Source organism: Tigriopus californicus, chromosome 12 (genome assembly GCF_007210705.1).
Source record: "Tigriopus californicus strain San Diego chromosome 12, Tcal_SD_v2.1, whole genome shotgun sequence".
Lineage (NCBI taxonomy): Eukaryota > Metazoa > Arthropoda > Copepoda > Harpacticoida > Harpacticidae > Tigriopus > Tigriopus californicus.
The window spans coordinates 12,875,239-12,947,042 of record NC_081451.1 but is presented as its reverse complement, the minus strand read 5'-3'; the positions used below and the strand labels follow the sequence as shown (position 1 = coordinate 12,947,042).

General features: G+C 40.4%; 4 protein-coding genes and 1 non-coding gene across 6 annotated transcripts in view; 1 reads left to right on the top strand and 4 right to left on the bottom strand.

Annotated features, from left to right (window-relative positions):
* The window catches only part of LOC131891573 (uncharacterized), a 3,757-nt gene extending 1,037 nt beyond the window's left edge, over positions 1-2,720 (bottom strand). The window contains exons 1-3 of one of the 2 annotated variants that reach the window (XM_059241184.1): positions 2,507-2,720; positions 2,025-2,155; positions 863-1,086 (exon numbers count right to left, since the gene is read on the bottom strand). In XM_059241184.1, the coding sequence (XP_059097167.1) occupies positions 863-1,086; positions 2,025-2,148 (348 nt within the window). In that variant the 5' untranslated portion in view covers positions 2,149-2,155; positions 2,507-2,720. Of the gene's footprint in view, positions 1-862; positions 1,087-1,200; positions 1,485-2,024; positions 2,156-2,506 lie in introns of those variants that run through there. The other variant, XM_059241185.1, reaches the window with a different exon arrangement.
* A 30,284-nt stretch (positions 2,721-33,004) lies between these two features.
* Positions 33,005-37,304, bottom strand: LOC131891861 (uncharacterized). Its single transcript, XM_059241536.1, has 6 exons — positions 36,928-37,304; positions 35,843-36,284; positions 34,898-35,137; positions 34,707-34,826; positions 34,224-34,278; positions 33,005-34,116 (listed from the first exon to the last, which is right to left on the bottom strand). Exons 2-6 carry the CDS (start codon positions 36,180-36,182, stop codon positions 33,129-33,131), a joined length of 1,743 nt encoding a protein of 580 aa, XP_059097519.1. The 5' UTR covers positions 36,183-36,284; positions 36,928-37,304; the 3' UTR covers positions 33,005-33,128.
* Positions 37,305-42,176: 4,872 nt separating this feature from the next.
* Positions 42,177-42,249, top strand: Trnav-uac (transfer RNA valine (anticodon UAC)). Its single transcript has one exon. It is a non-coding gene; the product is annotated as a tRNA-Val (tRNA).
* An 84-nt stretch (positions 42,250-42,333) lies between these two features.
* On the bottom strand, positions 42,334-54,781 carry LOC131892048 (glutamate receptor ionotropic, kainate 2-like). The gene is made up of 17 exons (XM_059241776.1): positions 54,198-54,781; positions 53,984-54,129; positions 53,801-53,916; positions 46,944-47,168; positions 46,773-46,856; positions 45,592-45,660; positions 45,279-45,521; positions 45,116-45,214; positions 44,741-44,981; positions 44,541-44,670; positions 44,292-44,475; positions 44,050-44,221; positions 43,811-43,979; positions 43,653-43,729; positions 43,190-43,504; positions 42,610-42,872; positions 42,334-42,539 (listed from the first exon to the last, which is right to left on the bottom strand). The coding sequence occupies exons 1-17, from the start codon at positions 54,292-54,294 to the stop codon at positions 42,380-42,382; spliced, it is 2,790 nt and encodes a 929-aa protein (XP_059097759.1). The 5' UTR covers positions 54,295-54,781; the 3' UTR covers positions 42,334-42,379.
* A 14,494-nt stretch (positions 54,782-69,275) lies between these two features.
* Positions 69,276-70,787, bottom strand: LOC131891294 (proton-coupled folate transporter-like). The gene has a single exon (XM_059240821.1). The coding sequence runs from the start codon at positions 70,785-70,787 to the stop codon at positions 69,276-69,278; it is 1,512 nt and encodes a 503-aa protein (XP_059096804.1).
* Positions 70,788-71,804: the final 1,017 nt, after the last annotated feature.

The following is a 71,804-nucleotide window of genomic DNA, read 5'->3' as shown; positions in this document are numbered from 1 at the left end:
CCTGCTGAACTCATTGGAGCCCAAATGGGTGAAGCATATTCAAGATGTGGCTGGCCAATCAACTTGTATAGAGTTAGCATAGTGATGCTGTCTCTGAACTTAAACGTGCGATATATCCAACCACACATTTGAAAAGCCTTACCCACCTTCAACTGGATATGCTCATCGAACTTTGCATTATTTTTGAGTACTACACCTAGATCTTTCATAGATGAGACCTGCTCAATATCTTTGCCTCCATTATCTACAAGTGGAGTAAGTGGTGTGGAAAATGGTGTGGAGTGGAGTAAAAGTGGAGTAAAAATTTGTCCAAGTCTGACTTGAAAGATGCTACCAGTTCAACAAGGTCTACGTATCTCCTACGAATGTTAGAAGGGTGCAATTTAGACAAGAAAGGAGCCCGAGAAAGAAGAGAAGTGGACTTCATTGTTCAAACTAGCTTGGATTCTTGAGGGCTTAAAGGTGCTCTCAAAACGCACACTAAACCTGTACGGTCACTAGAATCGACCCTAAATCCTTCCAGTCTGAAAATATGAGTGCTTTGGATCTACGCATTTATTATCAATCTTTTCAAACGGAGACCATTAATCTGAGCCCACTAACTTGCAGGAATTGCAATTTACTAAAAAACAAAAAAAAAACCTCAAAATGAATTGGTTTGAATTGGGGTTTCCAATTTGAAGAGCTCGTCAGAGTGGCCCAATATTGAAAATCTACGGGGAAATTTGATAACAAAGCTATCACAAATCAACATTTTCATCGTGGGCCCAATTTCTATTTAAACATTATCCTACACACTCAAATCTAAGAGCCCTCTTTAAAAACCAAATGTGCAAGCAAACACTTTGAAACAAGAAAGTACCTGAATGGTATAACCGCAAAAGTATCGAGGAGCAGATCCTGTATTATTCGGATATCCATTTAAGTTGAATCCAGTGGTTTGGAAAATATAACATCCACTCGGATTCATCAGGGAAATGAAGAACTGACCATCTTCTCCGGGACATTCTTCCACATTTAACATCGTTTCCATTATTCCAGAGCCCTCTTCGAATTCCAAACGATCTTTCATTTCGCCGACGGAGGCTGGAAAATGATAAAAAAAGACAAAGAAAAATCAATAATGTGCCATTGATCTTTAGTTCCATGAAAATTGACGGATAAACTTCATTCTTCTTTTGTGATTCCAACGCTTTCCACCTTTGATATTCATCAATCAAGCATCCATGATGTCTAAAAAGAGGCACACACTTGTGAATGAACTTGAGCACAAATCGTTTCCCTTTCACGTTTCTCCTGATTCTTTATGTTTTTAAAAAGGCAGTGATTCCTCTCTGGGTACTTTAAAGCTGGATTCTTTGTTGATCAGCTTACCCCTCTCGTCTCGCCATTGAGACGACTGCCACAGTGGTTCAAAAGCCTTTTTGAATTCCAACAGAAATATCCAAGCAAATTTTGTTAACTAATAGCCATATGCGCGACAAATTTGAGCCAGATTTGAATAAATCAATCACGTCAAATTAACTTCTTATGGTTTTTGTAAGGAAGAAGACTGTTGAGATGGATATGCGCATTTCTCTCAATACCTGATAAGCTTTTTTGACCACCGTGGTGAGACGGGTGAGACGAGTCGAGAGGAGACGACCGTGTCCAAGAATCCAGCTTAATACATAGTAGTACACGCATTTGTAAGTCGAAAATTTTGGATTTGACACGATCAAAAGATCATCCACAAACTGGTTTATAAAGTTAAACAAAGGCTGTCAAAGTTGGTCGAAGAAGCAATAACTTTCAATGACATAATTACGTTCGAGTTCTGGCTTGGCTACATTGATCAATGATTTCATTTGTTTCCTCTGAAGATTGGACTCTGAACTGTTCCGATGCATTTGGAAGGGAAGCCAAATGAATGCCTGAATAAATTTGAAAAAGTAAATTTGACCAAAACCAAGGTCACTTTGACCGCCCATCACTGACAACATTCACATCATCACTTTTGGCTATATCAATGGAATTCTGCTTACAACTTTTGGAACCACTCTTTAAGGAGTCAGTTGCTTGACGAAAGCTGGCGAAATGGGAGTTAACAACTTGCCCATGGTTCAAAATCATCAAAGTAACCAGAACGTATGTCGTTGCAATCATCATGTTGATTCTGAAATGAAAGTACGTTGGAAAACGATACGGATTAGCAATGTATAAACGAGTGAATGTGGAGAAATTGGCCAGACTCGAGCCTTTCCGAAAAGTGTTCAAGTTCAGACTCGTCAGAATTGGTTTGATGTTCAATCTTTATCTTTTTATTTCGAAATGTATTCCCCAGAACTATTAAAATTATCTATTTATTATCTTTCAATTTTTATATAATATTTGGTCTCTCAACGAATTTGAGTTGGCAGACCGAGCTATGTAGACCATGAATGTTGGGTTGATCTGGAATGCCATCTACATTTCGGGCAAAATGAAAAACGAACCGAGACTCAAATGAAATAGACGAAGAACTTACTGGACTTGCTCAAAGGTTAGTATGGAAACTGGAGAGATGCTGAGGGCCCTTGGATGGGATGAGAGTGAGGATCAGTGGTGAATGGTTGGCTAGGGAAAGCAAACTGAGTGGCTTCCAGCAAGCGAATAGCTGAGAGGCAAAGTAGTAGATTCGTCAACAAATGTGTTCTCGATTCCACCTACTCCTAATGAGAATAAACATATTTGCTAGAAAGAAATGAGAACCAAACAAAAGGGACTGATTAATAGAAGGCCATCTAAGCCCCATCAATTCAAGCCATGTTTTCATGATGTGATGTCACACTCCCAAATCGAATCGAAATTATTGCAACACCTAGATTTTATCTATTCGCCTAAATATTTTCCCCTAAGAGGTCAGGGATGCCAATCAGTGTCTTTACCCCAAGAAGGACGTCCAACTGGAGGCCATTGGGGGAATGGAAAGGATGGCTGATTTGCGATCCATTAGAAGATACTATTTTAGATTTTAGAGTCCGACCGCTATTGTCAATGAAGGTTTAGAGATGAGGGTTGGGTGAAGCCGATAAAGAACTAGAATCACAAGTGCATCCGGCCAACAATCAAGACAACAAATGACAAGCCCAACCTCATACAGAGAAATGGAACAGTGTTCTCCATAATTCTAACGTCAAGCCGAAAGAAATCTCCGGAACCAAGGACAAAAAGACAAAAAAGGGACAACTGGAGAACAGAACTTGCAATTTATAATTCGACGACGATTTGGACGGAAAGTCGAATCTCGATCTCACAGACATTCATGATAAAATGGAGCTTGCTCAACCCAAATTGTGTTTCCTCCTGGTATCATCACTTTGTATGTTTTCTTACCATTGTTGGTATTTCATCTCATTTATTGCGACTCTATTCTCCTTTCGAACCCAGAGAACTAACTATTTCTTGACCGATAAACATATGGCGAGTGTACTCGACGAGTGCTGAGAGCAGAGTCAGGATCAGTGGACGGTCAGCTTAATCTAGCTGATCGCCACAAACATGGACCAATAAATCTTTGAACTAGCGTTTCGAAAGTGAGCAAACATGAACTGTACACGACTTTTTAGAAACCAAACTTCTTCTTTGCCCTCCACAAATCGGGTTAAGGTTAAGGATAGCTATTTATTCAATTGCGGCGGTATTCTTTGTGTGGAGTTTATGAAAGTGAGCATTTAAGAAAGTCGACAAGGTCAATAAGGCACCTTGAATGTGTTCGCCCATTTCATGCCGTCGAGTTTGAAGAGAAGAGCGATGAGGGCTTGCCCGAGCTTCTCTTCACACGAGAGGGCATGATTGAGTCATTGATTGATTTTTATTTCAGTGGCTCGAGATTTAATGTAAAATGAACAAATAATAGTGTTTTATAAAAGATGAAATCCCTAGGGAACCGCATAGACCGTTCGGTTTGTTTAAATGGTGGACCTTGACTAGAAGTGACACTTTATATTCATCTCACAACATTGCCACAAGCCCAAGAAGCTCGCCCAAATTCCTGCGAAATTCGTCCTTCACCACCAAGATCGCCAGTGTCTGAGGAAGAGATCACAACCTGCACAAATAGCAATTTCTTTTAATACAAATGGTTGAATACGATGCAAGTGATTGTTTCCGTCAAATGCAAAATACATCCTTGTACTTTTTCGGAAAAAGGATCTGCTTTCATTTGGTCCCCTCTTAGAATTGTTCCAAGAATTTGGCAATGTATATGCCGACAGTCGTTGAAACCAATTTTTTTTTCAAAACGTACCGTTCCTCCTCGAATTATCTTATGAGGGAACTTGTTTACAACTGCAGGAACGCTGTTTTGGTATAACTTGAAAATTAATTTCAATTTGTTAGCTTTTCAGAGATCTAAAGTTTTCAAAAATTTTAAATTTAAAAAGAATGACTAGTATGAGACCGGAACTTAGCACAAGCTATCCATGTTATAACGCGTTTTTGAAGCTCTGCTAGACTTTTCACTGGTGGGCAATTACCTTAGAATTCGATCCCATATTCTATTCTACTTTTGATTAATGAATTGTAAAGAATGTCTCATTTTGATTGGAATGGCTTGTCTTGCCATGAATGGAGTGAACATAGTTTTTCTGATATTGCTGCTAACTATTGGAATGTATTCTTTCCATTTGAAATGATTGTCAATGTTAAGGCCTAAGAATTTAATACATTTTTTGTCACATTTTGATCCGACTTGTTGGATTACAGTGCCATTTAAGGTTAAAGTAAAATCAATCTGTACATTACGGGGACTAAATAAAATCAATTCGATTTTTTAGGCATTTAAGATCAGCTTATTCAAATTCAGCCAAGTGACTAGATCTTTCAAATATTGACTAGTCTCGTTTTTCAATAGATCAATATTGTTACCAAAGTGTTGAATGGTGGTGTTATCGGCAAACATTGTAACGTTAATTGGCAATGCTCTAGGTAAGTCGTTGATATAGATCAAGAATGCCAAAGGACCCAAAATGCTGCCTTGGGGCACTCTGCGAGAAAGAGTTGAAAAACTAGATATAAAACTTTCCATTTCAACTCGTTGCCGTCTGTCAGCTAAATAATTACCAACAACGTGCAATATTCGCACTATATCTATACTTCTTCATCTTTGTAAAGAGAGCATCGTGTTTTATGGTGACAAAAACCTTTTTAGATCAATGGCAAACCCTACGGAGTACTTAAAAGCGCTGTTATTTGAAATGTTTTGTAAGAAGTTTTGAATGGCGTGAGTAGTGGAATGGCCAGGTCTGAACCCGAACTGAACATTGGTCAGGTGATCTTCGACAAAAGGACCAAATATTTGACGGTGAACTATTTTTTCCAGAATTTTTGGTAAGGTGGGTAAAATGCTTATTGGCCTATAATCAGATAAATTTCCTTTATCACCTCCTTGAACAAAGGGATCACTTTTGCAGTATTCCACTTGGTTGGAATATGTCCAGATATTAGGGAAATGCTTATGAAGCGAGAGAGGACAGGGGCTATTTCATTCTTGATTTGTTTAAGGATGACGTTAGAAATTTCGTCAAAGCCATGGCTATGTCTATGGGGCAGCTCATTAATAATATTTGAAACATCTAAGCTATTGATACTTTGAAATAATATTTCCGTCGATGAGTGATATCAGGCATAAAATAAAAAAAAAGTTGAATTCGAATTGTCCCCCGATAAGTGGTCACTCAGATTCTTACCAATGGTAGCAAAGTACTTATGTAAAGAGGTGATAATTTCTTGTTAATCAGTCACTGATGTTTCGTTTATTTTTAAACTAGATGATTCATCATTGTGAGAATGAACATGACCTAGCAATGTTTTAGCTCCCTTCCACAACTTGTTAGGTTTCCTCGAGTTAGATTAGAACATTTTTGCCGGTACTTCATTTTCGCAGCTTTTATTTGTTTGAAATACATTTTGGAAAAGTTTCCAAACACCCGACGGTTTTCCTCAGTTGTTTTTTGTTAAATTTATTGCAAAACTTTGTTTATGGCTTTGGGAGGTAAGAAGACCCGTCGACATCCAAGGCTTGCTCTTCTTTGACGAGTCAATTTCTGGGAGCTTAACCATTGGACAATTCAACACAAATGCATTATTCAGTTTGTGAAAGGAGTCGTGAAATGGTCTTTTCGGATCAGCATCAACAATAACGTACCATTGAACTTACTTCAGAGCTGTTCGAAGTTTTTCCATAGTATTAGGCCCAGTAAGCCTTCTAGATTTGAAGGCACGAAGGGACTAATCCCTTAAGTCGCAAAGGAGGATGCCGATTTTAATGCCTATTTCTCTATTTGTGAAAATATTGTCGATAGAGGTTTTGGTTGCTTTCGTTATTCTTGTGGGATTTTAAATTACCAGGGCCAGCCCAACGCTGATCATGAGGTGACTAAATTTGGTGTTTTTAAATGAGGCTTTTGAGAAATCGATGTTAAAGTCCACGCATAGGTATATTGTTTTTATTGGCATTTAATAATAACACTTTCAAGTTCAGCAATTACATTATGAATATTAGCATGTGGAGGAAAGTATACGGACAGAGCTATGAATTTCGCAGTCTCTATTATAATTACTTCGCAATCTTTGGACATGTGAGAGAGGTTGGTTCTTTTATTGTAAGTTAGAGAGCTTTGTACAAGAATGCCTATACCCCCACCTCTGCGACCAACGCGTGCTTTAAACTCGAATTGATAGTATTCAAAATACATATGTACATTATTCACTTGACAAATCTCTTGCAGAGCAACCACTTGTGGTTTTTGCCTTCAAAGAGAGTCTTCCAGTTCCAAATGATTTGCTTGGATGGATCAAGCATTGACGGAAACTAACCACTGCTCACCTTCAGCCAGTTTGCCATAGTATCCAAGATTGTTTACCAGAGCAATTCACCCAAACACTCCAGATCCCGGATCAAGCCAAGCATCCGGGTGAAGAGGTTAACTAACACAGCTTGAGCTATCAGATTCAGACGCTTCATCACCTATAGGACACCTTGATGGCTCCGGCCTCTCACACCTAAATTGGGATCATCGTGACCAACCAGATCTGTTGGGTTGTCGCTAACAACTTGGTGGGGATTATTGCAAGACGATATACATCTAGATCTGGTTTTATCTGGCTCCTTGAATGATTGGGCTTTTTTGACTCAACCAAATGCCCTTGAGGATAAAGTTGATCCATTTTATTTGGCCCTTTTTCCTGATGTTTGCCGGCTTCACATTTCTCTTGATCCTCGAGCATGGGTCGAGTTCTTCATGCTTGTGGAGAGGATTGTTTCTCCTTGTCCTTTTCTTCTTTTTTCTCTCCTGTTTCTTTCTCTAATTCATTTTCTTTTACATCTTTTCTTGGTTTCTCTCCTTTCTCATCTCCTTGATTGTTTTCCTCTTTCTCTTCCTCTTCTTCTTTGTTAATGCATTTTTCATCTCCCTTTCCCCTCCTTGTTAAGCGTGCTGTTGTCTAAAACTTGGACCCTCCATTGCTTCATTTGTCCTTTGACCTACTTCCACAAGAAACGATTTGACTGGATGCCTCTCGTGATCTTCTACCACCCGTTTAATTAGTGGACAATTGCCTTTTAGGTGGTCCTCGGCTCTACAATGGAAGCATCGACAGATTCGGTCCCAGTGGGTGATTCTGATATCCTCGCACCAATGACTACAAACTCCGGGATGGGAGCTTTTGGAAGAATGAGGACTCTCAGGTTGCCATTGGGTATGCCACAGAAACGGGCGTTGTGGAAATCATCAAAAAGCTCATTTATGACCGTTGATTTAATCATTGCAAAAGGAAAAGTTTCCTTGATAAGATCACTTTTGGCGACTTCTCCATGGACATGATGATACCTCAATGGATAGAATCTTTGGGCTCCTCGCATGACAGCTTTCCAGACCACCCCACTGGAGGAACGTGAAGACATGAAACATTCCCCATCTCTGCCGTTGACATCCTCCTTTTCAATGGTACTGATTTTTACAGTTGCACTCGCTGGATCTCTAGAAGTCAGGAGGGACGAGATCTCGGGTTTGCGGATTTTCAGGTCCATGAAAACGAAATCAGCCAGGACTGACCATGGTAAATAGGCCTCAACAAGGTCACACGTAAAATCAATACCTACCTGGGCGACCCTCCCCACGTAGATTTCTCGACTAGGCTTATTAGCCACTTTGGCATACGATGTCATCGGATCCGTAAAGGTATTCAAGCTTCCCTCATTTTCGTTCGCGGACAATGATGGTGACTTCGACGGCATGACTGTGGAGCGGCGTGTCATCCCAAGTCGGACGCCCCCGTTCAGAGGCGGGTCAAAGAAATGACCCCCTCCTCTGGTCAAGTGTAGACTGAGTCACACTTAATCACCACCATGCTTCAATGGGGACGTTTAGGCAAGCTCTGGCAGGTTCGTTTGTTTGCCGGTACCAGAGTCAGGGATGCAAGTTTGGGGCCTCAAACGCGTTTTTAGAAGCTGACCCTTCTTTCGCATTGGTATATGAGGAAAGGTCAGCTTCGTTAAAACCAGTTTGAAAGCCAATTTTGCATCACTGCCATTGGCAGGCAAGTTCGTTTGCTGGTACCAGCGCTTGCCTAAATATCCGAATTGAACCTGAGTAACTTTTTAAAAATAATTAAACGTCAGTAACGAGAGAATACACTCCTCCTCAGACATCAGCTGACCTTTTTCATGACATGGCGAACGCGTTTTAGGTGCTGACTGATCGACTTTTTGAGATTCGAACTTGAGTAAACAGCATGAACGCCACTGCTATTGCATACATACACAGTTTTCTTTTACAAGAACCGGTTTTCAACGCATGAATTTCCCTCGAAACCACTCAAAGCCAGATTTGACATTAGAGAATGCCTATTTTCTTCACGATTGTCTGGGAATCTAGATTCCGGCCACTCGTAAACACAGCGCCATGAGATAAAATTTCTAATGGTGGCGTTTTGTTTCCGTTGCGTGCCGGAGAGGGAAATTTATACCGCTGTCCTTACAAAAGAAAAAAGTACATGATGAATACAGTTCAATAGTTTCTTCAAAACACCTCGGAAAAACAAGAAAAAGGACTTGCCCTCCACCACTTTTTCTCGGTTTAAAAAAAAGGCCCGTGCTAGCGTTGATCATGACATCTAGATCAACAAGCTAGAATAGAATGCTTTTCAGAACGGTTTGCAAATCTCTTTCAAAGCAATCAATGTATAGAAATTGGTAGCGTCAGGTCTGCCAAGCGACAAATAACATTAGGGGTTCCTCAAGGAAGCGTACTCGGGCCTTCACTCAACGATAAGCCGGAGGTGAATGAGTAGCTTCCAAAGCATTACGAATCAATGCCCCCAATGATATCACACTACAGTATTTTGGAAATCATCCAGTCAGACTCGAAGAAGAGAGGAACCATGAACTTCAATAATATTCAGCATAGGTTTCAAAGAAATGAACTCACTTTTGGCATGAGGAAAGCCAAATTCGTGAGTCACAGAGATGGCACTCACGATTGCAAAGTTGAAATAGATGATTGTAAAATAGCCGAAGTAGAGGGCACGACAACAAATGGCAACATGAAAAGTCAATCGCTTTTTTTCTAAATAGTAAGATAGACAATCAATCAAACTTGCATTTTCATACACGTACAATGCGCAGCAAACAAGCTTCGGAAGACAAATCTTAGCTTGAACCGAGTCCGAATATCGGTCCTCAACCTTGTAAAAGCAACTTCATAATGGCTTAACTAGAAGTACATTAGACTACAGATTTGAGTTCTATGGTTGCCATTTAAGAACGAACTCTTTGACAATGCTACAAAAAAGAGCAATTCGTTGGATGAATAATCCTGACTAGTTGTTCCACACCAAGCCACTGTTTAAAATGAATACATTTCTCAAATCCTGGGTTGGGACAGAGCTCACGAATGCTTTTGAAAACGTACAGTATCAGGTACCTTTTGTACCTTCCCTGAGTACAGTACAATCCCAACCTATCAACCTCTCCCAGTATGAGAGCTCTCTCATATCCTCAATGTTCCTAATAAAACATCTTTGGACCTGTTCGAGGTTTTGTAAATCTGCTGAACAAATTGGAGCCCAAATGGGAGGGACATATTCAAGATGCGGCTGAAAAATCAACTTGTACAGAGTTAGCATCGTCACACTTTCTCTGGACTTAAACGTGCGATATATCCAACCACATGTTTGAAAAGCCATACCAACTTTCAACTGGATATGCTCATCGAACTTTCCATTATCTTGGAGGACTACACCTAAATCCTTCATGGATGAGACCTGCTCAATGTCCTTACCTTCATCTCGCTAATAGTGGAGTGTCTAATGGCGTCGACCCAAAGGTCATTGAGCGGAATTTCATTCCATTCAGTGCTATGTTACTCGCAGCAACCCAAGAGTAGATTTGGTCTAGGACCTCTGCCAGACAACCGGAATCCTGACCATTCCTATCAACTACCAATTTTGTATCATCAGCATAAGGAGAGATACTCACATTACTAATACCAAGCTTCTGAAGAGGAGCAATGAAGATAATGAAAAGCAGAGGACCCAAAATGAGCCCTGAGGGACACCCGACTTGACATCATGTTCGTCACTAAGGAATCCCTCAACCTTAAAAAAAGTTTCCTACCACAAATGAAATTTCTTAGCCAATTGAGAACCTTGACTTGGATCCCAATCTCATGGAGCCTGTTAACTAAAAGCCATGATTTACCTTGTCAAAGGCCTTGGCAAAGTCGAGATAAACTACATCGACTGATTCATGGCTCTCCAGTCCCTCAATAACCTGCTCTATATGTTCAATCAGTTGGGTAACCGTGCTAAAATGTGCTCGGAACCCGTGCTGGCTAGAAGGAAGGACTTGATGGATATCAAGAAATTCAACAAGTTTGAACTTCATGATCTTCTTAAACACCTTCGCAATATTCGAAGTGAGAGAAATCGGCCAATAGTTACTGGGAGTGGCTTATCTCCCCCTTTGAAAATTGGAACAACATGAGCTACCTTCAGAGAAGAGGGGAACTTGCCCTGGTCCAAGATGCAACGCATCAAGTACGAGAAAGCAGGAGCAAGGCACAGTCAGCATATCATCAGACACTGAGATGTCAATCCATCAGGGCCAGGAGAGCTCGAGGGTCTCAGGTCCCTGATGGCCTCTAAAGCATCCTGATCTGTGACTACAAGATCATCTAAAAGCTCAACTTGACAAGCCTTGCCAGTCCCAACAAACTCATCAATAGAGCAATGGACTGTTGCTCCTAAGCTCAGAGTAGTTGAAAACACACTAGAGAACTGATCTCCAAGTATGTTGGCCAAAGACTCTACATTATCTATGGCTTCTCCATCGACCTCAAAAGGGCCAACAGAGTGTCTCATTTTGCTCTTAGAGTTTGCATAAGAGAAAAACGCCTTTGGATTCGACCTCAGCTCTTGAACAACTCTACTTTCCTTGTTCAACTGATCTGTCTAAATGGAGGCCTTAATTCTACCTTGGATTGAATCGAACTTTCTTTGAAGGCCAGCCACAACTACTGGATTCAAATTGCTCTGGAGCCTTTTTACTAGTTTGCAACTCTTTTTGAACAAATTCTTCCTATCCTTCGGAATTTTAGAATGTGCCCCGCCCTGTGGAACACATTCAGAGATTGCTAGAGTGGAACAGACGTCCTCAAATACTAGGATCATTTTTGTCTAAGGCTACATTTATGGACGATTCATTTTTCAGCATTGAAATGAGATCAAGCTCCCCTAAACTTTCTATAATCAACGGCCAATGTTCATCTTTGAACTTGAACTTAGCCAGACCGACCTTTTTGGCCGGTCTTACTCTAGAGCACGCCGGCTTTTGAGTAATGGTCGACCCTATCTCGAGAACATGAAGATCTGACAGATTACTAGGCGTCACATGGAAATACCGGATCAGATCAGGGTCATTGGAAAAAACAAATCAAGAGTATTCGCTCTGGTGGCTACATCAACATGTTGAGAGAGATTGCGCAAGATCGCAAATTCCTCCAGCTTTTTGAACGACTGAGACGTCGGTTTCGAAATGGGAATATACCCATCTGGACTAGCCTCCCACTCTACAAAGCTAGTCGGAAAATTGAAGTCCCCTTCAAAGAAAACCTTTGAGCAAACTAACTGATCCAACTCATTTCCTATGAATTTGAGAGCTGACAAGAACGACCCTACTGAACAAGAGGGGGGCCTATATATTGTCACAATGGACAGATCAAGACCTTGAAGATGACAAACTAAGACCTCTACTTTTCCATTAGACATTTTTACATGACTAGTGTGCAGGTCATTTCTAACATGTAGACATACGCCCCCATGCGAAAAAATGGGATTGTCAGGGGGTACTCTATCACATCGAACTAAATTGAAACCAGCCATGCCCAGCTCTTCATCTAGGACTCCTGGTCAAAGCCAAGTTTCTGTCATGGAAAGAACGAGACCAGCCTATCTAATGCTAGTTCCTCAAGAACTTTGATCTTTGTGCTGTCTTTTTTGGAAATAAGACAATGCACATTCAAATAAAGCCCTTTTATGGGCAGATAGCCCTTTGATGGACTAGAGCTATCAAATCTTTGACTAAGCTCTCTAACCTTAAAAAATCCTCTTTTTGGACAAAACTAATCTTAGGTGGAGGATAAGAGAACCTTTGAGGAGAGGGTAAAAGGGGAGGAGAAGAAAAAGAAGGAACTCTGGCCGCCACCTGAGCATACGATCTAAGAGATGCGTGGGGCTCATGGTGACCAGAGAGGGTATTAGGGCTACATAGTTTGGGCAGAAGAGAGGTTCAAGGAATTGAGGTTGAGGTTGTAGGAGAGGAAGGGGAACAAGGGGAGGGAAATAGGGAAGGAGAGAGGAAAGGCATGGGGTAAGTCTGTTGAGAGACTTGACAATGAGGTTGAGACAACTGTTGTCTCTTCCTCCTAGTGACCCTGAGATGGGCCTTTGTGCATTTGAAATTGAGGCATACCTGGTGCCTGAAAGATCTCATGCACATAAATGGGTGGAAAAAGCTACACCCCTGTTTGGAACAGCCCTTCTCATTGAATTTGAGAGTGCCAAACTCTCTAAGTTTGGGACACCATTCTGGGTGAGCCAGTTTACACCCTTTCCCTGCCTTTTTGCAGCGCTGTCGTTTATGGACATCGCAAATTTCGATAGCATTCTTTACTATGCTCTCTTTGACCTCTATGACCTCTTTGACTACAAGGGGCGTTTGAATCAAATCAAGAGTGTCAGTGCCTGTGTCCCTTTGGCCTACAACTGACTGGTTCATCCAACAATCAAGTAGTGACTGGGTGTGATCAACCCAAGCTATTAAAGCTTCCATAATGAAAGGCTTTTTAATGGAGGACGGAGTTATCCCATCCAAAAGCACCTCAAGACAGTTCCTAGCCCCTTCAGAGAGTCCCATCAACAAAGTTTCCATGGTTATTGAAAGCAAGGTTATTTGAGGAATCCTTATTGAAAATACTGGAATGAAAGATGAAGAAGAAGAAAAAGAAGAAGAAGAGTTTAATGGCGTCAATCACCTTTTATATCTTTCTTTTACATATTAGAACGAGTTAAACCGCGTGCATTTTACGGGACATTTCCTGCTTTTAGCTAATGCAACTTTACATTTGAACAAAGAGCATCATTGCAATTAACAGTGTTTGGATATGTAAGTTTTTTATGTGGGCAAAAATTCCATAACGCAATAAATTCAAACCTGTTTCTTATGACTTTTTAAGGTAGAAAAATGCCAAGTTGTGTGTTTGGGAATTTCCCTGGAAACTTGATAGGGCTTTTTGAACGCCATGGCTAGGATTGGTCAGAGATATTGACTAAAAATCATTTCACATCAACGCAACATGTAAGGATATGTTTTGCCCAATCTAATTCGTTATTCATTGAGGGACGCCATAACATAAGACGAAACAAAGGGAAGAGTTCAAAGGAGAACTATGCGCTATTGTGCGGCTTAAAACGGCCATTCCAACATGGAACACGTCTTCTTTCAATTGTTTGGTGATATTTTGAAAACTTTACAATTCTCATGACAGTTGTAATCAGAAATTTTTGATGGGTCTCGAAAATAAGGAATATCTCCTCTACATATCCACCCACATGTTCATGCTGATAGATCAAAAACCACATATTGGACTCAAGGTTAGCTACGAGTTCATCACTCTCCTCATCCATGGCGTGGCTTGGTGAGTGGAAATCAGTCCACTTGCTCGATTAGGTAATTTAAACTAAAAGCTAAAAGAGCCTAAACTGATATGGTTTACCTTGCCGATGGCTTGTGGAGCATCACGTATTATGAAACGTTTTGACATGCAACTCACGTATTCAAAACACTTGAACACTTTTCGACTCGGTTTTTCTGCTCATATCATGCCAGGTTTGAAACAAAAAGCGGATCCGTATTACAAAAACTGAATCGTGACAAAGCAATGTTTTTTCTTTTGTCTTGTTCTTTTGAGATCATTGCTATGAACGACTTACGACTTAGGAATGAAGCGTTCTGTTTTGGTGGTGAACCACTTGATTTTTTTTTAAAATTAGAATTGAGTCCAGCCAAGGACTCAAGTGGTCCACAGGACCTGAGTCCATTATCAGGGAGATTGGTAAAAAGTGAAAGAAAAACAAAAGCCTCCAGTCAGTCCCACATTTATAGTCTCCGATAATTGTCGTCAAAGAGCCCAAACCGTTTGGATATAACCCCTATAAACCTTTCCGTCCAATAATTTCCTTCTGGCTCTTGGCTTTTGACTGCCGTTATAAGAAAACGTGGGTGGGAAGGTTTTTTTTCGTGAGTTTAGCGCTTCCAAATACGGTCTATTGACTTCTCAGGTATATGTGACAGTTCAAAGGATGGCCTTTGTTACCCTTGATAATGGATATTATGGACAAGCCACGGTCGCTCTCCCTCATTGTCTCAACTTGTTCATTGCAACCTGGAGGCCAATTGGTCTGAATTATTGAAAAGAAAAAGAACGCCAACACAAGATTATGTAATATTGAACAAGGTAACCTCGTCTTTTTCTCATAATACTGGAGCTCCTGGGGAGCCTCACATATTTGAGTGAATGCTCCATAGCTTATGCCAACATGTTTACAATTGCAGGTCTAAAAAGCTTGCTTTTCAACAAAGCTGGATAGGTTCGATCAATCATGTCTTAGATACCAAGTTCTAATTGACAACCTTCCGCTCTAAGGCACCCCTGAACGAAGGGCTGGTCAGATATCCTTTGCAGAAGACGATAGAGGTCTCGTTTGAAACTAAATAAGGGCTCGTCTAATACATACGTAGAATCGTCAAAGAAGCATCGTCTAAAGGTTGCTCTGTTCAAAACAAAAATAGCCTTACGACTCTTCAAGAGTTTGTTGTCCAAAGAATTCGCCTTGTGTCGAATGTCGAATTGATGTCTCTCCTGTCAATCTGGGACTGTTCGACCCCTACATTGGGCCTGAGGCCGTGAAGACATTTAGATACTGTATAAAAGGGAAAAGACATGGTTCGTATCTTTGTTGAATGCTCTAAAGCTCAAGGGTCTGAATTCTTTCCCAATAACTAAGATGGGTAACGCCACCAATGTTTCCTCTGAAGCGCTGTTACACCTTCTCGATCTTATTTAGCCCTGCTGCGATCATCGGGGCCCAAATGGGCGATGCACACTCCAAATATGGCAGAACTAGTGATGGGTTCAAATAAAGTTTGAAAAAAGAAGATTGCCGAAAAACTCGAAGAGTGAAGCACTTAGTGATTACATTGCCGCGTAAAATGTTAAGCCTGAACAAATAGCAACCCTGGTTTGACAAAAGGAAAAGCAGGGGTACCTTTTGAGTCTAATTAACGGGTTTCCAACATTCCACCAGTGTTGTCGAATGGCATTGAAAATGTATAAATGCAGTTGTAACCTCCCGTGGCTATCAATTTGGTCCCCATCAGTAGGCAGAACTATAAATTCATACAGGGCTTTTGACAAGTTTTCCCCCTTTCTGAAGAATTATCCCCAGACCTCTTGCAGAATCGGCCACCTATTTCAGGTTTTGAATATGAAGTCAAAAGGATGGAGTGCTTGTGCCTTTGTTGGGATCAAAACATATGGCCTTATATTTCCCACCGTTCAGTTTAATATTTTGTCCTTGAACCCAGTCAAAACCCAATCTAAAGAGTTTTGCAGGACGTGATTGCACTTTTTTCAGATTTCCTTAGTTCATGCTACTGGGAATGGAATTCCCAACACTTTAAGACGAATAAAGTATTCATTGGAATCAATCAATTTCTCTTTATTGCTAGCTCTCGATCTCTCTCTTATCATCACTGCACTCTCTATACTCTCGTCTTATTCTGTTTCGCCGATAGAGATATGTATCAAAGCATATCAAATATCAAAATTTCCGAGTGGGGGGGTCAATTTTTTTATTCAAAAATGCTTTCCAGGTTTTTCGTTGGCCACCATTTTAACTCATTTCGTCCAAACAGAAGCTTACAAGAGTATGGAAAGGGTTTTGGAATCAAGTAAAGATTGGATGTTGAGGATATTTGCGGATTTACAATTGCGCCATCTGGTCTGGTGAAAGCCCGTCAACAAAAACCAGATCATGTCTGATGATTCAAGGAAATAAAACAATTTCGCGGCGTTTCGAATGAAGTTGAAACGCCTTAATGCAGTCGCAAGTCGGAAAGTTCCTCATACCAGTTTACTCAACTGAATGTTGTGGAAATCACCTCAAGTGTCAGGACCTAATAGCTAGAGAGAGTTTCCCTTTTATGAGGGGTATTCTTGGGAACGTTAGAAGGATCTTTTCTGACCTTACGGATATTATTGGGGCACTTGTGGAAGCAATCTCCACTTGTATGCTTATTTCCGGGGTTTGATAAAGTCCTCCAGTAAGTAGTATGAACGCCATCGGTAGAAGTGGTGACAAAATCAAGCCTATCCTGTTGTTTGGAGTCCCTTAGTGCACTCACAAAACGAGCTACACATTATTTCATGTGTTTCGAGCGATCACCATCAAGAAGGTCGTAGTGCATATTGAACAATTAACGGTATATTTAGATTGCTCAAGGGAAACGACAAATTGAAATTCGCTCTGCATTTAGAGCGCCTTTCTCTTCAGTGATGCCAACCAGACTCTTGGTTTTCACAACAATTTGTTCGGCTTATTTAGGTTGCTCAGCTCGCAAAATTAGCAGATGTTTTTGTGACTTATCCGGTTTTGCCAAGGGGGTAGAGGCGATGGCTCGCACTTTCCCAAATGTCCACCTGACTTTGGGGTCAAGTTTGACTCTTGAAAAACATGTGGGTTGCTTGCATTCTTATTTGTTGGTGAATCAGATAATATATGAATATAAAGCGACTTTACAAAAGTAAGGTAACTCTTAGTATATAAGATGAATAAGTTGTTTATCCGCAAAAAAAAACCAAAAAATGTAAGCCCTTGGCTACCCCATACAGGCCATACAGGCCAGTTGAAACTGGACAAAACAAACAGAACGCGAAAAAGTCTCTACCAAGACTGGGATATGTTCTAAAGCTCGGTCCAAAGCTCCATTTCGATGGAGGTACAGAATTTATGTGAATATAAATCTAAATTAGATGTTCCTGTGCTTCTTCTTGAAATGCTGGGGAATACCTCACCAGCAGTAGTAAGGACAAGGCAAAAATAAGGAATCTTAAGAGACTACAAGAGAAGACAATGCAGTTCTACTCAGCATTTAGCAAAGGGGTAGGAGCAACCTCGGAGTTTTCTATGTAGATTTGAATGGTTAAACATAAGGACAAAGAAACATTTGTTTAATGGGGTACCCCCCACATGGTTTTGTGACCGCATCTTTTAAGATGCGATTTGTACCCAGTTGCACCTACTGAGAGTATCAACAGATGAGTTCGTGAACGCGAAGTTTGAAATGCAATTGGGTGAATAAAGAACTGTGGAATTTGAAACCGTTCACGAAACCACGTACATGTCATTGACTTTTTCTCTTATGCAAACTCTAAGAGAAAGATGAAACACCCTGAACGGCCCTTTGAGGTCAATGGGGAAGTCATAGACAATGTAGAGTCTATGGCCAACATACTTGGGGATCAGTTCTCTAGTGTGTTTTCAACTCCAAAGAGTTCAGGAGCAACAGCCCATTGCTCTACCGATGAGTTTTTTGAGATTGGCAAGGCTTGTCAAGTTGAGCGTTCAGATTATCTTGTAGTCACAGATCATGATGATTTAGAGGCCATCAGGGACCTGAGACCTTCGAGCTCTCCTGGCCCTGATGGTGTGACATCTCAGTTTCTGATGAGATGCTCAGTGTTGTTCCTGCTTTCTCGTACTTGATGTGTTGCATCTTGGACCAGGGCAAGTTCCCCTCTTCTCTGAAGGTAGCTCATGTTGTTCCAACTTTCAAAGGGTTAGATAAGTGGCTCCCCAGTAACTATTGGCCGATTTCTCTCGCTGCGAATATTGCGAAGGTGTTTGAGAAGATCATAATTTTCAAATTTGTTAAATTACTTGACATCCATGAAGTCCTTCCTCCGAGCCACCATGGGTTCTGTGCATATTTTAGCACGGTTACCCCTTTTCAACTACTCTGAGCTTAGGAGCAACAGTCCATTGCTCTATTGATGAGTTTGTTGGGACTGGCAAGGCTTGTCAAGTTGAGCTTTTAGATGATCTTGTAGTCACAGATCAGGATGCTTTAGAGGCCATCAGGGACCTGAGACCCTCGAGCTCTCCTGGCCCTGATGGTGTGACATCTCAGTGTCTGATGATATGCTCAGTGTTGTTCCTGCTTTCTCGTACTTGATGTGTTGCATCTTGGACCAGGGCAAGTTCCCCTCTTCTCTGAAGGTAGCTCATGTTGTTCCAATTTTCAAAGGGGGAGATAAGCCACTCCCTAGTAACTATTGGCCAATTTCTCTCACTTCGAATATTGCGAAGGTGTTTAAGAAGATCATGAAGTTCAAACTTGTTGAATTTCTTGATATTCATCAAGTCCTTCCTTCTAGCCAGCACGGGTTCCGAGCACATTTTAGCACGGTTACCCAACTGATTGAACATATAGAGCAGGTTATTGAGGGACTGGAGAGCCATGAATCAGTCGATGTAGTTTATCTCGACTTTGCCAAGGCCTTTGACAAGGTAAATCATGGCCTTTTAGTTAACAGGCTCCATGAGATTGGGATCCAAGGCAAGGTTCTCAATTGGCTAAGAAATTTCATTTGTGGTAGGAAACAGTTAGTTAAGGTTGAGGGATCCCTTAGTGACAAACATGATGTCAAGTTGGGTGTCCCTCAGGGCTCCATTTTGGGTCCTCTGCTTTTCATTATCTTCATTGCTCCTCTTCAGAAGCTTGGTATTAGTAATGTGAGTATCTCTCCTTATGCTGATGATACAAAATTGGTAGTTGATAGGAATGGTCAGGATTCCGGTTGTCTGACAGAGGTCCTAGACCAAATCTACTCTTGGGTTGCTGCGAGTAACATAGCACTGAATGGAATGAAATTCCGCTCAATGACCTTTGGGTCGACGCCATTAGACACGCTACCATTAGATGATGAAGGTAAGGACATTGAGCAGGTCTCATCCATGAAGGATTTAGGTGTAGTCCTCCAAGATAATGGAAAGTTCGATGAGCAGATGCAGTTGAAAGTTAGCATTAGCATTAGTCATATCATGCCAGGTTTGAATCGAAAAGCGGATCCGTATTACAAAAACTGAATCGTGACAAAGCGATTTCCTTTTTTTTGTCTTGGTTTTTTTGAGAGCTTTGCTATGAACGACTTATCCTGTCACTTGACATCATATATGTCACCAAAGGATTCCTCGAGGAGCAAAACCAATAGTTTTGTTGCAGGAATGAAGCGTTCTGTTTTGTTGGTGAACCACTTTTTTTTTTGATAAAAATTGCGTCTAGCAAAAGACACAAGTGATTTGCAGGACTTGAGTCCATTATCGGGGAAACTGGTAAAAAGTGAAAGATAAAAAAAAAATTCTCCTCAATGAAGACGGTAGAATTCATCTGAGCAACAACATTTGAAATGGGGAAGTATTGTAAACTTGAACGTCAAGACGAAAGAGGTTGGCGCTGAGTACGCTGTGTTCAAGGGGTGCAGGAAAAGGAACGAATCCAGTAAAAGCCTGCGTTGAGAGGATGGAATTGAGGTAGTGCGATCATCATTTGGATGGAAAGTACATTTGTAGGAGACGGCATTGACCAACCAACGTAACTGGGGACGGCGGGTGGGATCAGACTCTAATGAACCACCGGGTAATGAGTCTGAAAGGAGCAGAGAAGCAGGAGCAGTATGCCAGTTTTTCGAGAGCAGAATGCAATTACTAGATAACAAACCCCATTCCTCTATTTTCGTTCAATATGTATAAATATCATTTTTCTACCTAATGAAGAAACTTCTATCTATACATATTCTCACTGCATAAGGTATAACAACTACAGCGTACTAGTCATTAGGTGAGAAGTGGAAGGAGGACGACGGTATGATAGAACCAAGACCTATTTCAGTTTGTTGATCAGAGAATGAAAAGGCTGTTGCTGGACCATCCACCTATAGGGATGACCTGGGAAGCAGGGCAGCCATTGTTTCCGGCAGTCAGAACCGCTCCTTTATGGGACGAGTGACATCCAAATGACGTAGGATTAAGGCCGAGAGTTGAAAGAACATTGCACTGAACGCTCGGGATTGGCGCGTAGGAAGAGGCTGATTTGCAAATTATGTAATTCGATCCAGACTTGATAAGACTCGATAAGATTGGTCCACAATAAGCAGATCCTATGGCAGTAGATAGGCGGAGCAAATAAAGATTTGTCAAAGCAGGTCCAGGACTGCTTCTGGGAAGAGCGTGACCACAAATGGAACACGATGCTTCCACGTTGTGGTTAGGGATTGGGAAGTCGAACACACGTTCTTTGTTGGGGACGTCACCAGTGTCATGTTAGGCATGGATTTTCTATCGCAACACGAAGCAAGTGTTAGCGCCAAAGATGGACGGATAACTATTGGGGGATTCCCATAAAATAGTCACTTAGAGGGAGACGTAGCTTTTTTAGCCAGCAAATAACTCTCTAACGGGCCAGAATTCAACGAGATCAATGGACTTAATACCAACCAGGGGATACGTGAGGCAAGCATGATTGAGGCAGGAGACATAGTTGAAGACATTGGGCTACCGGAACGCAATGAAAAAGTAGAGCTAACGGGACCAGTGAGGTGACGCTCTTGATGGTTGGGTCTCTGGTCACACTGTGGGCAGAATAAACTTTCCAATTCTCCATCTTGCCCTGAGTACACCTGCTATATATCTGGGACGCCTTACTGGTGACCCCGACGTGATCTGAACACGCAATCCTTCTTCTCTCTGTTAACATGCAAAGCGAGGACCCCATCACCATGGACTCCAAGTCGACTTTATCGATGGGGGCTACGATGGCAGCGGTTTCTCTTAAGCTGCCGCCATTGTCCGAGGTTTATATTGAAGAGTGGCATTAAATCAGAGGAAACGAAATTTATCAATGTCCTTTTGGTAATGACCGATGCCCAGATTATTAAGGTACATAAGGAGGTTACAGAACCCATCATTGGCAAGGAGTATTCAAATTTGAAGTCTGCTCTCATAATCAAAACCAAGAAGAGTCCAATGGAAAATGTGAGGTGTTTGATCTTTGAAGAGAAACTCGAACTGGATTGTCTGCCCTCAGAACTTCTAAATGTTTGCATTATGCTTGTTCGTCCAAGCGAGCGTGATAGTGAGTTGTTCAAGCAGATTTTCTTGATGAAACTCCCAGTCAAGATCTACTCTTAACTTACCAGACATCTTCTTGACTCTGTGGATAATATGGCTTTGATTGCAGACAGTATCGTCATCGGGGATCGTGGAATTTCTTCATTATTCCTCATCCACCTCAAAACAACTACGACGTTTTCTCGGATTGGCAACATTCTATCATCGATTTATTCCACGATGTGCCGAAATTATGCGACCTCTACATTTAATCCTTTCGGTCCGGGATTCGACACTTTTTTGGACACCCGAGACAGAGGCTGCCTTTGTTAAACTAAAAGACACTCTAGCCCATGCTACTCTGCTTGTTTTCCCTGAGAAAGATGCTCCAACTAGAATGGTATGCGATGCCTCAAAAACTGCAGTTGGGGGAGTTTTGGAACAATAGGTATATGAAATGTGGCGCCCGGACAGCTTTTTCAGCAAGAAAATGACAAAAACGGAAGAGCGCTACAGCACCTTTGATCGAGAATTACTTGCGATTTACCTTGCTTTACGGCACTTCAAGTTCTTTGTGGAAGGTTTCAAGTTCCATATCTTGACCGATCATCTTCCTCTGTCTCAGGCCATCTGCTCGTTCTCACCCTATCAAACAGAAACTCAACTGCGAAGATTGGCATTCATTGCCCAATTGACCACGGATATTCGATACATCAGAGGTGAGCACAACTTAGTGGCTGATGGCCTCTCCCGCGCACCTGTTGATTCTATTACCCTCAATGATCCCCTCCTGGAGATTGTTCGTCAGGCCCAAGACAGTGATCCTGCATTACCCAAAATTAGGCACTTACAAGGATATCTTCGTCCAACCCAGGTGCGTGGTTTTACGATGATCTGTGATCAAAGGGGATCTGTCCCCAGACCTTTTGTTCCTGTCAGTGCTAGAACACAATTTATTCAACACTTGCACAACCTGGGACGTCCTGGCATCCGAGGAACGAGGAATTGTATAGCTGGACGCTTTGTATGGCCAGGCCTTTCTCAGGATGTTCGTTTGTTTGTACGCTCCTGCCTAGAATGTCAATCTTGCAAAGTGCACAGGCATGAGAAGGCTACTCTCACATCATTTTCGGCCCCCAGTTCCCGATTTTCAGTTCTGAATGTTGACCTGGTTGGACCGCTCCCTGTATCTGATGGTTATCAATACATTTTTACCATCATTGATCGATACACCAGATTTCCGACGGCTTATCCGTTGGTTGAGGCCAACACAAAATCGTGCTCCTGTGCCCTCATGGAATGGGTCTCATTTTTTGGTCTTCCGGACACCTTACTATCAGATCGTGGCACACAATTTGAATCGGCCTAGTGGGCTGATCTGTTACTTCACATTGGCATCAAGCACAAGACTACTACCGCATATCACCCTCAATGTAATGGGATGGTGGAGAGAACTCATCGGACCATGAAAGACTCTTTTAAATCCATATTCCCCAATGATTATTCATGGTCTCGTGTTTTGCCAGTAGTGATGCTCAACATGCGAAACTGCATAAAGGAGGACTCGGGCTACTCTCCTGCCCAAATGACTTACGGATTCACTCCTAAATTGCCAGGTCTCATATTCCAGTCCTCCATTCCGAACCCTGAACGGATAAAAAAAGATATTCGCGAGCTAATCCTTGGCATGACCCAATTGGGGTATGCTAAGCCCAAATCGCATTGATCTCCGCCCACGTATCACGACAAACACTTGGACAATGTTGATTTTGTATTTGTGCGCAATGAGGTACACGTGGGCCCTTCTAGACCCTACCGGGGCCCATATCGAGTCAAGGAGCAGTTTGAGATTAGCTATTTCTTTTACGAGGGTTTCCTACTCCCGGGGTGTGGAAAACTAGAGAAGAGGAGAGTAAGTGGATTGAGGGCAAATCTGAACCATGCAATCGACCAGTTTCATGTCCGAGTGCATTGTGTCGACTTTGGGAGGCAAGGGTAAGAAGTGCAAGAGGTGGAGGAGTAGGAGCCGCCCGCTCCTTCTGTCCTTGGCTCCTCCGACGGCACTGGCTCTACTTACTCTTGCCTCCTTAGGTCGACGCAGAGCACGCACGAGGCCATGAATCTGGTTGACTGCATGGTTCGGGGTGACCCGAGGTACCACGTTGCTCTCCGATTCGACAGTTTTCAGACCCAGGGAGTAGCAACCCGAGTGAAAGACGCAATTTTCCGTCATGTAAGATGAAAATGTCCGGTATTTTTTGGCCCAAAAGAAGCAAAAACAACCTGGTCATATCACTATTGGTTGAGAATTGCCAAGTTTAGAGTTTAGAGAAAAAAGTATTAAAAAAAACGTGATGACTACATTTCAAGACAGTAAGGAAATATCTTTGTCAAGTATTAAGTATATTAAGTAACATTCTAACCCAAACTCCCCAAACAGGTTAAAAAGTTACAATGGGGTTAATTCAACATCATTCAGGTTGTTACCAATTATTTCTTGAAGTTAGCAGTGTTGTACCTCAATAAAAAGTTTATATCTTCAATTCAAAGACCTGCTGCAACAGTTCTTAATCCCTTGATCAAAACTTGGCGTGCATATTTATAAATCTGTTGAATTTGAAGAAGATTTATGTATGAAAAGCATCATTGTTGGGTCACAGACTTTCAAATAACATCAAAAGATTTACCAAAATAGTAGATTGCATTATTTAATGACAAATCTGAGTACAATAACTTCCTCTCGTGGTCTACCAGTATATCAAAAGGATGGAATATACGTAGGGAACCAAGATATGTAGTTAAATCAAACCAAAAGTAAAAGTAACAAGCGTGTTAAGGAACATGTCAACTTGGCACATGAAACTTCAATCCCTATCTAGGATTAAGGCACCTTTGAGCAGAATTGGGCCGTTCTTAAAGAACCCCAGTACTCAAATGAAACACATCCATGCTCCGTACTGTTGAGATGCATTATAAGAAATCAAATACAAGCAAAAAAAATTGCACTTCCTGAGCAAATTAAGAGGTTCCGCGAATATATAAGACAAATTTTCCGAGAGAAAACCTAACAAAAATATTCCGAATGTCACAAGTCATGGCTCATGATCTGCAATCAGTTGAATGGTGCCCGTCCTCTTGGCCCTGTGCTGTGAAGAGACTAAAGTTTTAGTATCTAGTACCAATTATTGTGGACCTCTATAAGTGTGGCAAACCAACTTTTCCTAGCCAACGGACTACTTGAGCTAAATACATTCGTCCGCGGCCAAAACCACACCCTTGATAACAGCCGTTAATGAAATCAATTTGGCCACGCCACGTAAGAGTGTCTGTGATCGCGAATGAATATTTTGCTACATACAAACCCAATGTATGATTTACAAATTTTCAAAACATCTGTGGAGCTCTTTTATGACAGAGGGTGGTTGATAACATCACCATGGAGAACAGTGTTGAAGAAGCCTTGTCAAGGTAACGTGACATTCATTGTAAACATATTACCTTTTGTCATAAATTCGAACAACATGCTTTCAAAAGGTATATTTTCATATTTTCAAAAGCATCTTCTAATTTTATCCATCCCATCCTCATAATTCCCAACGTCAATTTCAAGTGAAAGATTGTGAACAGTCTCTTTAAAAAGTGATCAAATGCTTTTTGTGCGGAAAAATATGTAATTATTAAACTCATTGATTTATAATACTCGTAACAACATGACATTATTACACATCATTGCAAGGCATAAATATTTTTTGACCCAGCATACAGCATTGTTGTCTAGCATGAATCCTTTTTTTTGAAAGAGGCAATGAATACCAGGGAAGTTGCGTCAAGATTATATGATGATAACTGAGGCAACCAAGACAAACATTAAAAAATCTGTTTTATGCCAGTGATTTTCCATAAAATTCATCTAAATATTTACTGAAATATCCTATTTAAACAAAGTATGCTTTTAAACCCAAACTAAGCACTTCTGTTTCCATGTACGATCCAAAATATGTATCTTAAAGTCTGAAAAAAATAAGATTAAACGCAGCCCAAACTCAAAACCCTAGATTTGCATGAAATATGCTTGAAAACATAAAATTCGCAATGTAAACAAAAAAAACATTTTATGATATAATGATGACGTTTTACAAGATTTGGTATCAAAAACACAAGGCTGGTGGCATTAACTAAACTGTCAAAACCTAGCTTTGTAAAAATTGGTACATTTCTTTAACTGGTAACTGTAACTGGTTTTCTTCTTTGGATAGTTCAGACTAGTGATGGGATCAAATCAAATTTCAAATTCAAGGTTGCCAGAAAACGTGGAAAGTGAAAGCACCTGCTTATTCCCTCATGACGCAAAAAGTTAAGTTTTAGCAAAAAGCAGCCCTGGTTTGACGAAAGAAAACCAGGGTTACTTTCGAGGCTAACTAACGGGTTTCGGACATTCCTCCAGTAATTTCATAGTCTATTGAAAATGTAAATTGGTAGCCCTGGTCGCAACCTCCTGTGAATATTAATTTGATCCCCATCAGTAGTTCAGACCATCCACACTGAGGTAAACCTATTACTCATTGTAACCCTCCTTGATTTCTGCTCAACGTACAAATCACTTTCAAATCCGATCTCTACTCATGAGGAAATGTGCCGGGGTTGAACGCAATCTGGCTTGTTTCCAATTAGCGTCAATTAGCAATCGGTCAAAAATCTCCACCTCAAATTCCTTGACTCTTCAAACCGGTTTGTTTTCTATGTTTCAAGTTGTTCGTTGCGCATTGAGTATGTACTATTGTTGTTCCTCTTGCCATTACTCTTCCAGCTTTTCTTCCAGGATTTACTCTCCCCTGCTCCATTTTCAAAAACCACTTCTCTACTCACTTACTCTCCCCTTCTCCATTTTCAAAACCACTTCTCTACTCACTTACTCTCCCCTGCTCCATTTTCAAAAACCACTTCTCTACTCACTTACTCTCCCTGCTCCATTTTCAATAACCACCAACCTGTTCTTCCAGCTTAATATGTAACAATGTTTGAAATATATACCCACCCAAAAACCCTTTCCCACAAATGCCCCGTAATGCTTGTTGCTACCGGCAAATGAACAATTGGTCGCCTGATTCATTCATCTTACCCCCAAGACCTTTTTCACTTACTCAACATTCTCCCAGGGCGAAGTAAGTAACCAGGGATGTGAGAATAGACGAAAAAATAGCGGGCATTTTCACTTACCGTGGCGGAAAAGATATAAGAAGATGTCTCAGTCTATTGGAGAAGGCTGGGCTAACCTTGAATATTGAGAAGTGTCGTTTCTTCACAACGCAGATTCAGTTCCTGGGATTCAAATTTCGGAAAACGTAGTTAAGCCAACGGGAGCAAAACTTCAAGCTATTGGCGAACTAACCACCCTGCGGAATGTTAAAGAACTCCGTCGGTTTTTGGGAATGACTGGATACTACCGGAATTTGGTGAGGAATTTCGCACAAGTGGCACAGCCATTGTATGAACTGCTTAAGTCGAATGCTCCGTTCAAGTGGGGCAAGGAGCAAATGGGTGCGTTTCAGGACTTGAAGGAGGCATTGATGAATGATACAAGTTGGCGAATACCTGATTTCGAGAAACCATTTTTGATTAAAACTGATACCAGCTTTGTCGGTGTGGGGGCGGTATTGCTGCAAGAAGAGAACGGGAAAAAAGTAGTTATGGACTATGCCTCAGAAAAGTTCTCGGAAGTGTAAAAGAGATATCCGGTGATAGAGCAAGAGACATTGGCAATCATGTTTGCCTTGGACAGGTGGCGAAACTTCTTTCTGGGGCGAAGATTTCTGTTGCAAACCGACCATAAGCAATTGGCGTGGCTTCAAAGCAAAAAGGATTGTCGCGGTAAACTGGGGAGATGGGCCCTGAGATTGGCTGAGCTCGATTTTGAGGTGGAGCACATCCCGGGGACCGCCAATGATGATGCAGATTGCCTATCAAGGACTGCAGTGGCCCAGATCTCATCAGGGGTGGAGACACTAAAGAGAGAGCAGGCAAAAGATGTTGAGATCCAAGACCTTGCCAGTGAGCAGCCGAACAAGTTTCAGTGGAAAGATGGGACATTGTTCTACAATTCTGATGAGAGACTATGTGTGGTGGTCCCTAGAACAATCAGAGTGCAGGTTTGGGAAGAGCTTCATGCCAAGTTAGGACATGTCGGTCCCACTAAGGTATTGGAATGTGCAAGAACGCGATTCTTTTGTCCAAAGATGACTGATGACGTGAAGAAATGGGCCAGAAGATGCACACACTGTGCTCGGTACAAAGACTTCTTGCCAGTGCCAGGCCCAACGCCAATGGTGGTGGCAGATGAGAGTGGGATGGAGCCATTTCAAAAGATCGCCATAGACGTCATTGGGCCACTACCAATGTCGGCTGGTTGCAAATGTATATTAGTGGCGATGGATGTATTTACCAAATGGGCTGAAGCAAAGCCAGTTCAAGCATTAGGTGTAACAGTATTGGTCGAGTGAATCAGAGAGGACATTGTTAACAGGTATGGTGTCCCCAATGAAGGCGTCCTTGACCGAGGGTCAGATATGGAGTCACGTGTTTTTACGGAATTCCTGGGTGAGTTGGGGACAAGAACTTACTTCATCACGCCATATCATCACCAAGCAAACTCAGTGGAACGGTTAAATCGTTCACTGATGAATCTCTTGCGAATGATGCTACGGGAAGATCAAAGTGATTGGGCCAAAATGCCTAGTGCATTAACGGCCTACCGGGCTACAATACATGAAGCCATAGGGATGTCGCCGCATGAAGCTGTATTTGGCCGCAAATTACGATTACCACTTGATGTGAAGTTGGAATTGAAGAACCCCAGGTTTGTTGATTTCAAGGGGTTACATCAACATATCATGGATGATCGAGTGAGTGTACGTCAACACTTAAAGAATGCGGCGATCAAACGAAAGAACGAATATGACCGGAGACTCAAGACCAAACCCTCGGCATACACAATTGGAAGTTTGGTGTACATGAAGAAATTTCAATATGGAAAAGGGGTGTCGAAGAAATTAGCACAACAATGGGATGGACCTTTCAGGATTACGGAATTGGCTGGCGAAGTCAATGTGCTAATTGAAGGAGACCAAGGCAAAACCAAATAAGTTCACGTCAACCTGTTGAAGCCAGCCGAAGCCAAGCAAGACCCGAAGTTGGGACAATTGAGAGGAAGAGGACGACCAAAGGAACGAAAAAAATAAGTGAACAATTTTATGAGTCTTTCAGACTGATGGGAAGGTGTAGTAGCATCTCACGCCCCAGGAGCCATTAAATTCCCAGAAAATAAATTATAAACGAATTTTACCATCATGCTCTTATAGAGGAGCCAAAGTGCATTCCCCTAGCTGGTTCCATAAGTTAATTTTGTGATCGGTTAAAGCATTAAAAGGTATCCAAAGTTGAAAGAAATATTCATGGTGCCTCAGTTTCCTTCCCATGTGTATTTTATTTTGGAAAGGCAGGACTGCTAATTCAGCTGTCACAAACATAATGAAGAAGATGGCTGCACACTGTTTGAGTAGTAATTATATGAACATTTATTTCATTTTCTCGATTAACTCGAGAAATTTACTGGCTTTTTACGTTATTCAATAAAACCGTAGAGGGTACATCCTTGAAAGAAAATAATCTAAATTCTAAATCAGAAAGCAATTTGCACTGGTTTAATTCTGGTCTCAAGCTAGGAACCCTACATTGATCCTTGTTGCCCACGTACACATGGACGAAAATGGAGGGCCATGATAGAGCTCGTGCCGGTCTCTGTCTTATTTGCCTGGATCGGAGTTCGGTTCCAATCGCTAGCTTCATCTTTGAAAAGCTAGTGAGCCAATACATTGTCGAAGGCTACTCTATCAAAGATCCACGACTCCCATGTGGCCTATGTGCCAATTGCTCACAAAAATTACGGCGCTTTGCCAAACTTGACTTTGGCCCAATCCTGCCGGAATTTTCCGACTATTCCGCCATGTCGAGTTTCCGCCCTTTTCGAGGCGAATTCAAATGTGAATGCTTCCTTTGTGAACGCTATGGGCGATGTGGACTAACTTCCAGTCGTGGCAAGATCAAAAAACGTAAGCCTGGTCGGCCAGCAAGTAAGGACCCAAAGGATGATCCAAAGCCAGAGGGCACCAGTGGAAGAGGGCGTACACGTGGGACGTTTTGCTTGAAGTGCTTTGCTCTGATTTATCAGGGCTGCCGTCACCCATGCACTCTCACCACTCAGCGAGAAAACGTTCGAAAGATGATCCCGCCACAAACTTTGGAGGTTTTGGCGTCGGATGTGGTGCTTGGTCAAGTGAGGGAGAGCCAATCTGTGTCTTTGAGCACAAGGGGAAGCCAAACATCATTGGTTCCAAGAAATAAGCATTTTCGAAAGATGGCTAAAGACAGTTCCAAGATCATCACAAAGGAGGCCGTGCTTCAGGCTAAGAAAGCCACAGGTGTGAGTGATACTTCTTTACTCAAGATCGTGAGCATTTTTGGTGGCCATGTCAATGTTGAACCGGGCATAAGAGAAGCGCTTGTTGAGGCCAACAGAAAGTTCAGCTCTTTCTTCACCATCTCCACGGATCAATAGCGAATTCTCATCCGAAACAGTGGATACCCTGTCCTCAAATTCTTACGTGAAGGTCTTCAGAGAAGCTTGGTCTTTAAGCGGCATGGCACTCATTCCAAAAGTGCACATCATTTTGGATCACCTCGTTACTTTCGTAGCTCAACGTCAAGGTCAAGGAATTGAGCGATTTGCCGAACAAGCCCATGAAAGCCTACATGCGGAGTTTGCCAAGACGTGGGCTAAATATTGCGTGAAGGAGACGTCTAACCCCATTTATAACAGACGCCTTCTTCAAAGCGTCATGGATTTCAATGGCTCACATGCTTACTAAAAATGTTTTTCTTCATGCACCAATTCCTTCCATTTCGACATTTTCTTCCCAATCGTTAATACAAAAAGCGAAACAAAAAATCTCATGCATTTCCAACTTTGTCCGGGACATACCGAAACAAAAAATATACTTTACCAAATGTCATTGCGGGTATCAGAAATAAAATAGCACAAGCCTAAGCAAAGCATAGAAAGACGTATATTCCGAAAACAAATTATTGATGGACGTTGGCTGAGAGCAGGTCAAACAGCCGACCCGTGATACTCAGAAGATATGTCTTTTAAGGGTAGTAACTAAGCATGTTGATGATTTCTGCACTGGACAAGGCAACTCAGTTTCAATCATCACCTCCAGGATGGTCTCAGTACCAACACTAATATACCTGTAAATTTTACTAAAATTTGAGTTGAACAATGAATGTGGCTAGTGCTGCCAGTAATCTATTTTCAGGACATAGAATAGTTCCGCATGTCTTGAATTAACAATTAATTAACAAGGGCATCATCTAAAATATTCACAAACCAAACAGAAAAACTAATACAATAACCTCAAAAGATGGCCTGTTTTTCCCAAATTTCTGAATGCGAACGCAACTCCATTGGTTGTTGTCTTAGTGATTGTTGATATATTTGTGCAACTCAAAACGGCAAGCCTGGCTCAATCATAACAAAAGACCAATTTAGAAGAAACTTTTGTCCCCTCTCTTCAAATGTAATGATGAAATTCGTTTATAATTTAATTTTTGGGAAGTTAATGGCTCCTGGGGCGTGATCTGCGTTCACTTCTGAGAGACTACAATTAACTAATTGATTAGAATGTTACAAATTGATATGATCAAGAATCAATACCAGCTCAAGTTACAATACATATTACATATTATTATATATCATTAATATTTCTCCATAGTCATGTTCAGGTTCACAGTATTTTTGATTAGGATCCCTCAAATAGCCTTGCTTTCAATAATCATGGAAGCATTTCCAGGATTGACTTTTCGTAATGGAAATAAAGATACAATTCAACGATTGACTTTGCATGCTCATGTGCAAAAGAGTCCAATTCAAAGATTGATTGTTTATTTCAATATGTAAATGAATGAATTCAAGGATTTGTTTGTCAATGCATAAAAAAAGAAATGAGTAAGTAGTTTAAATGTGGACTTTGCTTGATTGCGTGAAAAAAAGTAATGATGAAATTGCAATCTAAAGAAGAAAATGAAAGTACAATACAAAGATGAAATTTTCATGTCAATGTGTAAAAACAAGTGATGAACATGCAAGTCACAGATTAATTATGCATGATGACGTGTCAAATATAGTGCTAAAGTGTAAACAGATAATGTAAGTACCATTCAATAGTTAACTTTTCATGTCCCTGTGTACAAAAAATCAGTCCCAGGACAGACCTCGCATGACAGTGTGTAAAAAATAATGTGTCAAATTGTGAAAACAAAATGAAAGTACAACTCAAAGGTTGACTTTTTATGTCGTTGTGTAAAGAATGTAGTTCCAGAATTGACCTTTCATGTCAATCTATAGAAATGCAGTTCAAGGATTGATTTTTCACTTCAATATATAAAAAATCTACCATCTTATACGGGCACAATCTTTGAATTAAGTGCGATCTATAAATAAAAGCCTCACTCAAATCTAAATTACCGAAGACAATGCCGTGAACTTGTTTGGCTACAACTTTAGGTGATTGTAAGAAGACTGCCACTAGATCAGGAGAAATGATTGAATTATTCATTAACCTAGGACTAGAACTATACTTTATCAGTCTTTGCTCCCTTTGAGCAAACTAAAACTGCCCTTGCTTGGTCGCGTTTTCAAGAAACTTACCATAGATGCAATTAGCCATCAATTTAAATAGTGGCTGTTTAAAGTCTGTTCAAGACTTAGACGCATTTATGTGCAATAACCTATGTACTTCTTTAAACATTGAGATTGAGAAAATTTGATAACTAACTACATGAAAAACCATTTAGAGTTGTTAACAAAAAAAACAGCTAGAAGCCTTACTATTTGAACAAAATGTTTTTGATTGTTGTTAATGTTGTGGATACCACCGTGAACATGAAATGAAGATAAACTCGTTTAAATGGTAGAATTGTAGTCTTTTTTTGCACTGGCAAATGGGCTAAGAAAGGCCATAAAAATATGTAAAAAATGTATTTTCTGATTTGTTGTTTGTCGACTTCTTTACCTATACTTAGACAATGATCTCAAGTACTTTAAGGTGAAAAGGTGTTATTCTCTGGAGCAACAAGTGGTCATTTTGGACAACCTGAAGACCCAATCCGTCAAAAGGAAGGGGGAATTAAAAGACCATCCAAGTGCGAAAGTGTCTCGAAATTTGCTCATCACATTTTCTATTGACTAAGACCACTACAATATACGTATGTAAATTCAAGGTGGAATAAACAAAAAGGGGACACATAATAGTAATCATAATATGGGTTTAAATAATCTCTTTGATTAACTTCAAAAGCTGATGACTTTGATCAGGTAGGCTGGACTCTTCGTTGTCCAACTTGGCTTCCTCATTGGTTATCCAATCGGGCTGATGTCTTTTCACAAATGATTGGAGACGTTTAGCACTCAAAGGCTCTTTTGATTTAAGCAGAAGATCGCCATCTGTCAGAAATATAATTTTGGCAATGGTGAGGATGTCGTAACAGGATTGAGGTTTCGCTTCGTGGATTTTCTGTAATTGGTTCAATAGAACCGGTTTTCGACCCAATTGGCTGAAAGTGTCCGTCTTGGCATCAAAGTCCAAGACATTGATCTTTGGGTTGAAGAAGTTGGGCAATCGCTTTCCGTTCTTGTAACTCTCTTTGAGAAGGGAAAGACATTTCAATAGCATCACTTCATTCTGAAGGTTGGCAGTGGCAGGTTTCTTATTTGTCCCTGGAGGAATAGGATCCTGAAATATCTCCATTATATCGCGACCAACGGAATGACACTCCTGAACCCAAAGAATAACTTGAGTCAAAGTGTTTGATTTAACAGTTGGTCGGTCTTTGGACTTCTCGGCGAAAGAAATCAGTAAGGATTTGAGCAGACTCAAGGTCGAAATCCCATTGGGAATGTCCTTCAGCAAAATGTCTTGGTCAAATGTAGGACAGAAATCTTGATCCATTTTACCATCCACTGGGGAACACCTGGGGGAAAGCAACACATGCGCGGCCTTTAGCTCTTTAATCACATCTTCTGAAGGCCAAAATTTGGAAGGGGTTCGGGTAGTCCAAGTCTGCCATTCTTGGGGTAGACTGGAGAAGGTGACATTAATCAGAATAGACAAGTCCACGTCGATGCAAAGGTCTTCGTGGAGTTTCCACAAGGGGAGTCCAAGTTCTTTAAATTGCAAGGTCCTGACTTCCCATCGTTGACTTTTGTATCTCATATCTTTCATGAATTTCTCCACGGAGGAAGGTTTACCATGTGACCTAAAAGTTTATTATTAGATGATATAGGTTTAATTGGTTGCAATGAGCGTCAAGTATTTGTGCAAATCTTGAGGGAAGATAATTAATTAATAATTCACTCAATTTACCTTGGATTGATATCAAATGAAAAGGATAGTGAACAGCCAGAGGATGGAATCTTGGCTGAAAAGAAATCTGAATTAATGGCATTTTGACTTCAGACTGATGTATCAAGAAAAGAAAGTTTGTGTTAGAATAAAATAGGTTTGAATGAAAAGAAAGTATGGTAAAAAAATTCGTAACCCTAATTATACGTTTGAAAATGGTTTAAAGGTCCATTCAACCAATGTATTGAAGTGATATAATGTAAAGAATTTGGCAGGGTATGAAGGAAATTGTCAAATAAATCAACTCAGAAAGGGGGGGATTATACAGTTCTTTACTAATTCTCTAATCAGTCTTCAAATGGAAATGTTATGTTGGGGCGAGTTTTTTTATGAAATCAACACTTCAATGAATGCTCTTTAGAAATAACTTGTAAAATGCAAAAAAGTTTTCCATAAAAATTGATGATCCACCACTTTTACAAATATGTCTTTGTGTCTACCTACCTTCAATCAAGCCGAATTTGTCTTTCCATCCCATTAACATGGCTCGTAAAGCAGAAGCATTCAAGTACCATTTTCCGTCTTTTTCCTTGAAAATACTGCATTCATCTTTGCTTTTAACACCTATAGGTTAAAGTGAGAATACAAGTTTTGTTAACAGGGAAGCTCGGAAATACAAGCGAGATACATCTCACGTCGAATCCTCTGTCTCCAAAAGTCTGCTAGTTTCAATTGGTGCTCCTTAACACAATCGTCATTATTGGCCAAACCACAAATATACCCATTCTCTACCATTTGAAGCTTCAAAAGGTCTTTGAATTCGCCCTTGGCAAAGTCCATCACAAAGGCCATATCCAAGTCTGGCAATTTGAGAGGTGAGTAAGAGCAAGTCACTAAAGACCCATAGAACTTGTAATGAAAGCTCTCATCAGGATCTAAAAAAGGCCAGAATGAGAAGAAATTAAAGCTCGTTTATTGGCTGTCCTGCAGATGGGCGGAAGAAAAAAACGATTTGATGAAAGTCACACCAAACCAACGTAGAGTTCGCATGAAAATGCCACATGTCCATTATTGAGATCGGCACCTAGACTGGCTTTCAATAATTTTTCGACATTAAAGGCTCAGGTTTGGAACACTTTCGTGACAAAAATAAGCTTTGTTTTGTAAAAATGAGTGCAAGTGAAAACACAGTTCTTGCCAAAAGAAACTTTGAAGTCGATGAGGATTTCACATTGCCATCGTAATGCGTAATAAATTAAATTACGTATTTCTAGTGCGTTTGTTGAAAGTGCAAAAAGCTCATAACGCCAGTCCCGATTTTTCACCGAAAACTGCGGAAAATAAACTCAAGCCATGAAGGCTCTGCACTGTACAGATGTATGAAGAGTGCTTCAACAAATACGAAAAAATGTGTTATTCTGACAAGGCAATAAGAAAATTTATGAAATACAATGAAATGAAAAGGGCAAGACTATATCTTCAGCAGGTCAAGACGGATAAAATTGAATTCATTTTTTACTCTTAAATCATATACTAGTATGTGATCCACCAACGAACTAGGGCAGGAGATCTGAATAACAAAGAGTTTGATGCTGTACTAACTGAATTTGGTTGTTCAGCACCAGGATTTGGGTACTCACTTCGAGAGCTGAACTTTTCAAGAACATAAATCACAGAATCCTTGAACGCATCATGTAGTGGGAAATTGGACTTCCAAGACCCAACAACATTCCTCACTTTTTCCATTTCTGGTGGCTCTAAGTTGAAGAAATTCTCGCTTGGCGTTTGCTTTTTTGCCCGTTGCCCTTTTGGCAAATTGGTTGGCGACTTCTCCACAGCCTTTTTCCCGACAACATTTCCATTTTTGTCCATTGTGGTACTAGCGGTTTCTATTGAATGCTGAGCTTGGGGATCCTTCCGTGGTCTTCCTCTACCTCTTTTCGTTAGTTGATTGCTCTTGTCATCCCCCGGTGGTTTCATTTCTGGCAACTCTCAATCTTCCAAGCTCTTCACTTATTTAACAGTACTCTCTTGAAAGAGGTTCAGTTTGTTTGATCGTAATGTTCCGCCCTTTTCTTAAGACTTGGAGTTATTTGGACCATGAAAAGCAGAGGAAAAAAAGAATAAATCTTGAGTTTTCCAATGAAGATCAAGAACATTGTTTCTCTGTAAACACTATGTACAAATGAGTATGACACTGTAAATTTGGCAAACAGTTGTCGTCCCTAAATGTCAATTTTCTCCATATACAGACCACTTTCAAAGTATGATGAGACACTAACAATCACTGAACTAGGCAAATAATTTAGAATTCGTGTAGTTTTTAATTTGATTCTTAAAAAAAAGAAACCTAGAGTCCTCATTTAAAGCTAGCCATACAAAAATATGGTAGGTACTTACACGACCCAATAAATCTGTTTTAGAGGATTATGTTTTATGAATCATTCCAGCGGGAAATTTAAGTAGCATTTACCTTCTTTTGCAGCTGAAGTGAACAAATTCATGCATGAGGAAAAACTCGTGTTTTTATCTTCGACAATACAAGCTCAACTTATCTCAATTGAAAGCCAAAAATGACGTCTCAATCAAAAACAAAACGAACTGAATAAGAAAGACAGTGTCATGGGACTAACATGACCCAATGTCCCTTTCTTTTCAGTGTATCGCACGATACATACAGTACTTTGGATCTGCTTCATATAATTGTTGTTGTTGTAGCACTTACAGAATCTTGTGTTGTTTAAAATATATTTTACAGTTTCATGGTGCAACAGCTCTTCGCCCCAAACACCAACACTAGGGTGAGGCAGTTGTGTACATTGTAGTATCACCCCTAGAACTGAGGTGCTGATGGGTCGAGTCAAGCTTTTGAAGCCAGTGAAGCAAAGCACTGGAATTTGAAGTGGCGACTTCTGACGAAAGTGTTATCTATCAGCTCTGTTATAGGAATAACATAAATTAGAAAACTATCATTACCAGAGCAGGAGCGGGGGAATTGTGCACTTGAATCAAACTATATAAAAGACAGGCATGAATATTTTTATGTAAAAAGTGTGTGATTCTACAAAATCTGCCTCTGAAGTCAAATGGGTTGCAGCAATAAAGTTCTGCCATGCTTATTTCATGGCTATCTCTTGCATTTTGTGCCGTAATTAAAAGATAACGGAAGGATTTTTTTTAAATGTGCAACGAGTGTATGATTACAAGGACTGTCCAAACCTTTTTATTTATTTTTTGGTTGCGGACTTCCTTACCGCTACCGGGATTGGAATCCCAGCAGTTCAAGACGAGAAAATTATTCATTTTATTTGACTTTTACTTATATATATTATTTGATCGACCAACGAATTAGAATTGGCTGATCTGGCCAATCCTTGAATATAAGGTTGATCCGGAATTTTAGTCAAAAACTTGTCCAAGTCTGACTTAAATCCTGTTATTGGATCAACGCCTACATATGCCCTACGAATATTTGAGGGAAGCAAATTGAACAATGAAGGAGCCCGAGAAAGAAGAGAGTTGGACTTCATTATATTATAAAATCTGAAAAAATGAAATTAAATTCCAACAAAGAAGGCAAAAACTGCAAACAACTCTAGCTTAATTTACTCTTTTTTAATGAGCCACTAGCAGCATTATAAAGCAACAAAATGACATGATAAGCTAAATTGCATGATCGTGGACAAAAGGGTGAAACAAAAAGAGAAATATGAAGTGCATTGTTATCAGAGGGGAAGAGGAGAATGGTACAAATTGAACTGGTATATTTAATGCAGGTTGATACCCATCATTATACATCACTTCTTCCCACAAAGATTCAAGAGAATGCGATAGAAAGGGGAACAAGCTTTCTCCACAAACACTCTACTCTACTGAAGGATTTTAACAGGCCTTATTTCTTATCTAGTGAGCGCCACGCAACGAAGTCCAAAAAAAATCAAACCATGCTAGCTAGCTTTCGAAATAAAGTCTTAATATTGTTGTGAACAAAAGCAGTTTGGCAAAAAATTTGTGCTTGAGGCTTGCATCAATTGTTTTATGCTTTCTTCCTTTCTTCCACTAGATACTTTGGCCATGTACTGAAATAGTATTTGGAGAAATTTGCTTTTGGAAGCGGAAGAGATGAAAACTTGAACGGTTGAGTTGTCCAAACAAGAAATGTTGTCCAAAAAGCGAAAAAAAAAGTCATTTGAAACAAGAAAAGGCAAATGTTATGAAATGCTATGAGGAAAATTGTTATGCATGTTTGAGTTTTTTAGATGTTTTTCGGGAAAAAGGGCAAAATTGAGGCAAAACCTTTTTTGAGCCAAAATGGTAAAAAAATGCACAAGACATAACATGCATACAAATCAAGAGTGATAAAGGTGAAAAAAAAAATGCATTTGCATTTGGTGGACGACCGTGATGAATGTCAAATGGTGGCTTTATATGTTTCTCTAATTGGGCAAATTCATACCTTGAAACTAAGGGGACGAATTGGTCTACATAATTATGCAACAAGATGGCTTTGAAACTCTTGGTAAGAAGACTTTTTGTTTCTCCATTAATGATCATTATGGTAACTCCTGAAAGTGAGGCAAATATTAGATGTCGTTTGAGTCAAATGACGCCACTATCTGGTCAAGAACTTTGCGTCAGTTGTTGAATCTGGCTTCAAATCCTTGAGTCAACACATCAGTGAGATGTTTACATTTCAGAATAGCGTTGCCAAACCTGAAACTATTTATGTGCTTCATTTATTGTGTTTATAGTTAACTTCACGAAATAGATCCCATTATTGCTTTCCAAACCCTTCAACGAAGCTAGACCTTAAGAAATGAAAATGTTATACTTAAATATTTGCCGTTGTTTGAATCTCCTAATAAACCTTAACGGCTCAATTCAGCAACAAAATGATCAATAAGGTCATTTAGCTTAAGGCAGAAAATTTGAAGAACTGATTCTCAGCAAAGATTGCCCTTTGTTTAGTTCACACATACATTTTTTATCAAGGCGTAAGAATGTAGCAACATGTTAATTACTTAGCCGTTTATTGCCAGTCTTAAGCTTATCTTTGCAAACCTTGAAGACTCTGAGAGACCCAAACTGAATGCACTAGCAGCTTCCAGCAACACTTTAGCATTTCGAACGATCCAGCTGCCAATTGAATGACGTTATGGCTGGGAATCGGCTTAAAAGCATGCACAGATGGAGCATGGCCAAGAGAGTGCGCTGTGAGCAAGTCAGGCATACAAGTTTTTCAAACACATGGATGGCTGTCAAAGAACTGTCTTGGCCTGGCTCGCGGTTTCTGACGGTAGGGTGGGCATCCATCAGTCGGATCATTGTTATACATTAGATGCAGTCAAAATCCACAATGAACTATCCTTTTACTCTTACTCTTTTTTGCTTCATCTTCAACGTATAGAGATTTGTTTGACCGCAAACAGACAGGTGCCTTTCCTATTTTCTTAAAAATTTTGAGGTGAAGCTCGAAATGAAGCAATAGGGGAGGCTGAACTTAAATCTTAGATTATCGGACAGTGTAACTTTTCAAATAGCAGAGAATTGGAGAGAAGGAGAGAATGAGCTTCTCTAAGCGTTGTCGTTTAAAGACAATAATGCTTTGGAATTGATATTCAAAATCCAACAGAGCGTTACATTTTTATATCAAACGGAACAGCTTGCTATTGTGGAACCCCTAGGAAATAAGATTTTTGCCACCAAGAAGACGTATAATCACAGACAAGCTCATCTTTGCAGATATAGCCTTTCCCGTCACGGTGGTTCTATTTTCTGGTTAAGTGTTTGCTCAAATGGTAAACCATCTATTTATGTTTTTGTTTGTCAAATCATTTAAAGCCCATTAAAATTCATCATTGTCAAAAACGTAGTCAATCAATATTAAGCATACTCTTAGTTATGTATTGACGTAAAAGTTCATAAACTTCTATTTAGCACATGCTTACTTATTACAACTTAAAGGTTGCCTTTTACGCCTTAAAAGATCGAAAAATGGCCTAATTATGTTTCCAGTTATTCCCAAGGAATATGACTGTCTTTTTCAATGACACGACAAGAAATAACATTTCTCCATTTTCCTTAACAATCCTTTAAAAACAAAAAGTAGCAAAAAATGTGGCTTAAAACTTACAAAACATGCAAGATTGCCTTTTATTTTACTTCAGTGCTAAAAGTTACACTATCCTATCATGTTCCTAAAATATTTGATCGAGACATGCGACAATTTTATTTTCCCAATTGTCACTCTTTGCAATAAATAATTTCTACTTACTAGCGATGTTTTTGTTCAAAGTTAATAGAATTATGTCGAAATTCAAGATTAATCTTGATTAAAGTTGCGATTGACAAGTATGGCATTACAATTGTGAACGTTTTTAGTTATATTGCAAACTATTTTCGGGTTTTTTACTTGCTTCAGAAAAGTGAAATATTTCCATTTATCTTTTAAGCATAGGAAAAGCTTATTATATTTCTTGGCAATTGCTTTAANTTTTACTTGCTTCAGAAAAGTGAAATATTTCCATTTATCTTTTAAGCATAGGAAAAGCTTATTATATTTCTTGGCAATTGCTTTAAAATACATCAGGAGCAAATTGTAGTCAAATTTGATGCAAATGCAATCTTTGAAAACGAGATATCTTATCGTTTGCTCCATGGATTGAATAAAATTTTAATTGGAAACGTTAGTAAGGTTACTCCCAGCATCTATTGATTACATTTTAAAAAATGTCATCTTTTTGAAGGTTTTAAGTGGATTAATATTCTAATCTGCGCTAGAATCCAAGATGATTTTTGACAAAAGTTGTTCCTTTTGTTTCAATAACAACGAAAATCATTATCAGAAGTCTTGGCATTTGCAAAAAAAACTTGATCAGTAAAGGGAGTAACACCGTGCCTTATTTTAGTAACTAGACCAATCTAGAATGAACGTGGGGATTTTCTTCCGCAAAGCCTTTCAACGCTTAAGTTCACTCAATTCGCACTTGTCCAAGGGAATCCACATCACGTTGAAAAAGTATGTCTGGCATCGTCGGCAAAGAGGTGCAAAGATGACTCAGGAGATACAACAATATCATACACGAATATCAGGAACAACACTAGCCCCAGAACAGTTCCTTGAGGAGCACCAGAGTTAACCTCAGACCATTCCAATGATGAATCTCTTCCCCCTACACTTTGTCCTCTGTGTTCCAACCAATATTCAATCCAGACCCACAAGTGGTCTCTGACACCCATCCTTCCGAGTTTATCCAACTGAATTTGATGGAGCACTCTCAAAGTCGCACGTTGACCAATGAAATCCTTATTCTTTGTCAGAATACCAACAACACTTGAGGGTTTTCCAATGCCAATAATCTGCCCAATCTCGTTCACAGCAATCGTCATGTCATTGAAGACGAAATCCGCCACCACTTGCGAGACAACTCTTTCACTTTCCAAATCTCAGGTCTGATCCAGTATTAACGCGGGGAACTTTTTGCGCACAGTTTTTGCGTAAAAAGAATAACCAACCAATCAAGAAGGAGGGGATTGGGTCATTTCTTTATCCATTTCACTAGTTTTACAGTCCATGTGAGGAGAAAAACGAACAAAATGATTTGCCTCAGTTTTTACCTTTGTACGATGCTGAAGGAGGATTCTGACTTTTCTGCTTTCTTCTTACATGTATGGAGAAAATGTCTAGTTTTACTGTGCCCCCTTTCCTGCCTCATATTTTGAAACGGGGCTGAGATTTGGTCACCTTTTCAATTTTGAATATAATAATCAGCCACATTTTGACCCAGATTTTTCAAATGAGCTCTCTGAGATATCTTGGTATTCCTCAAATCCTATCCAAGGATACTATTTCAGCTCAGTTTCAGTTTTTGTGCAAAAAGGTGCCCCGCTTTGGTCTTGTTGGCATTCCAGTTTTAGGTATCACGATTTAGGCATTGTTTCAATAAATAAACGTAATTCCTCCAACATTGTTCAGCTCTTGTGGTGTAGTGGTTATCACATCTGCTTTACACGCAGAAGGTCTCCGGTTCGAACCCGGGCGGGAGCTGATACCTTTTAGCTAGAAGCTCGCTGCTCTGATCCCTTGACCGCACACAACGAAGTCCATTTTATAAACCTTTCTGACAAGATCAACCTTTAAAAAAAGGAAAACAAAAATCCTGTATATTTTATCATACTCAGTCATAGATATGGTCATGATGAGCTTGTCCATTGGTCAAAGATTCGCCTTCGCCATGAGCGTGAGCAATCATGTCATTGAAGCCAAAAGCTCCGGAATAAACAGTCTTCTCACTTCCATTGAGAGCCTTGGAAAACTCCAAAGACGAGGGGACGTAACTGAAATGAGGAATCCCACATTGATTTGTCAGGATGGCCTAAAGCACCAGTAAATGTTAATATTGCTTACGTGTTTTCAGGCGAGCATCGGGAACAACTTCTTCGAAGAGCGGGCTTTTGTCGGGCTCCCCGACATCTCATGGCAAAGCGAAGTTCCTCGGCCATTTCTGAACATAAACTTTGGTGGTCACTTTGGGCATTCTTTCGCGAGTTCCAACAGAACTCCAAAACTGCGACCACGATGGCAAGAGAAAGGCCACATAGAAGGACCACAAAGACTCCTCCAATGTTTTTCACACTCAAGGGATTGGCCTTTGAATCTTTGCTTTTATCCTGAAAAAATGTGTAAATGATAGAGTTTTAGATCTAGTTTGATTAAAACTACTTTTTTATGAAAAATCATTGTGCCCCCGAGGTCACTGCTTTATGAATAAGGTAGCATAAAAGATACCAAGGCTGTGTCAATGTGGCTAATCTTGTTTGCTGTACTTCAAGGAGTCTCCTGAAAAATCTTTAATGTCCAAGGAAATATCGTCCAGTTTCAGATATGATCAAAAGTAAAAGCACTTGTTGAAATTGATCAGTGTAAGTAACAGTGACATAAAACCGACACTTGTTATAAGAATGCTAATAACAATGTGGAAACTCACTTGTCGTGTACACACGTCACCGGTGTTTTTCCACCATTTGTTGTAAAGCATTTGAATGGTTCCTTTCTCTTGAAGTTCGAGGATGGCCAGTGATAGGTGATCCCGCCATTTGGAGCCCTTGGGAGTAGCAATTCCATAGCCTTTGGAGTCCAGCAAGCCCCCGATTTGGGTGAGATTGCAATCCCTTTGGACGACATAATCGAGCATGGTGCTTTCCATGAGAAAGGCATACCCACCTCTTTTCACTCGACTAATGCCCTCATCATAATTGGTGACAAACACTGAGGGCTGATGATTCTCCATGAAATTCCACATCTGGAAGCAAGCAAGTCTCCATGTTAGGAATGATGTTCGTTTTACTAAGTGACAAATATTGGTCACACAACTTTGGAATTTGATGGAAAAATGATCCTCCACAAGTTGAGGGTTCTTTTCTATTTGTAGCAGATCATGTTTCAAGTACCTTTTTATAGACATCAATTTTAGAATCCCTGAAGAAAGTCATGGTGGAGCCACCGCTCAAAGTTCCATAAGCAATTTCTAAGCAAGAAAGATAAACGAAAATTAACCCTCCCTCTCCCTGTAAATCAATGTTCAATCACAAAGAAGAACCTTACTCACCACTTTGCTTAGCTAAATCTTCATCATTTTCAATGGGAGTAATCATACGTTCCACTGTGAGAAAAGCGGCCAAATTAGCAGTGTATGAAGAAATTATGATCAAGGTGAAGAACCACCAAATCGCTCCCACAATCCTGGTCGAAGCAGCTTTTGGATTCAAGCCAGACCCCTGAGGGAAACCACCACCCAATGAATATTATATTCACTCAGTAAGTATCTTATGCAGCATAGGGATATACCTGTCTCAAAAAGGTTCCAGTGATGAACCAGAACGAATTGGATACCGAAAATTGGTTTTCCTTCACCTCGTTTTCAGTGATGCATGGATGTGGATTGTTCCATTCGTAAGGTGAAAATCTTGCCATAACGAATAGAGTGAAAGACACGAGCATGTACGCAGCTAAAACGTAACTGTATTAGGAGAGAAAAATTAAGATTAGATACATGAAGAACTGGGGTGTTGTAGATTTTTTTGACTCACAGCCAGATTTCAACAGCCAAGGGATTCATAAAAGAGAAGAGGCGGGTAGGTTTTCCGCTTGGGATTTTGTACAAAATAGAGATGCCCAGATTCATGAAAGGTTTAGTGAAATCAATCACAGCCTCACGGGCAAAGTTAATGGTCATGGCACCCATGGCCAAATCGGCATTATCGTACATTAGCTCTGAAATATGAAGTGTAGGGCTTTGAAAAGAAAAGAGCCATTTTATGTATCAAAACAACTTTTACCTCGAACCAATCCGTTCCATTCTCCGGTTGACAGATCCAAAGCCCCATAATTATTGTCTGGAATCAACTCAATAACATAATTGAACCCAACAAGCTCTGCAATATGTTCCAGGAGATCCACGCAAAAACCCTGAAATATTTCATCCAACACCAATTGAGTATTGCATATTATTATGTGCTCACTTATTTTGTGTAAATACCTCAAATCTGTCGTTCCCGATGGGTTCAGCGCCATCTTTTATCTTAGTGAAGGTCACAAAAGGTTGCTCAATTCTGGTCATGACCCTCAACGTGATATTAGGTGGGCGCCCTTGGGTGAAGGCATATGGATCAGTGATGTTCAATCCTTGTCTTGGGTTCCATTCTCCTACTTTTACCATCTTATGTTCACGAAGTTTCAGCAAATCCAACTTGTAATCGGATCTCTTGTTGTCGGAGAAGCTTAAAACGATTAGTTCAAATAATTAGTCACTGGACTAGGTTTTGAGAGTTTCAACACAATCATTTCGGACGTTTTGTTTTGAAGTGTTCAAACCTATGAGCAGTAGAAAGGCTGCCGAAGTGCTTAATCTTACCTAATTGGCCCTGTGAGACCCTCGGTCTCGATAGAGGAGATATACTTAAGCAACGTGGATCCCCCATTCCACGGAAGTTCCTCTTCACAAGAGAGGGTTCTGGAAGTGGAAGATAACAAATGGAGCCAAAAATGTGACAAGAAATGGCCCGGAATCCACTCACGTCATGAAGAGCTCAGGGCCTTCGGTAAGGGCCTTTTCCAAGCCTTTGGCGAACACGTAAACTGAATCATAAATCAGGGCAGGCTCAGTTAGAATGGATTGGGATCGATTCAGAATGGCCGTTCCAATGGGGGAAATGGCCTCCATTTCAAAGAGCTCTTCCTTGACCCGTGGATTGTCCAAATCCACAATTCTAAACGCGGTGATGTTAACATCGTTGTACTTGAAATCCTCGAGATCGAAACTTTACGAAAAATGAGAACTGCGATCATGAACTTTGTTCGATGTTGTCAACATTTTCATATTTTCCTTACGTCTCTACATCAAACGACGTGAATGAGTAATGATAATTGGGATTGTTCATTTGAAGCTGAAGAATGACCCTGTTGATATAAGCGATGATCATTTTTTAGATATGGTACGATATTAATGCAGGAGAGTATTGAAAAATGCAGAGATTATGCCCTAGCTCTTAACCACGAACTTGGTTATTTAGGTAACACTGGTGGGCAGGGTCATTGGTAAAAATGGGAAGTTATTAGGTAGTGCCTGAAAATGTTCTTTGTAATAGCAAGAAAAGGGAACGAAATGACCGGTTAGACAGTTACAGTAAATGTAGATGGCTGAAAGTAGTGATCAGGATAAATATGAATAAGGAAATAAGAGCCTACAAGTTCATATGTTTAGGTAGAGCATTATTGAGCTGATGTAAGGTCTTTTCGGACATAGGAACTCACGACAAGAATTTTTGAATTGAATGTTTAAGGCTTTCTGAATAATAAATCTTTGCATGTACATATTAAGAAATGTATGAAAAAAATGCTCGACCGAGATGTGTGTAAAGGGCGAGAAAATTGTGAAGTTATCACGCCAAATAGGTACAATTTGATGAAAAGATGTTAATCTTTTAAAAATGAAAATACTTATCAACCCTGAAACCCTAACACGAGAGAAAAATGCCATATTTGGGCAAATGATTAAGGCCAAACGTGAAAAAAGTCTTTGTCTTGTGAACACGAATGCACGTCTGAAATATTTCTTTCCACGTATAAGTATTGTTCGCACGTCATGTGACATATGTTCAATCTTCAATTCCAGCTTCATTCAGCCCTTCCCAATGACGCCTCTTAGGGAGAATGTGGACCCAATTTGAAGTACCGAAGTACTGAAGTATTGAAGTAATATCAAAGCTCTGCAAAATCAAACTCACCCTTTTGTAATTAGGCATAAAATACTAAAGGAGTTTTTACCGAATCTTTTCTCGTCCATTAACTTTCAGGCAAAAACCCACATTTGTTTTTGTTTTAAAGTTGCTTCTTGCAACTACGTGCAAAGCATTTGGTACATCCAAATGACCTTTGCAAGATGTAAGTCAAGCATTTAAAAAATGTAGTGTTACTTTTTTTATATTCTACTCAAGTGATTCCAAAACTAGATGGAAACGCAATCATTTGAAAGATTGTTGAAGCTTCCAATAGAAAGTCATAGTACTTACCGAAAGAAGTACTTCATGTTGACAGGGTCAGTATCCACGAGGATATTCGTGATTCCCTTTTTCTTGATCTCTCTTAAGACAGCTCTGCAAACAACATGAGAAGGGTTCTTAATCTGATTACCACATGGTGAATGGGAAGGGGTTGGACCCCGCTAATGGTGGCACTTTTACCGGTAATTGCGAGGCACAGTCTGACGAATGTAGAGCTCGATGTTCCGAGAAGGTGGCGATCGGACCAGATCCTGAAGACGGATGAGACCATATTCATCTTCATAAAGGATGGCAGCCGAGGTCCAATTCAGATAAGTCATGATATCTTTGTAGGCCTGGTTCATCATTTCTTGCGAAGGATGGAGGTTTAATGAGAACTCTTTGAAGTTGTTTTCGAAATCGTTCCTAAAAAAGAAAATGGCCGTTCGAGTTAATTCGGTTCAAGCGTTGCTGGAAAGGAAACTTCATTTTCGAACGGATTTGAGCATTACTTGATCTCATGACTTTAATCTTGAGTTATGGAAGACGTCATGATTCGATTGATCGGTTCTTTTTACAATAATGTGATTGAATATTTATAAACGACATACTTGAATAACAACGCTGATTGCTTAACCTCAAAAGTTTGTTCAATTTCGATTTCAAATCAATATCAATCACGACTCGCCAATAAATATAGATACAAAAGCTACACCTCTTAGACTGTCTAACGGTAGTTTTATTTCTGGGTAAGTGCTCAAATGCCAAGACGGCTAAACATGTTTTTCTGTGTCGAAGAAACAGAGCGACTCTTTTGTAAAGAAACACATGGTTTAAAGGAGTTTGAATAAGTGTGTTTAATCACTTAGATTACATCAAAATAGAGTAGTAGTGAGAGAAAAGACGCTTCTAGCTAGCCGCTTGAGTCAAATCTTGTTTGGCTGTGAGCCTCAATGTGTTCAAAAGTAGAGGGGAGGGACAGCCAGCCCAGGCAGAAATATCGCTGTTTATTAATCCATTTTATGGTTGATTATCTACTCAAATATGAGTTTATTAGTGATAAGGCTGCTAAATGATATCGTTCTTAACATGATTTGGGATTTATTTTCATAATTTGATCCGTCCAAACCCTAACAAATATGATGCAAGATTTACTTTGCTGAGGTTGTGTATCTCTAAATCTCATCAGTTCCGAATTGCTCAATTTAACCCGCTCAATGGAAATACCAACGTCAAATGCGGGTTGTCGTCTGTAGATTGTGATTTGTGAAAACCCTAACCATTTCTTGTTCTGCGGTGGATTTTGCACCAATCGGACCAATCTCTATCGTTTTCCGAAAGATACCGGGATTCGCCAGGCTTGGGCCCAGAAAGTCAAGCGCTTGAATTGGAAACCCAATGAAAACTCGAGGCTTTGTGAAGTGAGTGTCTAAACCTGGAAAATGTATCTGTATATCTGTACGACCTTTCATCTTTGACGACTCCTGATTGACATGTTTTGGGCATTCAAACTCTAGTTACGGCCCAAAGATCATTGAATCCATTAGCGCTTTAAAATAGGATTACTACAAAACTTACAGGACGAAGCATGATCTACGTGATCTACTTGTAAATATTCTTTATTGTCATCAATGTCATCGTGACACCGTTATTTATACTATTGCCTCTGAAGTACAGCAAGGGACAAAAACTAATATTGTCATTCCAGGAACATTTTGTAGCAGACGATTTTCTTTTCTGTACTGATGGAACCACGCAAAAGTTGAAAAAAGGTTCAGTGCAATCAGTGTTTTCGTACAATGTGAGACCCCTACCAAAGCCGCGAATATCAAGAGACAAAAAGAATCACGGTTCCCTTGGAATTGACCATGGAAGTCATGGTTCCGCAATCATCAAAGATCATGATTACTCCCAAGACCCCAATTCCAACAGCATTGGAACAAATTTCAAGCTTATGCCCAAGCTTGAAGAAACATCACGTCAAAAGGAGAAGGAATTTGAGGAGACTTATGAGGACAATCCTACAATAACCTTTTCACACGAGGTTCCAACCATGTGCCTCATCTGCCACATGTTTTCAGACGAGGTAATCTAACAAACGATTGCTCATTATTTAATCTCTTGTTGTTGTTGTATAGTTGGGGATTCGCTTCGGAGTCTCTGGTACCTTTAAAAGACCATTATGTGAAAAGTAGGGGTCGTAAAAGATAATTTTTCAGGTTAAATTAAGTTCTAATTTAGAACCAAGGATATTGCAGGAAATTAAAAAAAAATGGTCATGTTTAGGCGAAATTTAGAATAACTACCAAACGTAACTTCATCTATATCGTTTCACAGGTTTCTTTCAGTCATATAATCCAACATCAGCAACAAGAGGAGAGTGTATGGATGCTTTGTTGATTTCTCCAAAGCATTCGACAGGGTGGACCAAACGCGGTTATTCCTCAAACTCCAACTCTGGGGAGTCCCGCGTTCAATCTGTGTCCTGCTAGCCAACATCTTATCGGGACTCAGATGCTCCATTCGTTCTGGTGAGGACCTATCCCCCTGCTACTTCACTTCCATTGGCCTTCCGCAGGGGGATCCACTATCGCCAATTCTTTTCAATCTTTATGTATCCGACCTGCTAACCCTCACACACCAAGGCCCCACCATCAACCATTTTCGCGTTCAATATATTCAATATGCAGACGACCTGGTTCTCTTGGCTAATTCAGCCGTGGAATTGCAATATGCCATCAATGCACTTCACGGTTATTGCCAGAGAACGGCCTTCAAGTCAACACCATCAAGACGAAGGCCATGGTTTTCCATAAAGGTCGTCTCCTCCCACCTCCTTCCATATTAACAATAGTCCGATAGAAACGTCAATAGTTTTGACTATGTCGGTTTCACCCTCTCCACCAAACTCTCATTCACCATCACCTCAAATCCACAATAACTAAGGCCAGGGCCAGGATCGGATACATATGCAATAGACTTCTCATGAAGAATCTTCCCCTCCCAATAGTCCTTCAACTCTTCCGGATCTACGTCACCCAATCTTTCTCTACGGCTTTACACCTTTGGCTTCCCAACTCCGCCCAATCCGCCCTCAAATCCGTCGATGCCACCTACACCAAGTTCTCAAGCGATACCTGTGCGTGCCCCAATATGCAACAATGCATGGACACATTTTCTATGTGAAACCGAGCCCTCAGCACCGGGCTGGCAAGGTTAGTGTCCAACAGTGTGGGAACCTGACCTTCCGGAGGTGATGTCCGGATACAAGTTATCATTTTCCGGTCAAGGACTTGCTAACACCTTATTGTCCTTGCCCGACATCCCTTCGAGTATTGGGGTCACGCACCTTTGTTCGGCTCCCGTCCAAATGCCATCAGCGACGGGAGTTGACAAAGGATCTGTTCAACTCGGCCCAATCCACTCTATTGCAATAACCAAGATTTTCATCACTTACCTCTACCTACCTGTCTTTGTGCTATCTGTAACTCACCTCTTACCTTTTTTCATGTGCATTGAACCAATTTTAGTCATACTCATTGTGATATCACTTTCTAGTCAACTATTTTATTGCCTTTACCTTCTGGACATTTTTCTTGTTTTATCAACAAACCTTTGTATAATGTATATACATCAGATTTTATTTTATAGTTATTTTTTACGCCATGACATGACCAAGAGTCGCAATAAAAGATTATTATTATAATGTATTATGATAACCTAAAATTTACATTTCTTTCTCTAAGCCAAATGGTAAAAGGAAAAGATCAAGAAGAACGGAAAGACTATTAAGACCTTGAGACAGAGATTAAAGATGAGCAATCAATCAATTCGGCGAATGCAGTCACGGTTAAAAGTACTAACCGCTCAACTTCTCAAAGTAAGATGGCTGGCTCATCATCAATTATTTTTGCGGAAGATCAAATTGCATGCATGGAAAGAGAAGTTTGATAAAATCCAATTATTGATTGCGATGGACCAACACAACAATAAAGCAAGGGTTGAAGTTGCGATTTGCTCGCGGACAGTCGGGTTACGACGCTCTCCTTAAACAAAAGTTCCCTCTGCCATCATTGAGGACATTGCTGAGGAGAACCAAAGACATTTCGTTCGACTCTGGAATTCAATACGACGTTTTTAGCATGATGGCACTCAAGACTGAATACATGTCATCCCAAGATCGGATATGCTGTCTTCGCTTAGACGAAATGGCAATAACATCAGGGAACTTTTATGGCTCCTCTACGGATAGCCTTGTGGGTCATGTGACCTTGCCTGATCATGATGGTGATGCCTCAAAAGCTCTGGTTGTCATTTTATGAGGGATCGCCGCCCGATGGAAGCAGACAGTGGCTTACTTTTACACCGGCAATAGCACCAAAGGTAAGGTATATGCCAATATCATCACAAGTGTCATTCACGAAGCATCCAAGATTGGGCTGAAAATAGTCGCCGTTACCAGTGATGTGGGAACCCCCAATTTGGCCATGTGGAGAGAGTTCGGTGCGATTGTCGGGAGAGATTCAAGTTGGACAACTTGCATTCCAAATCCATCTTGGGAAGATGAGGCTCTGTTATTTCTGGCAGATAGGTCTCATCTTCTGAAGAACCTCCGAGCCTCCTTGAGCTATGGGAATGAATTTAGAATCCCAGAGAGCTTTCAGATCAAGGCCAATCTTCCTCAGGGAAATGTGTCCTTGAGACACGTTAAGGAGTTTTTGAAATTGACTCCAGGAACGAATTGAAGCTTGCCCCAAAACTGGATTCAAAAGCCCTCAACCCAAATCATTTTGATAAAATGAATGTGGGTGCCGCTATGAGGGTGCTAGAGTGCATGCATGCCCTACGTTATTGCGTCGATAATCACGGATTTTCCCCGCAGTGCCTAGTTACAGCCTGGTTCATCGACAAGGTCCGCATGTGGTTTGATATTGTCTGTTGCCGATGTATGACAATGGCCTTGTCCAAATTCAATGGCCAAAAACATCATGAGCCTTTAGAGTTGCTACGGGAAGTCAAGGATATATTCATGAAGATGGAAGTTTTAGAGAAAAATGGAAGAATAACCTGGAAGCCAATTCAAACTGGAGTGGTTATGACCACAATGTCTATTCTTGACCTTCAATATGTTCTTCTGAACGAAAAAGGACTCGACCTTCTTCTGTGCTCTCGTTTCAGCCAAGATGCTCTAGAAGGTTTATTTTCTGTGGTGCCATCCAAAAATCCAACACCAAATAGTCGGGAATTCAAATTTTATCTTCGAGCAATAGCCCTGGCACAATTCATGACGGAAACACGGAATTCAAATTAATTACCAATACGCTGAGGGCGAGTTTCTTGCAGAATTCCTCGATATGCCAAAGTCCTCAAAGCCACGACCAATTTCAACTCTCTTCCGAAACTCCCTTGCACAAAGCCGAGTCTGATATTCTGGAGTATGTGTCTGGTTGGGTCTTGAATCGTTGATTCAAACACTGCAAATACTGTCAGGGATGTGAAGAACAGTGGGTCAGGAACACTGTACCAGAGAATGCTAGTAATTTTATTAAATACAAGGACTAAACAGATGAAAGTCTCGTGTATCCAAGGGAATGGGCAATGAAAGACGTGTTTAGACCGGCCGAGGCCCTTTTTCGACAAGGACTGACACAAGGACTAATGAAAAAAAGAAACCAAGTTCTGTCTTTAAAAGAATCTTTTAGTTCTTTTAACACATCTGCGATTGTTGCCTGCTGTACCGTACATCCGCCTAAAAAGAAACCAAGTTCTGTCTTTAAAAGAATCTTTTAGTTCTTTTAACACATCTGCGATTGTTGCAACTTGTGATCACGAAATTCTTCCCAAAGTTCTTACCCGTTATTTCAGACTTCGTATACAAAGCCATTGCCGCCAAGAGAAAGCAACCAAAGATGCCAAGAACAAAAAGAACCGCGCCGGCCATGCCATGGCAAGTAAAAGTCAGAAAATAAGAATTGTTGTAGAAAGTATGAAATAAATTTATATTTTGACGCATAATCAAAAGCCCCTTTTGAGATTGGTACCAAGTACATATACAAGCGTTCATGAAGTACATGTTATATTAAGCTTTTTATGGAAGGTGTACATCATTCTTCATGTCGTCAAGAAAAGACCCTAAGGTAGGAATCAAATAAAATGACCAAATAGGCTTATCGTGCGTTTTGAGAACACCCTCTAGCCCTCGTGAATGCAGGCTTATTAGAGCAATGATGAAGTCCACTTCTTTTCTTTCTCGGGCTCCTTCATTGTTTCATTTGTTTCTCTCTGATATTCGTGGGGAATACGTATGCCTTGTTGATCCGGCAGCATCTTTCAAGTGGAAATGGACACATTTTTAGATAGCATTCCAGATCAACCCTACATTCAAGGACTAGCTCGGTCTGCATACTCAAATTCGTTGGTAGACCAAATATCATATGCATATAATAGCAATGATTAATATCTATGTGCTTGAAACATATTTATTCAACGTTAATATAAATTTGTTAAGATTCAAGATGAAGTTTGATTAAAGTTGCATTTGAAAAGTATGGTATCACAATTGTGAATTGTTAACATTATGAAAGTTCGAAATGACATTACAAACTGTATTGAGGTTTTTTTTACATCTACGCAATATATTTCTTGGCAATTGCTTTAATTAGTTAAGATATAACCGGAGCATCTCGTAGGCAAATTTGAAACAAAGGCAGTCTTTGAAAGCGTTATGTGTTTTCGTTTGCCCGATGGGTTTGGATAACATTTTAATTGAAAACTCAGCAATAATTACTCTAAACATTTATCAATTACATTTTTGAAAATATTTCTTTTTGGAAGTTTAGGTGAACTATATCATACTAATCAGAAATAATTTCCAAGACAATTAATTACATAGATTGTTCCTTTTGTATTTATGTCAACAAAGAATGGTCGTAAAAGTCTTGGCATTTGCACAAATACTGTACTTAATCAGTTTTGCTCTTCTCAACTATCATTTGAGGTTAACAACTGAACTCAAATCATAAATAACCTCTCCCAATTGAAAGAGGAAAATGACTTACCTGGCCTCCAAATGGGGAATGTCAAGGGCATCACAAATGCTCTGTATGTGCCCACCTAGGAGCAAGTCCGAAGGCCCAAACAAAGCCAAAAGGCCATGTTCCACTTGATTGCAGACCTAAATGGCGAGACGTTGTTGATCCCGAAAAAAACAATTCTTCCATTCAATTCAATTTATAACTTACCTTCTTGGTGGTCCGGAAGGAGTCTTCCTTTGGTACGTATTGGATGTCATACACCAGAGTATTATTGGGCAGAACATCGTGGGCTTTGTTGATCTTGTAGATGGCATATTTAAAGGCCAGCTCAGCTGGACAGTCTTTTTGGTCATCTATAAAAGCAAGAAAACCTATTGCTTTCCCTCTTGAGTGTTTTGTATTTCGAATAATGTTACTCTACCAGTGAAAATGGCTCCAATTCGGATTTGGGACGGCAATGGTAACACTTTGCTCAAGAGCCCCAAAAGGCTCCAGATTCTAAACCACCAACCAATCATGTTGCACAAGATTTAAGTCATTCCAAATACACCTTTACTTTCTTCCATGTAACCTCACTCCAAGTGCAAGTCTGATCCTTATGGATGGTTCTAAAGCCACCAACCATCCATCCTCACTGCTGTCATTTCCAACTTTGGCTTCGTCCCCTGCTTTTTCTTTGAATCTGTGGCCCATTGTCCGTTCCATATTACTACACACCTCTTCTCCACGTTCATCCTCCATCTCTTCAGAAGCCTTGTTCCAATCGCCTATGCGCCACATTTGGGCCTTGGTGTGGAAATACAAGTTCGTGTGGTTCCAGACTGAGAGCTGGAAAACCTTGAGGAACAAACCCAGGATGCATGAGCACAACTACAACATTTGAGACGAGAAGGGCGAGGAAAGAGACGAAAGAAGGGACGGCGAGTCAGTTGGTACGTGTAACCAGTGGATGGATGGAGGACGGCCTCTCTCTCTCTTTCTGGAGGCTCGAACAAGCAGAAAAGAGGGGAAGGAGACGGAGATGAGTCCACACGAGGCTGTTGGTTTTCTGAGAGAAGGCCAATGGAGCCATGGGACAACACCAGCCTTGACTTCTCGCTCATGGATCTTTCGCGTCGCCTCTGGATTGGAAAATGGAACTTAAGTTTGTGCCAGTCCATGTACATCAAAGCTGGAAACTGGAAAATGGAAAACTTCAGCTAAGAGACCTTGGGAATAGAGAGACGAGGTAATTGCTTTATGTGGATTAGACATGTAACAATAATATTATTGTCGGTTTGCAAATGTGAATAGCACTGAGAAAAACTGAAAATGAGCTAAGTACCGACTCAGTTGATAATAAAGAAACTTGTTATGTGGCTAAGCTTCAAATATTATTCGAAATAATTATTTTCCTTAAGTGCACAGTTGAAGAAAATATTGATTTGGAATAATTGAGTAATAGCCAGCAAAAGAGGGAGTAAAACAACAAAAAGTGGTATCAAAATACCAAACGCTAATCTTTAGATAATCCAGTCATTTGTTTATGGTAAGGTTGCTTATGATCGCTTTTTTAACATCGCCTCATTTGTCTGCTCAAAGTAACTTGTTGTTAACAAAATTCCCCGTTTTGGAAACTTCAAACCAAAAGAAACCTTTTTGATTCCTAACTTTCTCGCATACCACATTATTTGGCTCAATTAGTTTTCATCCATTACTGATTTTACCTTTTTATCATACTCATCTTTGATTTGTAATCTTTATGAAACATTTCTTCGGATTTTCCGCCGATAGCGAAATGAAAGACATTAATTTGCCAACGGGATAGTGATTGAAGTCAATCACGTTAAGTAATCCCCAAACATATTAACAAGGTTATTAAATGAGGGATAGGGCTATTGTAGATATCCAGATTGAAGGATCCTTTTGTCGTCGGGAAGCTCTCAATGCTTTGCTTTTCTCTGCAAGGCGATGAGCGTTTCTCATTTTGGCCTGGGTGGATCCATCGGAGCAAGAGGCAAGCCCTGAAGGGAAAGTGGCCTTCATGAGTTGGGAAATGAAAAATGAACCCAAAATCTCCCAAAAGAGAGACATGCAAAGGGGGAAGAAGCCCTAAGATTATGAAAGCAAAGTCATGCTCATCGGTTGAATCCATGATCGAATAGAAATATTAACAACCAAAGTGATCATGTGTAGCGTAGTTCTCAAAAATGACCCATTCTAAGGCCGTTTGAAATTGATTTTGTGCTCATTTTTTGTACCCTATGGAGCACAGCACTTACTTGATGAGGTGATCTTTATAATCTAGAGTAAATGGAACCAACATGAAGTCAAGCCAGGGATGCCACACCAATTTTGCATACTATTCTAACATTGTAATATATGACACACTTGCAAGATTGCTCAAGCCAAGATATCTTGGGATTAGAGCAACCTCTCAATTCAAGTTGTGTGGCAACCACCGTATGTTGTCATCAACTTCGTTTCATTTTAGTCAAAAGTAACGCCAATCACCTTTGCTGCTAGCATTTCAAATTAAAATTGATTATGCCACTTTTAATGCTTATTGGCCCACAAGCAAAAACAGAGCATCAGCTTATGAGTTAAGCTTGCTGTATTCCTTTCCACTTTAAAAATAATTTCCCAACAATGACGGTTCAAGTCTTATTTCAAACAATTGTTTCTTTTCTTGATAACTGAAAAGTGATTTGGGCTCTTTCCGATATGTGTGAAGGTCCAACAGGTTGGTTATTAGGAAGCAGGACTACGAATCGCTTCAAAACCTGGAATTCAATTGATATTTATATATTTTGGAGCTCTTTGCTGCAAACATGGTTATTCTTACATTGATGGCTACCTTTGTCGCTTGAAGGTGCCGACATACAAATGTAGGAACCGGTGAAACTGCCTTCAGATACAGTCTCCGATTATGACAATTTAAAAAGAGTGCGTATTGACATACACCCTGGCGCACACAAGGTGACAACTATGTGATAGGACATCCAAAGGTAGCTTCAAATGCCATTCCATCATTCTGATTTCCCGCCATATCCGAAAAGGATATTATTGAGCTACCTATAATTGTTTATGTCTAGATTTGTCGCAAAATGGAGAATGTCGACTTTCTTAAAGCCTCACTTTTATGCACTCTACGGAAAGAAGGTCCCCGCTATTGTGTGAATAGCTATTCCACCAATCTCTTGTGAAAAGTAAGACGTGTGCTCGCTAAAAGAGCAACTCATACTTTCCTTCCAACTTTTGGCGGACAGAAATGCTAAAAGACTGGATATCCTCGATTAGTTGTTTAACAATGCGCCCTTTCAAAGAATGAAATATATTGTGGGTATGTAGCTTATGTTGGCCTCGGGCCTACAAAGAAAGAGTTTAAATTTCGTCAGTGAAGAGAAGACATCGTCAGCTGATCACGACGGCGTCAAAGGCCACCAGGGTCATAAAAGAAATTGTTGCGCCTGATGAAGAAAGATCCGCGCGTTGTTCATGTGTTTTCGGACAGAAAGTTTGGACCGTGGACCGCCAGGAATGCGCAAAATGACGCGCTGGTGCCACCACCTTGAGAGGTCCCTCATATAAATAGGACCAAGCACCCGCCGGAGCCATGATGCTGGGTCGTGGCGAGCGACGGGACCATGCCCCCTCTTGGTTCCCCAAGGGCCTGAAGATCACACGGAGGAGTACCTGAAGGTCATGAGGAAGGTGTGAAGCCTTGGCTGAATGCCACATACCCCCTGGCAACTACCTGTGGCAGCAGGACTCCGCCCCCCCCCCACAAGGCCAAGAAGACTCAGAAGTGGTGCCAAGACAATTTAGCCGCCTCCTGCCGTGGGCAAATGTGGCCGCCTTCCTCCCCAGACTGTTACCCTTAGACTACGGGATCTAGGGCAATGTGAGAGAAAAGCGTGCCGCACCCCACACAACAGCGTGGAATCTCTGAAGGCCTCTGTCAATGAGGTATGGGCCGACATGTCTGAAGACTTCGTCATCAAGGTCTGCGCCAGCTTCAGGCCCAGGATCGCGCCATGGTGGAGGCAGGCGGGAGGCATTTTGAAATCTAGTCGTATGAGCCAATTTCTATGACGAATAAAATTTTTCTGTTCTACTCCTTATGGATCTTGCGCAAGTCGCACCTGTTTGTTACGCACTGATTTGTCCACGATTTGCTCGAACGCACTGTATTATGTGAGAGAGATTTTTGGATACATTTTAATTGAAAACTCAGCAATAATTACTCTAAAATTTATCAATTACATTTTTGAAAATATTTCTTTTTGGAAGTTTAGGTGAACTATATCATACTAATCAGAAATAATTTCCAAGACAATTAATTACATAGATTGTTCCTTTTGTATTTATGTCAACAAAGAATGGTCGTAAAAGTCTTGGCATTTGCACAAATACTGTACTTTAATCAGTTTTGCTCTTCTCAGCTATCATTTGAGGTTAACAACTGAACTCAAATCATAAATAACCTCTCCAATTGAAAGAGGAAAATGACTTACCTGGCCTCCAAATGGGGAATGTCAAGGGCATCACAAATGCTCTGTATGTGCCCCCTAGGAGCAAGTCCGAAGGCCCAAACAAGGCCAAAAGGCCATGTTCCACTTGATTGCAGACCTAAATAGCGAGACGTTGTTGATCCCGAAAAAAACAATTCTTCCATTCAATTCAATTTATAACTTACCTCTTTGTGGTCCGGAAGGAGTCTTCCTTTGGTACGTATTGGATGTCATACACCAGAGTATTATTGGGCAGAACATCGTGGGCTTTGTTGATCTTGTAGATGGCATATTTAAAGGCCAGCTCAGCTGGACAGTCTTTTTGGTCATCTATAAAAGCAGAAAACCTATTGTTTCCCTCTTGAGTGTTTTGTATTTCGAATAATGTTACTCTACCAGTGAAAATGGCTCCAATTCGGATTTGGGACGGCAATGGTAACACTTTGCTCAAGAGCCCCAAAAGGCTCCAGATTCTAAACCACCAACCAATCATGTTGCACAAGATTTAAGTCATTCCAAATACACCTTTACTTTACTTCCATGTAACCTCCATCCAAGTGCAAGTCTGATCCTTATGGATGGTTCTAAAGCCACCAACCATCCATCCTCACTGCTGTCATTTCCAACTTTGGCTTCGTCCCCTGCTTTTTCTTTGAATCTGTGGCCCATGTCCGTTCCATATTACTACACACCTCTTCTCCACGTTCATCCTCCATCTCTTCAGAAGCCTTGTTCCAATCGCCTATGCGCCACATTTGGGCCTTGGTGTGGAAATACAAGTTAGTGTGGTTCCAGACTGAGAGCTGGAAAACCTTGAGGAACAAACCCAGGATGCATGAGCACAACTACAACATTTGAGACGAGAGGGCGAGGAAAGAGACGAAAGAAGGGACGGCGAGTCAGTTGTACGTGTAACCAGTGGATGATGGAGGACGGCCTCTCTCTCTCTTCTGGAGGCTCGAACAAGCAGAAAAGAGGGGAAGGAGACGGAGATGAGTCCACACGAGGCTGTTGGTTTTCTGAGAGAAGGCAATGGAGCCATGGGACAACACCAGCCTTGACTTCTCGCTCATGGATCTTTCGCGTCGCCTCTGGATTGGAAAATGGAACTTAAGTTTGTGCCAGTCCATGTACATCAAAGCTGGAAACTGGAAAATGGAAAACTTCAGCTAAGAGCCTTGGAATAGAGAGACGAGGTAATTGCTTTATGTGGATTAGACATGTAACAATAAATATTATTGTCGGTTTGCAAATGTGAATAGCACTGAGAAAAACTGAAATGAGCTAAGTACCGACTCAGTTGATAATAAAGAAACTTGTTATGTGGCTAAGCTTCAAATATTATTCGAAATAATTATTTTCCTAAGTGCATAGTTGAAGAAAATATTGATCTGGAATAATTGAGTAATAGCCAGAAAAAGAGGGAGTAAAACAACAAAAAGTGGTATCAAAATACCAAACGCTAATCTTTAGATAATCCAGTCATTTGTTTATGGTAAGGTTGCTTATGATCGCTTTTTTAACATCGCCTCATTTGTCTGCTCAAAGTAACTTGTTGTTAACAAATTCCCCGTTTTGGAAACTTCAAACCAAAGAAACCTTTTGATTCCTAATTTTCTCGCATACCACATTATTTGGCTCAATTAGTTTTTCATCCATTACTGATTTTACCTTTTTATCATATCTCATCTTTGATTTGTAATCTTTATGAAACATTTCTTCGGATTTTCCCGCCGATAGCGAAATGAAAGACATTAATTTGCCAACGGGATAGTGATTGAGTCAATCACGTTAAGTAATCCCCAAACATATTAGCAAGGTTATTAAATGAGGGATAGGGCTATTGTAGATATCCAGATTGAAGGATCCTTTTGTCGTCGGGAAGCTCTCAATGCTTTGCTTTTCTCTGCAAGGCGATGAGCGTTTCTCATTTTGGCCTGGGTGGATCCTCGGAGCAAGAGGCAAGCCCTGAAGGGAAAGTGGCCTTCATGAGTTGGGAAATGAAAAATGAACCCAAAATCTCCAAAAGAGAGACATGCAAAGGGGAAGAAGCCCTAAGATTATGAAAGCAAAGTCATGCTCATCGGTTGAATCCATGATCGAATAGAAATATTAACAACTAAAGTGATCATGTGTAGCGTAGTTCTCAAAAATGACCCATTCTAAGGCCGTTTGAAATTGATTTTGTGCTCATTTTTTGTACCTATGGAGCACAGCACTTACTTGATGAGGTGATTCTTATAATCTAGAGAAAATGGAACCAACATGAAGTCAAGCCAGGGATGCCACACCAATTTTGCATACTATTCTAACATTGTAATATATGACACACTTGCAAGATTGCTCAAGCCAAGATATCTTGGGATTAGAGCAACCTCTCAATTCAAGTTGTGTGGGCAACCACCGTATGTTGTCATCAACTTCGTTTCATTTTAGTCAAAAACCGTAACGCCAATCACCTTTGCTGCTAGCATTTCAAATTAAAATTGATTATGCCACTTTTAATGCTTATTGCCCACAAGCAAAACAGAGCATCAGCTTATGAGTAAGCTTGCTGTATTCCTTTCCACTTTAAAAATAATTCCCAACAATGACGGTTCAAGTCTTATTTCAAACAATTGTTTCTTTTCTTGATACTAAAGTGATTTGGGCTCTTTCCGATATGTGTGAGGTCCAACAGGTTGGTTATTAGAAAGCAGGACTACGAATCGGTTCAAAACCTGGAATTCAATTGATATTTATATATTTTGAGCTCTTTGCTGCAAACATGGTTATTCTTACATTGATGGCTACCTTTGTCTCTTGAAGGTGCCGACATACAAATGTAGGAACCGTGAAACTGCCTTCAGATACAGTCTCCGATTATGACAATTTAAAAAGAGTGCGTATTGACATACACCTGGCGCACACAAAGGTGACAACTATGTGATAGGACATCCAAAGGTAGCTTCAAATGCCATTCCATCATTCTGATTTCCCGCCATATCCGAAAAGGATATTATTGAGCTACCTATAATTGTTAATGTCTAGATTTGTCGCAAAATGGAGATGTCGACTTTCTTAAAGCCTCACTTTTATGCACTCTACGGAAAGAAGGTCCCCGCTATTGTGTGAATAGCTATTCCACCAATCTCTTGTGAAAAGTAAGACGTGTGCTCGCTTAAAAGAGCAACTCATACTTTCCTTCCAACTTTTGGCGACAGAAATGCTAAAAAGACTGGATATCCTCCGATTAGTTGTTTAACAATGCGCCCTTTCAAAGAATGAATATATTGTGGGTATGTAGCTTATGTTGGCCCTCCTTTTGAGCCATAATCACTCAGGCTCGCCAAATTATGAATAAAAAGACCTCAAGATGCAAATAGAAATGCAAAAAATAAGCCCAGGATGCAAATAAGGATGCGAATAAACTTCAAAGATGTTTTATATTGTTATGGCATACTAAGGTATTTTAAGCAATTTGTTATAATTGACACATATATTTTATGCTTGATTCCAGTGATCAGCGTCTGAACATTAATCTAAGACCAAATTTCAAAAACAAAACAGTATTTGTACCCCACCCCAAGTAATCAAAGTCAAGTAGGGGCACTTCAAGTTTGGATGGCTGGTGTCCGGATATGAACTGGGATCACAACATGAAAAGAAAATTCAAGTCTCTCCCTAAGATAAACAGTTTTTTGAACCAAAGGAAACCTTGCTGTTACTTTAAAATCAACGTTATGTTTCCCAATCACCCTTCTATTCAAGGGTTAGCCAGATTCGCAAACTCCAACTCTTGGGTTTGTTTGTTTGTTTGTTTGTTTTGACAGTCTGGGTGGGTGGATATTGAGGATCCGGCCACCCAAAGGCTAACCGCTAATGCGATTTTTGCTTTGGACTATTATAAACACACTCTTTAAAAGTTTTGAAATGAGTCAGACACATGGTCTGTTTGCTCTACCCTTCGGAACTGAGGAGTCTACCAATGGTTGGTTCCCGAAGAAACCTAAGTAGACTCGGTAGGTCCATGGGGATGTCAAAACCTGTTGTGTGGAGTGCCCTTTGCCTTTGCGAAGAGAGCGCTGGACACACCGCGACAATATGATGAGATTCTTCATTTGCCGCTTTGCAAAACCTACAGAGTTCGGTTGATGTTCTACCTATCTTATACTGATGATAATCAGGTAGTGTGGCCGCTAATGGCTTGAATTAATTTACTTAGAATAGATCGATCGAGTTTTAAGAAATCTTTCGAATTATTTGTTATCTACGTTTTCAAACCAAAGCCTAGTTTGGGGAAAGGCAGTTTGTTAAATGTTTTGTCTGGTTTCATCCAGAGTTCTTGCCACTTGTCCATGAGAATGTCCCGGAAGGCAATGGCATGAACAGTAGTGGGCGTGGTAGTTGTTTGTAAGGTCCTTCTGTAGGCCCAGCTTAGCTAGAGCATCTACTTTTTCATTCAAGTCATGTCCCACGTGGGCTTAATCCAGTGGAGCATGACCATATTGTTGACACCCAATGAGTTCAGAGTGTTGATGCACTCCTCAACTACTTTGATATTGAGCTAATTTTACCAATGGCCTTGATTGCAGCCTGACTGTCAATGTAGAAATCGATAATTTTGTGTGTCTTCTGTTGACGATGCTAGGAGGATCTCGCAGCATTTCGTGATGGCAAACACCTCGGCTTGGAATACCGAGTTGTCGTCACCTAGTTTACCATGTCCTTGAAGAGGGTCACTACCATTCTCACAACAATGTGGTAACCCCATCCTACTCCATTGTTGGTTTTGTTCTCATCAGTAAAACAGAGAATCCTCTTATTTTTACCCGGAGCACTTTTGTCGAAACTGGCTGAGTTGATAAAGAAATTATTACCCCAGTGTTTTGTCTCACTTTTACGATCGTATTCCATCGTAGAGTATTCATCGAATTGGTCTAGGTAGCTCGTCCATAGTAAAGAGGTGACCTCGTTTTGGCCGTTACCACCCCATCCCAGATTTGTTTGTTTCTGCCCAAAATCCTTTGGGCAGCTTTGGCTCCATGTTCTCGATGAATAAATCAAGAGGAGGAAGTCCCATGATGATCTCAAGACCCGGGTTGGGGTGCTCTTGATAATATGGGTTTGTTAGTAACATGGCCAGCCTTTGGAGCCGGTCCAGTTGCATTCTCTTGAATTTAGCCCTCTCCCATATACGATGGAACCGTATGAGATCATGGGCCTAATTTATAGCAGTGTACATCCAACTCATATTGGCCGGGTAGGGCCCCAGAGCTGACCTATACCTTGCTTTAGTTTCATAAGAAGTCGCTTGGCTTTCTTGCATTTGTTGGTAATATGTGCAGAAAAGGTCAGCTTTTTGTCGAGCTCAACCCCTAGGTAAGTGGCAGAGTCTGAGAACGGGATCTCAGACCCATCAATGATTAGTTGTTCGGAGACTCATCCTTGTAACGGGTGTTGAAAAGTACCACAACAGTTTTGGCAGCACCAATGTGGAGTCCATTCTGTGCACCCCATTGTGTCACTTGATCCACTGCCTTTTGGGCAATAGTCATGATTGTCTTTTTGTCAATACCTTTGATGAGTAGACACGCATCATCGGCAAAGCCTCTTATCTTAACAGGACCTGTTAAAACAGATTTAAGAGTTCGTCAAAAGCCAGATTCCACACGAGAGGGCTCAGACCCCGCCTTGGGGTGTGCCCTTTGTGAGGTGCCTGACCTAGTGATTCCCTTTATAGTGGTTGTGATTGACCTGTTGTTTAAATAGTATTCAATACCAGTTTACAATAGAGTCAGATATGTTTTACTTCCTTCATTCCACGTATGGCGGAGGACGGGCTAAGATTGTCGAATGCCCCAGAAATATCCAAAAATATCCCTAGAGCATATTGACCGCGCAGGATTGCGCTCTCAATATCATCAACCATGTCCGATAAAGCGGAGTCGCAGCTCTGCTGCCTTTACGAAAGGCATGCTGATTTCGGTTAATAGGACTTGGGTCAGGCATTTTCTTCAATCTCAGTTAGAACCACCCCTTTCGAGGGTTTTAAAGATGATTGAGGTGAGTGAAATAGGTCTAAAAGACTTTACTATGATCGTATGAGAGTTTACCTTGCTTAGGGATAAACACGACCTTTGACTCCCTCCAAACCTTGGGTATGTACCCTAGTTTAATAGAGGATTTGTGTAGAGAAACACAAGTCTGTCGATTCCAACAGTATTCATGTGTTGAATTTACTCTTGGTTTAATGTCGTCAGGTCCAGCAGCCTTGTCAGGGCTGAAAGACTTGATTGACCATTTTACTTTTTCAACATTTATGAAATCTATATCCGTGCCCGACATGTCATCAATGCTGGTGAAAAAGTGTTTATAGGTGTGGTTCCTTTAGTTCCACACTTCCTGGGAAAATGTGTATCTAAGAATTGATTGATGCTATCTCCCGTGGATTCTGTGGAGCCATAGGCCCAGCAAGGAGACCCACTGTTTGGTTCTCCCTGCCCTGGATCACCTTGTAGAGTTTTGCAACGTCCTTATGTTCTTTGTCTTCGGATAAAAAGTCTCGCCAGGAGTTTCTTTTTGCCTTTCGTACCTCTCTTCTGAACTCCCGCTTGGAGTCCAAATACTCTTTCCAGGTCTCCTCGCAGTCATTCTTCTTGAATTTCCTGTGTAATGATCTCATTTGCTTTCGAGTCAACTATTTCTTCTCTCCAGTAATGAGGTCTTTTCACTTTGTTGCATATGACTATATCCTTGGTAGCTTTACGAAAGCGCCTGGTTGATACTGTCCGTGAAGTTCTCGGCTAGCACATCCAGTATCCTGGAATCTAACGAAAATTGGGATTGGTCTTAGGGTTTCATTTAACGATTGGTTAAAAACTTCCCAGTTAGCATTTTTCAGATCTCTCACTGTCTTCTTCTGTAATCTAATATTTAGCTCTAACTTAAATTTGATAAGTCGATGGTCTGATGCTGTCATGGCATCAGACACCTCCCAGCCCAGAGACCAGATCAATGTTCCTTAGTGAGAGTGACATCGATTCGGGTCTGGTTTGTTCCGGGTAACTGTACCAAAAGTAGGTTTCGTGCCAATGGTTTTCGACATTCAAAATTATGCCCGAAGATAAATTCCTCCATTTTCACCCCGCGGGGTCAGTTTTCAAGTCCCCATATCTGGCTATGCGAGTTACTGTCCGCACAACAAATAAGTGGAATATTATTAACGTTAACAATACTCTACCGCTTTAACAAATTCGTCCGGACAGTTGTCCAGGGGAGCAGTGCCATCGGGTAGAGAACTGACGATAAGAATCCTGGGACACTCTGTATGGTGGGTGTCCATAGGCATGCAGTTACATCTCTTGACGAGAGGTGTTGACGTAACCAACATCAAGCCCCGGACTTGTAATGATGCCACGTTCGTGGTTTGTTGACGTGGTAGAAAGAGTCCTATATTATGAGGAAACCTGATATTTTACCTTTAAATTATTGAAGACACCAAGCGGTGCAGTATATTGGAGGAATAGACGATTCTTACGGGAATTAACATCTGCTGTGAACCCGTTATTCATACCAAGTTCAAACCATGGCGAAAATACCACTCTAAATAACCCATCTATCATGATACCAAGACGAAGTCAAAGGAAGAAGAAGATTGTCCAACCTTTCAACATCAAAGTAACCAATACTAAGTCATACGATTAGTTCAAAATATTTCATGTTACCAATCTCATTTTGAACTCAAAGGGAGGTGATGTGATATCAAATGGTATAAGTATCCTAATTGAATTACCGAATGCGTTGACGATAAGATGATTCCCAACAACTGAATCGCTCGCCAGTATTTGACTTGGATCTGATGAAATAGACGACATGATTTTAAGTATCTTTGTATTACCACTGCCATGATATATCTAACCTGTTACATCTTTAAAAATAAATGATTTTCGGTTGTTTGCATTTCCAAGTCCTTGGCAAAGATCTTACCAAGTAAGTAAAGCCAATATTGTGAGTAATGCAGTGCCGAGCAAATAAACAAAAACAATGTTCATTGGTGAAACATGTTGCCATGAAAACTTCAAATGTTAGGACTGTTTGAAGCAAAAAATAATTGGTGTAGGGAAGTATGATCTTCATGGGGCCAACAACCTGAAATATTGGTTATCTAAATTCTAGGATAGATGCTGGCAATGAGTAGCACCACTACAACTTTTGGCGGTTGTTTAATGAATTACTTTTTTTGACCAAGGTAAGTGTAATTCTAATCCGTTCCTATTTTCTGTAAAACGACTACACCCTGCTGAACAGCAAACCTATTTACGAATGTCCATGCTTTGATTACACCTTGTTTACTCCTTTACTTTGTATTGAGCTTTTGATTTATTTGATAAGAGAGATTTATTTGTTACGAGTCAGATTTTTCAGGATCAGAGACGGAGCTGGGACACCCGTCAATGAAATTATCAGGAATTCGCACTTGAAACACACTGAGGGTCCCAAGACCACGCAATGTATTAAGTAGAGCAATTAACATCATACTAAGGCCCATTTTTAATTAATTAAGTTAATTGTGGGACGTTACCTAGAACGAGCATCCACCCCAGTTGACAGTTTGTGCCAGTGCCAGTCCCAAGTTCAAAGAGACATGCAAGCTAAGCAAGGGGTTAAGATGATTAAGTAGCCCCCAAAACGCCTGGCAGCTGAAAGTGTTTCAAAAAAGCTGATTTTTGAAAAAAAAAAGAAATGTTCTCAATTCCAGGTAAAGAAAAAAACCTGGTTAGCAGTTCCAGTTCTGTTTTTTTTCTATATTTCAAGACCAGCAAGAAAACAACGTCTGAAAAGCGCTAACGTACTTTTGGAATCTGAATTTGGTACTTTAGTTGCGTGAGTATCCATTTGCAGCATTTCTATGAACGGAATCATCAATGCAATCCTCAACATCCTGAACCATCAGAAGAAGCAATCACGACGTGGCTTGTTCGCGCGGTTCCTTACCTTAATCTTTTCTAGGCATATTTGATTAGACATACTCGTCAAGGATAAATCTCCTTCTGTGAAAAATGACAAGCACTGCTCACTTTCTCTTTGGCTTAATTGTCATGAAATTTTTCTCATTTCAGCATTGTGTTAAAGCTTATCAAAAATCGATAAATACATGTCTAAAGTAAAAGTGAAAATCAACAAAGATGGCGATTCATGAAAAATTTTAGTATAATCCATATGGAAGAGAATACAGAATCATGTGTTTCATCACTACAGGCTGTAAATTTGTGTCATGTTGGAGATTTCATACTTCGTTGCACACATCTATTCATGGTATGCCCACCTAAAAAGAACCTTTTTTGGCTTTTAGTCAACTCCTGATGTTTGCATTATCATTCTATCAACAATATTACATTTTCATAATCACGCAACCAAAGTATCATAACGGGCTCCAAAAGGTTCGTTAAATTTTTCCGTTGCTATAAAACTAAATTTAATCCAAAAAAGGGTCAAAACTTATTACACCCTAGTTTAAAAAAGGCTAGTTTGAAAAAAACCCAAGACCCGTTTTTTGGAGCAGTTGCAAAAAAACTTGTTCTCAGTTTCCGTTCCAGTTCCAAACACCGAGATATAATTTCCTTATCCTCTTCACGCTAACTAACTTCACTTTTTGAAAAAAAAATCGATTTCTACTTCGATGAGGGTTGATTTTGAAGGTTTAAGTGATTCATTCCATGGCGTTACTTTGTCTTTGCTTTTATTAGCACTACACAGCCATAATCATGAAGTTCATAGTTTTGAATCAAATCATAGGCGCCTGGGTGCACAAATTCACCCACAAAATCGTCAATATCTGCAGGGGCTTAGCAGTGCATGTTTATTTGACCAGGATCAAGAGAGTACTCTTACATCAGGAATAATGTGAAAATAATGAAGACTTGGAAAGAGCAGAATGTAGAGGTGTGAAATGGACAGAGAGCGATAATCAATATTGGGCATGACCATACAACATCTTGTCTGAATTTTTTTAAGCTTCAAGCTTTTATAAGTTGTCAAATCGACGGAGCTGTTTACCAAATTGAGTTGAGTTTAGCGCTCAGGATAGGGCGGGGACCTCTAAACTCTTGGACGTCTTGTCACTGGGCAATATCCGAACAGACACTTGATCTGTTGTGAGCGTTCCAATTGTTCTTGGTTAAAGTGTGAAGATATTTCAGCTTTTGGGCCTAAACCATCACCCATTTCTTACCAGCGCTCTCCCCTCAAGAGCTGCAAAACCAATGGTGGAACAATATATACTTGTTTTGCTGGAGAATGAACCCTGACTAGGAGCAGCTGACAAATAAGGTTCAGAAGAAGACCAATAGAGGCGCCAACATCAAAGGTTCAAGGTTGAAACCCTAGTAGGACTGGAGCTTTTGCTCCTAAGGCCATTCGCTTTCAAAATGGGACGTTAGCTACAGTTTGTGCTGCTTTTGTACACGATGAAACGGAGTTAATTGTAAATTGAATACTTTTGCCGTCTTTAGTCATTTGGAACTTTGTCGAATGCCTTCAAGAAGTTAAAATACTCCTTGTTCACTTCTTCACTTTTGCTAAGGCAGCTGGAAGTCATGTTACTCACTGGACATCAGAGAATGTTCCTCCAAGTAATTTATAACTTTTTGCTTTTTCTGTCGTTTCATTAACTTTCAAGAAGAAAAAAAGTTGGGGAGTTTCTTATCCTACAGAACCAAGTACTCTAGCATCGACCTTTTAAAGCAGAGAGCACGTGATGGTGCCATTGCTGTTACAATTGACTTTAGGACGTTTTGCGATGTACCTGAAAGTGTTGTAACTCCCAAGGCCTTGAAATGTGGTAACAACTTCCCAAATTGAAATAGTCTTGTCTTTTATCACTTCATCGATCAAGCCCTTTTTGTCCCAAAAAAGGCCCGTGCATTAGCAGCACAAAAATCCCTTTTGTATTTAATGTCGGAGAACGCTTCAGAAAATAGAATAATTATTGACAAATAATTCAAACTCAAGAGAAGCTTTTTTGCTCATTTCTTTATTTGTTTCAATTCAACATTGGCCAAATCATAATCTAGCATAGTTCGAAGAACTGCACCCTTTCGATCAACCAACATGTACTTTCTTCCGGAATAAACAGAGAAATTAAGGAAGATCAGCAAAACGTTTAAACTAGCTCCAAGAAGTAGGAAAGCTGATGGGAAGGTCTTCAAAGTGGCGTTGTATAACTGCCGAAAAGCAGGGTTGCTCAGAATCGGCATGATGGCGACCAAAACAGCGATAAACGAGTAAAGTTTGCCCACTTCGTCAGAATTGATACACTTTGTCATTAAGGATCTGGCAGTGGAATACTGGCATATTCTTACACCCAACAGAGCTTGACAGACAAAAAACTGCCAAATATTGTTGGCAAAGGCACTTGCCAGTGTGCCCAAAGCGACCAAAAAGTTTATTCCCACCAGGATCAACCCTTCGTGAAGTTGTGCCTTCAGGCAAATAATGGGCATAACGAACAGCAAAATCACCATTCCCACAATTTGCAACATGATTTGATGATATGAATGCACGGTGCCGTCATAATTGGGAATAATTTTGATGGCATACAAATAGATGAGGGCGTTTTCTTCTGCAATAAACCAATAAATGCCATAAATGAACAACTGCATCCAGAGAAGCAGTCTCAGCCATTTGGGACGATCCCGCACAACTGTTTGGATCATTCCAATAATTGGTCGGATGAATATTGACATGATACCTTCCCAGAACACTTCTAAGTAAGACATGCTCCTGGAACCATCAGGGGTCTGTTTAGTGGTCTTAAAGAGCTTTCCTTTTCGTTGATGCGGCTCCTTGGCAATGAAAATCACATAAACCAAAGCTAGGAAACGAAGTACGGCTCTGATGCTGTAACAACCCAGGTATCCAATAGCCGAGAACAACACAGGAGATAAAAGTGTGCCAATTAAACCTCCAGCTTGCTCCACTCCGTCAAATCGGGCCAAACGGGTTGTTCTGTCCTGGGGATTGCTTGCACTGCTTCCATACCCATAGAACCCCATGTAGAAGACGGACATGCCACCAAAGAAGCTGTACAATTGCTCGACATAAAAAAATTGAGTTGGGAATACATCAATGAAAACCAAATTTAGAATTTCTAGCAGAGAAGTTAGTGTTGCTCCCACCAAGGGCACAATTAGCAATGGTTTTCTTCCAATGTCATCTGAAAGCCCTCCGGCAAATAGGGCCAATATCAAGGCTGGTATGGCTCCAATCCATTGGCCAATCATTTGAAAATTGTTCACTTGCAGTTGGACCTCATTCTCGTAATCGTCATTCTCGGGTAGGTCCAAGTGATCACACACGGTCTCGTTGAAGTGAAGGTCAAAGACGCATATTTTGCGTATCAGAAGATTTGTATTCAGAGCTGCACCAGCAACAATCACTCCCCCAAGTACATTGATGAAAATCATAGGCTCTATTGTTATGGAGTTCAGAAAGGCTTTCCATCCCGATGGAGACTTACTATCCCCTTGATCACTCATTGTTAACTGATCAATCACAATGAAGAAAAAAAGGTGTATGGTGTGGGCTGCTGTCCTTTTGATGATGATATTGCATCTTATGTCAACTAGGGGTGTGTGAGAACGATTTTCATTATGTCATAGGAATGATGACATGGTTTCAACACACTTGCCCTTGACTGCGATAAGGGATGTGCGCAACTCATTTTCACTGCAGATGTTTTTAAACATCCTGATCCAAAATTAAGCAACATATGACTGCCTAATACGATTGTGTATCAAGATCAGACGATGCTCTCCACGAAGTCCACATCTCTTCTTTCTTTGGCTCCTTCATAGTTGAATTTGCTTCCCTCTAGTATTTGTAGAGAATTCGTGGGCCTTATTGATTCGGTTGCATTTTTTAAGTCAAACTTGAACTGAGGAAGTTTTGCTTGATCATTCCACGTACTTGATTCGCTTTTGAAGCCAACGACGCACAGTGTCCAGTAAACGTTAATCGGACATCGAATGCCACCCCAAGATCGCGGTGCACACAGCTCTCAGCCAACGAGTTCCCATACGAGGGAGGAGGAATCGCTCCAACTGTTCATACCCAATGCCTTCTGGTTAAGTGTTCACTACATTAGACCATAAAATACCACTGTGAACTTTGCCGATTCAGATGCAATTCCACCTCTTGAAAACAAGCCCTATGGCTTAAGAGGATTGCTGGGCTACCCACACTTTTTACATCCATATCTATTCATCTCTTATTAAGTTCAACCTTAAAATCCATATTTTCTCATGTTCGTTTAACCAAAAACCACTGGATACACCCCAAAAATACATACATACAAATACATACATGACGTAAGAGCGGTCAGGAACCAAAGCGATAGTTTGGGAGCTCCAAACCACACATTTTGAGACGTTGAGTGGACGTCATCCAAGCATCTCCATTGAACCATCTCGCCACAAATCGAACAGTAATATAAAGCCATTGTGTTATATGTGAATATCCCCTTTTCCATTGGCCCAATAATTCCTTCACTTTGC

What these genes read in the sequence shown, in the direction of transcription:
- LOC131891294 (XM_059240821.1), bottom strand. Translation starts at nt 70,787, where the DNA reads ATGAGTGATCAAGGGGATAGTAAGTCTCCATCGGGATGGAAAGCCTTT.
- LOC131892048 (XM_059241776.1), bottom strand. Translation starts at nt 54,294, where the DNA reads ATGATTGGTTGGTGGTTTAGAATCTGGAGCCTTTTGGGGCTCTTGAGC. An exon ending in AATTGGAGCCATTTTCACTG is followed by an intron (nt 54,130 to 54,197) that starts GTAGAGTAACAT and finishes TTGCTTTTATAG; the next exon opens with ATGACCAAAAAGACTGTCCA. An exon ending in AACATGAAGTACTTCTTTCG is followed by an intron (nt 45,661 to 46,772) that starts GTAAGTACTATG and finishes TTATATCAACAG; the next exon opens with GGTCATTCTTCAGCTTCAAA.
- LOC131891861 (XM_059241536.1), bottom strand. Translation starts at nt 36,182, where the DNA reads ATGAAACCACCGGGGGATGACAAGAGCAATCAACTAACGAAAAGAGGT. An exon ending in TTGGAGACAGAGGATTCGAC is followed by an intron (nt 34,827 to 34,897) that starts GTGAGATGTATC and finishes TTTAACCTATAG; the next exon opens with GTGTTAAAAGCAAAGATGAA. An exon ending in CAAATTCGGCTTGATTGAAG is followed by an intron (nt 34,279 to 34,706) that starts GTAGGTAGACAC and finishes ATTTCTTTTCAG; the next exon opens with CCAAGATTCCATCCTCTGGC.